The sequence below is a fragment of the Calliphora vicina genome, chromosome 1, assembly GCF_958450345.1.
Source record: "Calliphora vicina chromosome 1, idCalVici1.1, whole genome shotgun sequence".
Classification (NCBI taxonomy): Eukaryota; Metazoa; Arthropoda; class Insecta; order Diptera; family Calliphoridae; genus Calliphora; species Calliphora vicina.
The window spans coordinates 52,294,424-52,366,512 of record NC_088780.1 but is presented as its reverse complement, the minus strand read 5'-3'; the positions used below and the strand labels follow the sequence as shown (position 1 = coordinate 52,366,512).

The 72,089-nt window shown below is 30.9% G+C and overlaps 2 protein-coding genes across 2 annotated transcripts; both read right to left on the bottom strand.

Moving 5' to 3' along the window:
* Positions 1 to 6,361: 6,361 nt before the first annotated feature.
* LOC135961693 (modular serine protease-like) lies at positions 6,362 to 20,166 on the bottom strand. The gene is made up of 5 exons (XM_065513239.1): positions 20,010 to 20,166; positions 10,893 to 11,178; positions 10,060 to 10,805; positions 9,850 to 9,994; positions 6,362 to 7,007 (listed from the first exon to the last, which is right to left on the bottom strand). Exons 1-5 carry the CDS (start codon positions 20,077 to 20,079, stop codon positions 6,704 to 6,706), a joined length of 1,551 nt encoding a protein of 516 aa, XP_065369311.1. The 5' UTR covers positions 20,080 to 20,166; the 3' UTR covers positions 6,362 to 6,703.
* Positions 20,167 to 31,894: 11,728 nt separating this feature from the next.
* On the bottom strand, positions 31,895 to 64,480 carry LOC135964186 (uncharacterized). The gene is made up of 12 exons (XM_065516305.1): positions 64,222 to 64,480; positions 56,138 to 56,417; positions 55,535 to 56,061; positions 55,095 to 55,469; positions 54,882 to 55,032; positions 48,531 to 49,055; positions 35,755 to 35,849; positions 35,305 to 35,584; positions 34,717 to 35,228; positions 34,277 to 34,651; positions 34,057 to 34,207; positions 31,895 to 32,556 (listed from the first exon to the last, which is right to left on the bottom strand). Exons 1-12 carry the CDS (start codon positions 64,298 to 64,300, stop codon positions 32,031 to 32,033), a joined length of 3,876 nt encoding a protein of 1,291 aa, XP_065372377.1. The 5' UTR covers positions 64,301 to 64,480; the 3' UTR covers positions 31,895 to 32,030.
* Positions 64,481 to 72,089: the final 7,609 nt, after the last annotated feature.

Here is a 72,089-nt window from a genome sequence, read left to right as displayed (position 1 = left end):
AACTCTAAAATGTTAAAAATTTAGTATTAGCTTTTAAAAGTAAACCATTTATGAGAAACCCCATTTTTATGACAACAAAAATTTCTGAAAGAAATTAAAAAAAAAACATTATTGATAATTTTTTGTACGAAATATTTAATTTGAATATCATTTGATTTAATAATAAAAGAAATCTTATATTTTGCCATTTTATAAAAATTATTATTTAACTAAGACTGAACCGAATGTTAAACAAAAATGAAATTAAATCTGTTTAATTTTAAAGAAGAAACACAAAAAAGATTTCCTAAATAACACACAAAACACTAAATTTTTGTTTAGTTTAGAACTGGTTAACACTCTTCAGATAGAACTACTTTTTGTTGGGGTTAAAAAAAGAATTTCAAATTGGTTAAATATTGCTTCTGGTTAATAAATATGTGTCCAAAATAAATTTGTTACTCATTTTTGTAAAGTAAAAACATTCATTACCAAATAATGAGTTCAAATGCTGACACTCACTACTTAGACAAGTACTTACCACAACCGCTTATGTCATTACATTGATAGCACTACAACTAATTACTAATAATGACTTAAATAATGAATTGATAGTTAGCTCTTACTGAAGCCTAAAAAGTAGGCAGTTATGTAACAGTTAAAGTCATACGACTACCTCTAAATAATGTAGACGGCAAGTAGTAGTTATTGAAAAGTTAGTTATTGAGACGTAAGCCAGATCGGATGCACAACTGAACACGTATAAAAACATTAATCCAAACGATAGATATGGAATTTCTTCTTTTTTGAAGTTCGAAGCCATCAAATTAAAGGAACTTTATGTTAAATGCAAATTATCAAAACCTGAATAAAGGATATCAGAAATAAATAGTTTCAAAATTCAGTTTGTTTTCCAAACATTTCAGAAATTTGATTAATTGTACATCCCTAGTATAAATGGATGTAGGTACAATTAATCAAAAATTCATATCAAGAATAATTGAATAATTTTGATTGTTCAAAGCAGAGAATTACTTAGAAATTTTAACAATTTCAAATAAATAATTTGAGTTTTGAGTATCTCTTGTTTCTTTTTTATTTGTTTATTTTAGATTTTAAAGATACCGTATTTTAGCTGGTTCGAGGTAGTCAACGCATGGCAATGAACTGTTTGCAATGAAATAAATCTGTAACATCTACCCGCTTAGTCTGAATTGTTTAAAAATCGTGACTGACTCCAAAGGCCGATTTTATGCTAGTTTTTGGGAACACAAATACTTTTTTCTTTTAAAGTTATCTAAAAAATTTCTCAGAAGATGTATTAGGAATTTATACTTTTTGGAAAGCTAACTTTACATTAAATATTCCAAATAAAAACAAATTTGAAATTCCTTGATACCGAGGGGATCAGGTCCATCCAAAAAACACCTATTTTTTATGTAAAATTCAACTTTAGGGCAAAAATTCTAAAATCGCACAGTCAAATCAAAATACAGTAACCCACTTTAAATGGCCAAATATGTTATTAATTACTTGGTATTATTCCTTACAATTACAATTTTAAAAATTTGTTTTTATTATTTAATCTTCAATAGAAATATCTATATAACTGTAAAATCACAAAACCATATTTTGTTTGGACTTATTTGACCGTAGTAAATATGGATCCATATTTAATCATAGCCCCCAAATTAGGACCGTTTCCGAAAATCACTTGAATATCTTAATCAGTTTGAAATCCGACATCAATAAACTTCATATATACAAAGGGTATATATGGCTTAATTGGTTAGCGCGTTTGATCATTAAGCATGATATGGTATTTGTGGCCTGTGTTCGATTCCCAGCCGCTGTCAATCAACAACATCAGTTTATAATAAATTTACTAATAACTAATATTTATCACAGCGCCCTCCTTCGGTGGTATAACACTAAAAACGCCACCGAAGTAAAATAATTAAATAAAGGTTGTTGGCTTGACTAAGGCGCCATCTCACCAACAGAGGCGCTGCAACCTGCACTAATAACAAACATAACGCGCAATTGCAGAGTTGTCAATTAAAAGCTTTTCTCCTCCTTTCACCACCTTTTCAACTACACTCTATCACCTTTCCAAAGAAAGTAACACAATTATATATAGGCATATTGATTGTCTGAGTGTTACTTCTCTTTTTTTTAAAAAAATGATGGCCGTGCTTATTTTTATAAAGATCGGTCTATAATCTCAATAAAGACCACTTCCGAAGAGATATCGACATAACCTACATAAGCGCCTTACAAATATCGATATCGAACTTCAATTTTACACATATCAGTTGTGTGCTACACGAATTTGTGACGAGCAGTCCATAATTGGCCGTAATTCTCGCATAAGATCCACTTCCGAGAATAACTATTCAAACGATCGTTACTAAGCCAAATAAGCATCAAATACATATATATCAAGGCACAATATTTTATGTCGATCGCTCCTTAATAGGTCATAGCTCCCATATAACTTGTTTCAAGTATGCATAAATTTTAATGCTGGATTATGTGATTATCGATCCTATTTGTATATTGGCCTCATCCTGAAAATACATTACTCTCCTGTCGTAGGGGTTGAATCATGGAAAATGAGGGTAACGAGAGCCTATATTTAAAACATGTCAATTGAAATTTAGATCAAACTGAGTTTATAATGGCATATAATTCACATGAAAGCATAAAAGCTAAATTTTGAAATGGAATAAATTGTATTCAATCAATAAACATCTTAGGTTTTAGATATTCCTTTCAACAAAATAATTGGCGTTTTTTTGAATAACGTACGAGAGCTTACATATATACATGTTTTATAGTAAATAAAATGAAATGAATTTGACAACACTTTAGATCTGAATATGGAAGAATCAATCAAGTCAAATTAATTTTGATAATTGGAAATAATTTAAATTAAACAAGTAAGAAAGTATGGTCGGTCAAGCACGATACCCTACACCAAGTAAATGAGCTAAACATTTTTCTTTTAAAATATCAATAATTTATATTCGTTAGTGATTTTCGAAAGTAGACCTTATATGGGAGCTATGACCAATTATGGAGCGATCACCATGAAATTGGGTCGTGTGATTTATGTCTGTATGAAAGTTATTTATGTAGAATTTTGTGTGTATACCAACATTTTTAAAAGATCTATGCAAGTTAAAGTGATTTTCGGATGCGGGTCTATATGGGAGCTATGACTAATTATGGACCGATCGTAACAAATTTTGATGACAAGAATTTCGTATATCGTTACCTTAATATAAAAATTTAGTTTTTTCCATACTTCGATAGATAATCCCGTAATACACCATTAATAAAATAAAATGTCACAACATTAAATTGGTTGAAGACCTTCATAAAAGTATGTGTAAAAAAAAATTGCAACTACAGAACTTTAAATTTTATTAATTTGTTTCCATCTCCTCTAAAGTAAGGAAAATGTTAGTTAGGGCCTTTCTATATTAAGCGATATATATAACTTATTTGAAGTAAAATTTGTGGAGAAACATATATAAATTAAACATTTATGACCGATAACGTCCACTTTCGGGAAGACATTTGTATGGGCGCTAAGTGAAATAATGGACGGATTTCTGCCAGTTTCAATAGGCTTTGTCCTTGGCCCGAAAAAAATATATGTACCAAATTTTATCGAAATACATATCTTCAAAATTGCGACCTGTACTTTGCGCACAAGGTTAACGTGGACAGCCAGCCAGGCGGACGGACGGGTATCATATAATCGACTCAGAAAGTGATTCTAAGCCGATCAGTATACTTTAAGGTGGATGATAGACTAATATTTTTTGGCGTTTCAAACATCTGCACAAACGCATTATACCCTCCCCAATATAAAAATTTCCAACAACATACGAAACATACATGACAAATAGTTAGGTAACTGAGAGCCAAAAACCTGTTGTCAAAAACTTAATTCATGAGCGATTCTAGGAGACTGTCCCGATAATTAACATGCGAAATTTTTTTCAGTTCTATGCGAATTGAACTGAATGCAATTTTTAAAACTTTCAACCATCCACCCCTATCGCGAATCAATACTTCACATGAAATATGCTCCCTTTTCCTACTTTTCGTTCATCAACTTTGTTCAAGTTCCCATGTTTTGAATTTTGTAAACAATAAACAGCTGTTACGAAAAAAAACAATTATTGTGAATGAATAGTAGTTCATGGAAATATCACGATAACAATTTTCCGTTCGAGGGAAATGGATATTTCATGGCAACATAAATTTCACATGTTAATGCCTATAGGGTGATTGATTGAATCAGATGACAACAAGTAAGAGAGCTATATTCGGCTATGCAGAATCTTATATACCCTTCATGAATTATACTTCAAAATACAAATTTTTAATATTTTTAGGTAAACATAATTTATTTTTTTTTCAAAGTTGTTTTTTTCATTTTTTGGAAAAAAAGAATTTTTCGAATTGTTATTTTATATTTTTTTTAAAAAAAGTTTTTAAATTTTAAAATTTTTTTTTTAAATTTTAAAAAAAAATATTTTCGTTTTTTAATTTTTTAATTTTTTGGTGAAAAAAAATTCGGATTAAAAAATATTTTTCTGATTTTGACCCATTGTAGGTCCAACTTACTTACGTCGTTGTAAAGGTCTTTGAAATATCTATCATTAGGTATCCATATTGACTATATTAATGACTTAGTAATCCAGATAGGTAAAAAATCGAGGTTGTCCTGGTTTTTTCCTCATATCTCAGCCATTTGTGGACCGATTTTGCATTTTTGATTTTAACTGACAGACAATCGGACATGGCTTAATCGACTCCGCTATCTATAAGGATCCAGAATATATATACTTTATAGGGTCGGAAAATTATATTTTAGAAATTACAAACGGAATGACAAACGGGCTTCGCCCGGTAACATTTACTAATGTTAGTTCGACAAGTTTCTCAACCCTCCCTGTTCTTATTTATCAGAAAATAAAATATCTAAATTTGTACTGCATAATTAAGGGAGCTTTTTTATTACAGTTGACTGGACTCAATAAAAAAAAATTCCGAGTTTTACCCAGAATTTTTTTTCTTTACAAACCATCTCCTGAAAATTTCGAATCGAATAAAAAAAAATCAGTCAAATCGCTCCAGCCGTTCTCACGTGATGCCATTACATACTGGACCATTTTATTTTTATATACATATATAGATGATTTGTTATGTTTGATTTCCTTTTAAAGCTTTTGTTTCAAGCGAAGTATATAGTGCTACGATTTTACCTTTTAAAAACGCTGGTTTATCTCCTTTAAATTAACCGCATTCTTTTAATTGCAAATAAAAGCAATTTAGTTGTTTAAAATTGTACAAATGCGCCTCCGCATTTGTAGGGTCCATTTGAATAACTTAACCCCTTGATGGCCAAGGCTTTAAATCGTTGAAAAAGTTTTATTTTTTTATGAAATATTGAAAATAAGGACTTTACAAAATTTTAACTTTGTGGAGGAACTACTAGGAACCGAAAGGGACCTGACTACAACTCTCTGTTACTATTTATATACATCTTCTAGCAGTTTCATGAAATATCCATACAACGGACAAAACTGGAATGTTCCATTTCTAGAGCTTTTAGCAGCCTTAATAGTTAAATCAACTTCGTAACAATAGTCTAACATATAGAAATCATAATTTGTGGTATTAAATAGCTTTAATAAATGATTAATTAGGCTTTACTACGATTTTATGATATTTTAACTATAAAATACCCAAATAATTTTTGAATAAATTCTTCTGAAAAGTGTTAATATGCTCCAAAAACGCAATAACTAAAATCACAAAACAGACAAAATAATCATCCAAAAGAAGTAAGAACTCAATGTGTCCTAAATATGCAAACTATTTAAATTTTAAATTAATAAAATAATACAAAATTAAATGTAATGATATGAAAAAAGCCATTTTACATACATGCATACATATTTTCAATTATACAATACAAATTAAATCAAAAATACATTTATAATTAAACAAATGAAATACTTAGAGAAAGAAAAGGAAAGAAAGAAATAAACAACACAAAACCTTATTGTTGTATTTAACAATAATTTTACCGAATGAAAATAAACTAAACTAAAAAAAAACAAACAAAAAATTAAATTATTAAATTAAATGTAGTTTTCTTAGAAAATTAAAAATTTTAAGTATTTGTATTACATAGAAAACAACAACAACTACAACAAAAACAAAGAAGAAAATCTTCAACAAAAAAAAAAAAACAAAAATAATAAAACAATTATAAATTTAATTAAATTAAAACTATAAATAATAAAAAAAAAACGAATAAGCACTTGTATATTAAAACAAAAAAAAACAAAAACAATTTTTAATGTAAATTTTTTTTATTAAAACTTCAATTGAATTGATTAAATAAATGATTAATTGTGTAATTTTTATGTAAAATTTCATTTGATCATGAGAACACACACACAAAAATCACACTTTATTTCACAATAAATACAAATACAATACATATACTATAAATATATTTTTTATGTAAGTTATAAATTAATAGTATTAAATTTAAACTTATTATATAAAGAAAAACTAAAAAAAAATGAAATAAAAAAAAATAAGAACAAAAAAAGTTACTTAAATAAATGTCTTAAATATTAAAAATTGAAATCTTAACAGAGAGCATGCTCTGTCTCTCTGGGCCTTTCACTTAAAGTAAATAATCGTATTTCTTAATTTCCCGATTTATGAATGGTATATAGTGATAAATGTTGACATAATTCACGTTCTTGCGACCATTACTCTTATGTTCCAAACTGGCAATTAAATACTCCAAATAGGCTCTGGAAGTTTCACGCGTAACAGGACGGCCAATATTCAATTTATCGTCACTATAGAAGGGAAATATATTACTTTGAGCCGTAGGCAAGCAAATGGGCTTTAAGTTGGGCGAAAATTGAAAATAATTGACCACCACCAGAACGGCCAAGTCTTGAGTTCTGTGCATGTTTTTGCTGCAATTAAAGGAAATACATATGTTAATGACTCCATACTTAAGAGGTAAGTTTGTGTTTAAATAAAAACAAATAAGAGCGATATAATCGCTGAAAATCGCTATAACCAAAATTTTCGCAAAATACCACGAGGTGGGCAATGTTGTTTTAATAACGAAAAACATTACCTTGGGTTATTTTATAAAAAATATCACGCACCAAATTAATTTTCTTAATTTTATTAATTAATACAAAATTTGGAATTTTTACAAGACATATTGAAACTCACTATAATATTTAAAATTTGTATTTTAAAGTATAATTTGGTGAAGGGTATATAAGATTCGGCACAGCCGAATATAGGTCTCTAACTTGTTTTTAAATAATTCGGTATCTTGTTAACTATTGGATATATTGTATGTCTACACATTTTGCATGCTGAAACGTTCACATTTTTCGAAGTGACAAGGTTTGTGGAGCTTCTGAATAGTAATTATAGGCTCTTTATACAAGTATTTGATATTGGTGAAAATCATAGGGCTTGAGGATTGATATTTTAGTAAAATTAAATAATTTTATGAATTTTTTTAAAAACTAATAAAATTATAATATGATGATTTTCCATGAAGAAAAATATAAAATTTGAATTATTGTAAAATTTTAACGGTTAAAGATATTACAACAAAATTTGGAAGTAATGTAGATCCAAATGTTCTTAAATGAATGGCATTATAATTTTTGACATTTTTTATTTGCAAATATGGAAATTCATAAAAAGGGGAAAATGTGTTCCAAAAACTGAGTTTTTTTTAGAAAAGTGCAAACTTCATACGTCTTTAAACAACATATAGGGTTATATAAGTATGAGCCTTCTTGAAGATCTGCGCTTTGCGTTTTTAGAATTTTTTATTCAAATTTTTTTTTAAAAAGCGGCCAAGTTTAGAAATGTCTGCGGGGTACCATTGTTCGCTTAAGTGAGACAAATTTTACACGCTTTTGCATTAAGTCCTCTTTCCTATCCAAATCGTTCCAAATTTGGATGCGTGTAAGTTTTTATAGGGGCGAGATAACTGTTAGCAAGGTTTTTTATTTTATTTAGAATTTTATCGTTAATATAAGTGATTTTTAATAAAACATTTCGCCATATCTAAAAAACAAAAAAAATCGAACAAAATTAAAAAAAAAAAAAATAATCATAAATATCTCTAAAATAGATAATCTACACATATCTTCTCAAGAACAATTTATATTTTAAAATTCAGCTCACTCGGATAAAAAATGTATTTTTGGCGATTTAAAAAAAAAAAAATTGAGACCTTGGTGACCAACTTTGAGGGGCCACGTACTGGCCTGAATAACTGTTAATCAACTCGACCATACCTCAGCTCTAACCATGAAATTTCGTATCAATATCTCCAATAGTTACAGAGATACCGAATTATTTTCCAAAAAAAAGCACTTTTTTGACGCCAGCGAAACGTATTTCTTCATAATTTTTAATGGCCTATTCGATAATAATATGCCAATTTTGATATTTGCAAACATTTTTAAAAAGTTATAGCCCTAATGCACATATTAGGGTTGCCAAACGTGACTGTATTTTACAAATCCCATGATTCGGAATTTTTCGGGATTTTTGTTTAACATCAAAAAACATCAAATTCAATAATTGAAACTATTTATTTCATAAATATATTAAAGTAAAACAAGAAAGAAAGTATGGTCGGTCAAGTTCGACCATATAATAACCTACACTAAGTAAATGAGCAAAAACATTTTTTTTTATATATCAATAATTTATATTCGCGAGTGATTTTCGAAAGTGGGCCTTATATGGACCGATCACCATGAAATTAAATCGTGAGATTTATGTCTATATGAAAGTTATTTATGGTGAATTTTGTGTTTATACCAACATTTTTAAGAGACTTATGCACGTTAAAGTGATTTTCGGAAGCGGGTGTATATGGGAACTATGACTAATTATGGACCGATTGTAAAAAAATTTGGTAACATGAATTTCGTATATATAAAACTTATTTGAAGCAAAATTTGTGGAGATACATATAAAAATTAAACATTTATGACGACAAAGTCCAATTTCGGGAGGACATTTGTATGGGGGCTAGGTGAAATAATGAACCGATTTCAGCTAGGTCTTTGGGCCGAAAAAATTATATGTACCGAAATTCGAAATATCTGCAAAATTTCGACCTGCACTTTGCGCACAAGGTTTACATGGTCAGCCAGCTAGACGGACGGACGGACCTCGTTGTGTCCATCGACTTATAATCACTCAGAAAGTGATTATAAGTCGATCAGTATACTTTAAGGTGGGTGTTAGACTAATATTTTTAGGCGTTACAATCATCTGCACAAACACATTATACCCTCCCCACTATGGTGGTGTAGGGTATAACAAGAAGAGTGCTACATTCGGCAGTGCCGAATAATATATACCATTCACCAAAGTATCCTTTCGTTAAAAAAAAATTTTTTTCAGTGAAAAAAAAATCGTTGACAATCTTTTAATTAGTAATCTAGATAGTACATCAAAAATTGTTTTTGTTAATATTTCAGCCATTTGTGGGCTGACTGTACCAAATTTAAATAGCAACCGAACGAGGATAGCGGATATATTGATGTATCATTCACGTATGTAAGTTATGTGGGAGCTTCGGAAAGTTGATATCAACATACGGACTCACATGGATATATCGACCCCGTTATACACAACGATCAAGAATATATATACTTGATGTGGTCGCAAAGGGAATGACAAACTTATGCACAATATGACAAATAATTTCATTTTACTGCAATTAAGACGAGATGTTCGAAAAAAAATATATTATTTACTTACATACTAATACTGGAAATGTTGTGAGCTTCGGCGTTTGAACTAAAATATCCTTCAGCATAAGACTGATTATAGTAACCTTGAATCAAATTATAATAAATATGATCCGTGTTGTAAGCACTATTGTGATTGCGAAAGCAATTGGCAGCTAGATATACAAATAAAAATATAATTAATGCAAGAGTTTTTTAAAGCCAGCACTCTAAAACTTACCCGACAATACGATTTTGGGTGAAACAATAACGCCACTACAAATGGGATTATAGATGGGTACATAGTCTCGCTTTAATATTGTCACATCCCAGGGTTTTGTATCTTTTTCTTGCTGTTCCTCTGTTAATGTGCCACATTCGGGCATACACTTCCTTTTAGAACGAGTCCATTCACCATCCGTATCACATTTTATGGTAGAGAAACTTCTCTTCATTTGTTTCTCAACATAACCGGGAACACAGGTAACATTGGCTATAGTACCGGCTTTTACCTCCTGACTACAACTTACTGACCGATCGTGGTAATAGCAAGAAGCAAATGATGAAATACCACGCATGATAACGGATGATGAACAATAAGTGGTGGAAATAGAAGGTTTCAAGGTCGTTTGCGGATGCGAGGCAGTTGATGTTATTATAGTAGTAGTGGTAGAAGTACTTGGCCTGACAGTTGTAGTTGTTGGTACTTGTGGTGCTGGTTTAACGGTTGTGGTCGTTGCAATGGTAATATTTGAGCAAATGCTGGCAATTTCATCGGAACCATCCCTGCAATCTTTAAAACCATCGCAAGCTGACAAACCCGTAACGCAGGCTCCATAACCACAGCGAAATGAATACTCTGGACACTTAAGGAAGCTGCACACTTGAACAGTCTCATCGCTGCCATCTATGCAATCCTCTCGGCCATCGCATACTCTCTCGTTACTAATGCATTCACCCGATTTACATTCCATGCTTAAAGGGAATCTATTCATAGAAAAATTGCTAAATTATTGAAAGCTCTCATTTATAAAGCAATAAGGGATTCAGTTGTTTATTATACCGCTAACTTACCCACATCTACCTTGCAGTTGCTTTTCATAGTTCACATTGTTATTACACAAAAATTCGGTCTCATCCGAACCATCGACACAATTGATAACGCCATCACACTTATAGTTTCCCGTTATACAGGCACCATAGGCACATTGAAAGGCATAACTTGGACATGGTCTAAGTAAACACTCATCAACGGTCTCATCCGATTTGTCATCACAATCGTAGTTGCCGTCACAAAGTTCATCGGATTTAATACACTGGCCATTGTTACATTGCCATGTATATAAAGGGCATCTGGAAGCTGCAAAAGAGAGGCAGAGAGCAATAAAAACATCTATTATACATATAAAATATGTAAGAAAAACGGTGCTTAGATAAGTAAGTAATATATTGAATCAAACTCTGGAGAACATATCGACATCCCGAACTTATCTTCACGTATATCACAAAATCAAAACAATGAATTAAGACCGTTTTCTGGGGGTAAAAACGGGTAAATTCGGTATCCTTGTATCTTAAAATCTAATAAAGATAAAAAAAAATTAAAATTGCATGTTAATCCATTTAAACAAGTTAGAAAGTATGGTCGGAAAGACATTTGTATGGGGGCTAGGTGAAATAATAGGCTTGGTCCTTGGGCCGAAAAAATAATATGTACCAAATTTGATCGAATTATCTTCAAAATTGCAACCTCTGCGCACAAGGTTTACATGGACTGCCAGCCAGTCAGCCAACCAGACGGACGGACGTAGTTTAATCGGCTCAGAAAGTGATTCTAAGTCGATCGGTATACTTTAAGGTGGGTGTTAGATTAATATTTTTGCCGTTACAAACATCTGCACAAACGCATAATACCCTCCCCACTATGGTGGTGTAGGGTATAAAAATAAGCTGACACTAAGCTGTTACTTTTTTGAAATTCTAACCATTTAGAGGAGAAAACTGTGGGTAAAACTGTGTTTTGGTACTTTTTGGCACCCCATGTATCTTTTAAACCAATAAACATAGAAACAAATTTTTAATCGTATTTTTTACTTAACAAAAAAATAACAGATATAAATTTGGTAATTTTTGGAAATTCGAAACCTTAAGGGGTAACAATTGTGTTTATATTTGGTACTTTTTTCATAAAATATTTTTTTCCATAATTTGACATAGACATACGAAATTCGTATTACGAATATTATATTTTAAGATCCCACTACGATACAGAAATTTATTTGAATAAAATTTTGTCACCGCAATGGGTATAAAAAAAGTACCAAAAAGAGGGTAAAAACTGGAAAATACATTTTATTTCAAATTATTAAGCCAATTTTGATACAATTTTTAACATCGGTTCCTGGATTCAGCCAAAATTACCTAACACAGGTTGATTTAGAACTCGTGTGCCAAATCGTGTTAAACAGTTTAGTACTTTTTTAAAATATCTTTTTTCTTGAGCTCATTAACACAGATTTTGTTTGAGGCATGTCTGTAGCACAAACAATTTTAGCAAATTGGAGAATTTTTTAAATTTCAAACTGGTGGTGTGTTCAAGAGGGAAAAGGGTAAATTGCTACATTTCTCCTAATGTTATTTTTTTAATATTTTAAATTATTAAAGTCAGCTGATATGTATCTGAGTGAAATTAGAGAGAGGAATAGGGGATAATATGTATGTACCAAAATGTGAGAAATGAACTATAGGTACTTTTTTCGTTCATCTAATGGTACTTTTTGATTTTTTTTATAACAACGGACCTAAAAACATGAAATCATATATGGTCCTAAGTGAGTGAGAATTCTAGGGGGAGACTTTTTGGTACTTTTTCTTAATTGTAATGGTAATTTTTAAATTATTTATAACAATGGACCTAGAAACATGAAATCACGCATATATGGTCCTAAGTGAGTGAAAATTCTAGGGGTAGACTTTATGGTACTTTTTCTTTATTCGAATGGTACGGTCAAGCCCGACCTTATAATACCCTACACTAAGTAAATGTGATAAAACATTTTTCTTTTAAAATATCAATAATTTATATTCGTGACTGATTTTCGGAAGTGGGCCTTATATGGGAGCTAAGACCAATTATGGACCGATCACCATGAAATTAGGTGTAATTTATGTCTATATGGACGTTATTTATGTTGAATTTTGTGTGTATACCAACATTTATAAGAGATTTATGCACGTTAAAGTGATTTTCGGAAGCGAGTCTATATGGGAGCTATGAATAATTATGGACCGATCGTAACAAAATTTGGTGACATGAATTTCGTTTATATAAAACTTATAAATTAAAAATAAATTAAACATTTATGACCTATAAAGTCCAATTCCGGGAGGACATTTGCATGGGGGCTAGGTGAAATAATGGTCCGATTTCAGCCAGTTTCAATAGACTTTTTTCATTGAGTCAAAAAAATTATATGTACCAAATTTTATCCAAACATCTTCAAAATTGCGCACAAGGTTTACATGGACAGACAACCAGCCAGCCAGACGGATGGACGGACATCGTTTAATCGACTCAGAAAGGAATTACAAGTTGATCGGTATACTTTAAGGTGGTTGTTAGATTAATATTTTCGGGTATTACAAACATCTGCACAAACGCATTATACCCTCCCCACTATGGTGGTGTAGGGTATAATTAAAAACAATTCATTTATTAAAAATATTTAACATAAAAACTAAATTTCAAGAAAAATAACCTCATAGCTTATTTCGTGCACATATTAAATTACTAAATTAATTTATTACAAACCATAAATTAAAACAATTTTATTCATATTTTATAGAAAACTAATTTTTTTTTTTGGGATATCCCTTTTGTTTTAAAACTAATTTAAGTCTATATTGCAAAGAGTTAACCAGTTTTTGTGTATATTCCGTCGTTATCTTCTGCCATTCATGTTGGAGTGAATTTTTTAAGTCGTGCTTATTATTTATCTAATGTTTTCTAATATTTCTCTTAAGAAAACTCCACATATTCTCAATAACATGGATATTTGGTGTTTAAGTTGGAGATGTGGCGATAGTTACAAATAAGTCATGTTTAATCTTGCTTTCAATTTACTTACATATATTTTTTTAGATCTTTTCATAGACTATATTTATTTATTTTTTTTTAAATGTGAGACCCGATGAAACTGATCAACTGTGTTTGAACTCAAAAATGCCTCAGCTCTATCCATGTAAAATTTCGTAATAATGTATCCAATAGTTCCCGAGATGTTTCTAAACCACTGTGGGGTCTTTTGTGGGAATGGTGGTTTACAAATATATAGTCTTCAAAGTTATTTAAACTTTCTTTATACGTAAGTAGATTATAAAAATTTGTATGTATAACAAAAACATTTGTATACATAATCCTTAACCTCATCACCAACAGTATCAGTTGGGAATTTCCTAATTCAAGTTTATCAAGAAGAAAAGTAAACAAAAAATAAATATATTGCTGTTTTGAAAAAACTTACTTTTAAAAAATACTGAACTGATAGTGCGAAATTACTTGCTGCATAAAAACAAGTTGTTAGTACTAGGAGAAATTTCTCTTACTTAAGTAAGAATTATTATTTTTAGTATGTATCTAAAATCTTTAAGAAACCGGTTGAACAATATTCTTGTATTTTAAACACATAAAAAAACTAAGAAGATCCTTCTTACAGACAAAATTAGAAAAAGGTCAGCACAAGATCATTTTTCAATGTAAATATGTGTGTAAATGAAACTTAACCAGTCGTCAAAAGAATAGAGAATTAAGCCACATACATTTTTTCCATATAATCAACTGGTTTAACCCATAAGTAAGTTTGTTTATATTTATTAGCCTCTTTTATAAACAGCTTTAAAGAAAGTATTTAAAAAAATTATTCGCTTTGTTTACAAACAATTAAACAAAAACAAAACTTGCTTTTATATCAATATAAAGTTTAAAAACATTGTTATCATATTGATCTCTCACAAATGCTCTCTTTTACTCTTAAATAAATAACAAAAAATACGACAACAAATGCGAATTTGCTGAGATGTGTATTACTAATTGTTAATAATAATTTTAGCTGAACTGCCAATTGTTAAATTGCTGAAGGGGTTTTAATTAAAGTTGGGCATAATCGTTATTTTTACTGATTGTTCATGTTTGTTCAGAACAAATAAATGAGAAAACAGTTGTTCATTTTTATTCTGCGGCGCACAGTGGCTCAGAATCGTTTTTCATCGGCCAAAACTCTATAACTTTTGAACCGATAGAGCTATTGTAGAATTTATGGACAGTTAACTTCTTAAATTTTTCTTCAGTTTAATGTCATAAAAAATGTTTTTGCAGTTGTTGAGAAATTTAAAGCTAAAGTTGAACTTTTAAGTTTTTATAGCATTTTGTATGAAAATGCTAATTTTTTTGTTTTTTTTTTAATCAGCTTTACTTATAAAAAAGTTATAAGCAGATAAAAACTATTAAGAAAGAATGGTCGGTCAAGCCCGACACTATATCGGTATGATCCGGGCGCATCACTTTATCCAATCTTGATCACGCAAGATATGAAAAAACATCAACATTTTTGAAAGTGGGCAAGGTTTGTGGAGCTTCTGAAGAGTAAATATAAGCTTTTTATATAAGTTTTTGATATCGGTGGAAACCTTATGCCATTTTAGTGAAATGAATAAATTTTGTGTTTTTTCGGACGTATTTTACCTTAAAAACTAACTATATTATAAAATGTTGATTTTCCATCAAGAAAAATAAAAACTTTGAATTAATGTAAAATTTGAACAGTTACAGACATCACAATAAAATTTGGAAGTAATATAGATCTAAATATTCTTAAGTCAATGGCTTCACTAATATTGCCATTATTTGTTTTCAAACATCGAAATTCCTAAAACGGGGAAAATGTGTTCCAAAAACTGAGTTTTTTTTAAGAAAATAGCCCACTTTGACGTTATTTACAGTATGATAGTAAAAACGTTTTGTATATATATAAACAATATATAGGGCTATACAAATATGACGAGCTTTTCAGGATCGGTGCTTTGCGTTTTTAGAATTTTTTACTCAAACCTAAAATTTTTTTTCAAAATTTTCCAAGTTTGGATAGGGCTGGGGGGTACAATGTCCGCTTAAGTTAGTCAAATTTTACTTTATACGTTGTTGCATTAAGTTCTCTTTCCAGATCATAAAAAATGTATATAGCCACGAAGAAAATTAGTTTTTTATAAAAGAAAAAATATGGGGACTTTTTTGGGAAAAAACTTAAAAAACACACGCATACAAAGTTGAAATGAAATGACCTTTCGTAGGCCCATCATATATAAAATACAAAAGAAAGATCGAGCAAAATTTAAAAAAAAAATTAAACTTAAATATCTCTTGAACTAAAAGAGATACCTACAGATAAAAGCATATTTTTGTAGACCTTCTCAAGGACTATCTACATTTTAAATTTCAGCTCATTCGGATCATAAATGGTAAAAACGAAAATTGTTAAGGTACAAAGTGATCTTTATGTGCTATTTAGAGTGACTAGACACGTTCAGAATGCATTGATTTGTTCTCAAGAGTTGTTCAACTTTACCGTAGCTACAACTTTGCTAAATATTGTTAGTGAAAAATTAGGAGACCCTGGAAGTTATTCTAAAAAAAGTAAAAAAAAAATTGTCTTCCTATATTTTTTAAACAAAAATTCACGAAAAAGCTATTTTTGAAAAAAAAAAATTGTAACAAAATTTATTTGGCGGACTCTTAGCTATATTATTGCCATATAAAGTTAAGCCGTATCACAAAGTCTGAATTAGCTGTTAACCAAAAACTGATGACACCTTTTTTAGAGGCCCAACTGATTTTCAGAAACTTTGGGGGCCCATAAAAAAAATCGGTCACCAAAATGGACAAACTGAGTATAGGGTTTTACTACCCTTTGGTAGTAGAGTCGAACCTATACTGTCATGATCTTGTGTTTTTCCAAAAGTCTTCATTTGTTTCATAGTGTTATGAACCGATCACCATAAAAATATATCGCGTGATTTATGTCTATATGAAATTTGTGTTGAATTTATGTTCGTTAATGTGATGGTGGCTTTATATGGGAGCTATGAGTAATTATGGACCGATCGTCATAAAATTAGGTGACATGAGTTCCATATATATAACACCGTACTACATAAAACCGAACTACATGAAACTATATATTAAATGGAGAAAAACTGCGTTTTCAGTTTTGCATTTCGTGATCCTCAGTCCTTTCTAAAGGACTTCAAAATTTCAAAGAAGTACATTTTTGAAAAACTATTTAAAAATACTCCTGCTGATCCAACAATGACAAATTTTATGTCAAAAGAACAAGAGAATTAGTCATAGCTCCCATATAAGGCCCACTACCGATTGACTATTTGCTTAAGTGCTGGGAAATGACAGTTGTCAAAACAGTAATATCGAACCGTATGGTTACTTAGATGTTCTAAAAACCAGTTTTTAATTGTTGTAGTTTGCATAGCGCGACTGTCTCCAATTTATATCATTTCACGTATGTACTCTTTGTAGTGCAGAGAGAAGACAACTGGTTACTTTATACATCCCAGGTAATCTTGCGTGAAGACAATTGCCACTTAAGTGTCTCTAACTAATCTAGAGTGTAGTCACTTTAAACTTTTTGTGAGTATTTCGTACAATCTAGTTTTATGCAAATTGTGTTGATATAATTCTCATACAGTTTATTTTTTTTTGCTTAAGTATACTGATATCCAATGTAAAATAGCGTGATATCAATAGTCACTTTAGTGTCTCTTAGTAATCTATAGTAAATTCACTTTAAACGTTTACTTTGTACTGCACTTTAGAAAGTAGCTACATATTTTACCCACCAGGAGCAATCTTTTGGAGTGTTGTCGAAGGAAGGTTTGGTTACAAGCAATCGTTTATTGGACTGTCTATGATGTCTTTTTATCTGACTATTTGAGGTCAATTAGCACCCGAACATGTTAAAATAACTAGTTATGTAGCTGATCAAATTACCAATTAGGTATGTGAATCCAACGCGTTGACTATTTCGGACCAGCAATTAGACAGGACATGCACGTGTTAAAATAACTAGTCAAGTAGCTATTGAAGTAACTAGTTCCCACCCCAAATGATGGGAAAAATCACTAGTTCGGAACTGTCTCCTAGAACTGATGGGTTGTTGCTAGGGTTTTTAATTTCCCGACCTTTTTTGATTTGCGGGAATCGGGAAATTTTTTTCTACCTTCCCGGGTACCCGGCTATTCCCGAAATATATAATGATACTGTAAATTAGGAATATTATAGCCAAATTTCATATAAAAACTTAGTGTTATAATTATTAAATATCAGAGCTTCGTATTAATTAATAAAATTTAAGCTTAATTCACTAAAATCTTAATCCGTAATTAAAGAACGCCAGCCTTTCATTCCATAAATCCATTCTTAATATTTAATATTTTAGATTCATTCCAAAGCCTTTGTTTAAACTGAATTAATTTTAAAGTTAATTAATAACAGAATTTATTCAAACTTTGAATGATTAAATTTTTATACCCTACACCACCATAGTGGGGAGGGTATTATGCGTTTGTGCAGATGTTTGTAATGCCCAAAAATATTAGTCTAACACCCACCTTAAAGTATACCGATCGACTTAGAATCACTTTCTGAGTCGATTAAACGATGTCCGTCCGTCCGTCTGGTCGGCTGGCTGGCTGTCCATGTAAACCTTGTGCGCAGAGTACAGGTCGCAATTTTGAAGATATTTCGATAAAATTTGGTACATGTTATTTTTTCGGCCCAAGGACCAAGCCTATTGAAACTGGCTGAAATCGGTCCATTATTTCACCTAGCCCCCATACAAATGTCCTCTCGAAATTGGACTTTATCGGTCATAAATGTTTAATTTATAAATGTATCTCTACAAATTTCGCTTCAAATAAGTTTTATATATACAAAATTCATGTCACCAAATTTTGTTACGATCGGTTCATAATTAGTCATAGCTCCCATATAGACTCGCCTCCGAAAATCACTTTAACGAGCATAAATTGCTTAAAAATGTTGGTATACTCACAAAATTCAACATAGTAAATTTTCATATAGACACAAATCTAAATTCATGCTGATCGGTTCATAATTGGTCATAGCACCCATATAAGGCCCACTTCCAAAAATCACTCAAAAATATAAATTATTGAAATTTTAACAGAAAAATGTTTTTGCTCTTTTACTTAGTGTAGGGTATTATATGGTCGGGCTTGACCGACCTTACTTTCTTACTTGTTTTTAAATCAAATCATTTACAAAATTAATTGAAAAAATTGTCTTTAAGCCTAGATTTGAATTGAAAAAAAATTTGATCAATTAATACATTTGAAGCTATTTTTCACGGATTTGAAGAAGAAATTTAAAGAAATTAGAATGATTCAATAAGAAATAAATTCTTTAAATAATGAATTCACTTTTCAAATTTTCATACGAAAATAATAAGCGATCTATTATTGCAGAGATATAAGCAAAAAATGTAAAAAACTTTTCACCGTTTTTTGTTAAAAAAAATACAGTTCTAACTTGTTTTCTATGTATTTTCGTCAGTTTTTAATTCCCGGGATTCCCGACTTTTTAGTCGGGAATTCCGGGAATCGGGTAGTAGAAATTGGAAAAATTCCAGGGAAATTTATACCCGGAATTCCTTTGATAAAAACCCTAGTTGCTGCACATCAGCAAAAAACTATCACTTGATTAATATCACAGACCTCATTATTATTATTGGATTTTACTAAATACCAATCATACTTCAGTTATATACTTATAAATAAATATGTATAGTACACTAGGGGTTTTTACATAGATAACAATAAGAGATAATAATCTATAATATTTTATTTGCATACCTACAGTGTGTATGCAAATAATCTCTTAATGATTAATACAAATTATTAATAATCAACAAGTTATAAATGATCTAATATTCCAAAATTTAAAAGTAAATTTGTATAAATAAACCATCAGTTATTAATGAAACATACTATGTACAATGTAAAGTAAAGTCAATAATGTATCCCATCTCTGATTGTATATACATACATATGTTTCGTGTCAAATGCACGAATTTTATTTAACTCTAAAACCAAAACCAAACTTACAAGATTCACCACTGAACACCACCTGTACTGAAATTAATAAAACCGCAAATTTGCCGAAAACACGTTGCATTTCAAATTTTTATTCACAATTTCTTAAAATCAAATTATAATAGAAGCTTCTGCAATTAAGTACTTTTGCGAAACGAAATTAAATGCCGTCTGACCACTAGGAGGCGACGGTATAGACTAAAATTATGTTTACTTTAGCATTGAGTTCCAAACTTATTGTACAAATTATAATTTGTACTCTTACTTAATGCTCTTTGTTAATTAAAATACTTGTCTACTCTTAACTGATAATATGTAAGAATCGTACTCTTTAAAATACATTAATTGAGCCACTAAAATTTTTTTTAATGCGAGATACTTTAGCAGAGCAATGATGCCACTTTTTTTTCACAAATAGAAGAAGATACTTTGATTCATATTGTATGCATGGAAGTATCTTACAGTTTATTTAAATTTATAAAATTAAGGGGAATTTATTAAATAAGATGTCAGCGGTTTTTTTTCAATTATATAGCCATCGATCTATTTCTTATTGGTGAATTTCGCATCATTTCATATTTTTAAACAAAATTTAGACGAATACAATTTTCAAAACTGAGAGCTTGCTTTTCTTATCAGCAATGGGAATTACCATAAATGTCTTGTTTTTTTTTTTAATTAAAAAAAGTACAATAAATAAACAAAGTTTCATTAAGGTAGAATCTGTCACTAATTAATGATTCACTTTGTAAAATTGTCAGTGAAGTCTGAGTTCTTATCAAAAAATGACAGCACGTACAAATAAAAGTTATCTGAAATTATAAAAAAATATTTATTTAATTTGGAATTTAATAGGAATAAATAATGACGCGTTCCAATATTTTATACTCTGCAAATACTCTCATATTCGATTGTAGTGATAATTTTACTTTCCAATATGTGTATAAATTTTATAATTAAACTATACAACAAAATCTAATTTTTTTTTCAAAAGGTCCAACCATTAAATTTTGATAGAGGAGACAAAAGAAGGCACGTGTATCGACGTTCAGCAAATTTATGTAAAATGTTACATCGAACATTTTTGTATAATATGTTAACCCTCTAAATCCTCAAGGCATGGGTCTTTTTTGTCCTTCTTTTAAAAAAGAGCAAAAAACACCATTAAAACAGGGATTTAAGGGGTTAAAATGTTCCGCAAAAATATTATCCGTAAAATTCTACTATAAGTCCCTGAATACACCGAAACGGAAAATTTAACCAGAAAGTCAGAAATAAGACACAACAAAAGAGAGCTCAGGGTTAATTTCGCATTTATTAAGAATTTTATTTGAAAGTACCCAAAAATTATGCATGAAAAAAAATAGTTCAAATTTAACTAAAAATCACAAGTATCTCTATTATTTTATCTTCGATAGCAAATTTGGATAGGAAGTATTCATTAATTACATGTTTTTAGCTCTAGGCAATTGCACTTCATTATCATACAATGTTCAGCATATTTCAGATATAAGCGTCTGATTAAATTGTTCACCATTCTCATCAAATTCTGTAGACAACTGGTTCTCAAAGTAATCCATATGGGAGTTTAAAAAATAAATTTTTGTTGAATTTTGGTCAAAAATTTCATCAGACCCATTGAAGAACGCTATAAATTCAAAAGCATTCATTCGCTTATCGCTGAAATATGCTGGACATTGTATGCAAATGAAGTGGAATTGAATACTTCCTATCCAAATTTGCTATCGAAGGTAAAATAATAGAGATATTAGTGATTGTTAGTTAATTTTCAACTGTTTTTTCCATGCAAAATGTTTGGGGTACTTTCAAATAAAATTCTTAATAAATGCGAAATTAACCCTGAGCTCTCTTTTGTTGTGTCTTATTTCTGACTTTCTGGTTGAATTTTCCGTTTTGGTGTATTCAGGGACTTACTTAAGATCTATGTAAAAAGAGATCACAATACGGAATTTTTATGGATTGTCCCTAGAGTGGTCAAACCGGATTTCGAATTATTCGAAAAACCGTTTATTTTCCAATTTTCCGGTTTTTTTAAACCGGTTTTTTCAAAAGGACGGTTTTCGAGTTATTCGACAAACCGTTTTTTTTTTGTCTCGAATTATTCGACAAAATCGAATATTTTTTTTATTTATTTTAAGATTCTGCGATTACTTTTAATAATTAGCGATTACTTTAAACAACACTTTTCTTCTAAATGTGTGTTATGATTTCATGTTGAATGCCATTAACAAGTTTTACATCAAGGGTCATTGAGCGTCATTGTCATTATTTCTGGCTCATTTTTATACCCTTCAGCTTCGTGAGAAGGGTATATATAAGTTTGTCATTCCGTTTGTAATTTCTACATTTTTCATTTCCGACCCTATAAAGTATATATATTCTGGATCCTTATAGATAGCGGAGTCGATTAAGCCATGTCCGTCCGTCTGTCTGTCTGTCTGTATGTCTGTCTGTCTGTCTGTCTGTCTGTCTGTCTGTCTGTCTGTCTGTCTGTCTGTCTGTCTGTCTGTCTGTCTGTCTGTCTGTCTGTCTGTCTGTCTGTCTGTCTGTCTGTCTGTCTGTCTGTCTGTCTGTCTGTCTGTCTGTCTGTCTGTCTGTCTGTCTGTCTGTCTGTCTGTCTGTCTGTCTGTCTGTCTGTCTGTCTGTCTGTCTGTCTGTCTGTCTGTCTGTCTGTCTGTCTGTCTGTCTGTCTGTCTGTCTGTCTGTCTGTCTGTCTGTCTGTCTGTCTGTCTGTCTGTCTGTCTGTCTGTCTGTCTGTCTGTCTGTCTGTCTGTCTGTCTGTCTGTCTGTCTGTCTGTCTGTCTGTCTGTCTGTCTGTCTGTCTGTCTGTCTGTCTGTCTGTCTGTCTGTCTGTCTGTCTGTCTGTCTGTCTGTCTGTCTGTCTGTCTGTCTGTCTGTCTGTCTGTCTGTCTGTCTGTCTGTCTGTCTGTCTGTCTGTCTGTCTGTCTGTCTGTCTGTCTGTCTGTCTGTCTGTCTGTCTGTCTGTCTGTCTGTCTGTCTGTCTGTCTGTCTGTCTGTCTGTCTGTCTGTCTGTCTGTCTGTCTGTCTGTCTGTCTGTCTGTCTGTCTGTCTGTCTGTCTGTCTGTCTGTCTGTCTGTCTGTCTGTCTGTCTGTCTGTCTGTCTGTCTGTCTGTCTGTCTGTCTGTCTGTCTGTCTGTCTGTCTGTCTGTCTGTCTGTCTGTCTGTCTGTCTGTCTGTCTGTCTGTCTGTCTGTCTGTCTGTCTGTCTGTCTGTCTGTCTGTCTGTCTGTCTGTCTGTCTGTCTGTCTGTCTGTCTGTCTGTCTGTCTGTCTGTCTGTCTGTCTGTCTGTCTGTCTGTCTGTCTGTCTGTCTGTCTGTCTGTCTGTCTGTCTGTCTGTCTGTCTGTCTGTCTGTCTGTCTGTCTGTCTGTCTGTCTGTCTGTCTGTCTGTCTGTCTGTCTGTCTGTCTGTCTGTCTGTCTGTCTGTCTGTCTGTCTGTCTGTCTGTCTGTCTGTCTGTCTGTCTGTCTGTCTGTCTGTCTGTCTGTCTGTCTGTCTGTCTGTCTGTCTGTCTGTCTGTCTGTCTGTCTGTCTGTCTGTCTGTCTGTCTGTCTGTCTGTCTGTCTGTCTGTCTGTCTGTCTGTCTGTCTGTCTGTCTGTCTGTCTGTCTGTCTGTCTGTCTGTCTGTCTGTCTGTCTGTCTGTCTGTCTGTCTGTCTGTCTGTCTGTCTGTATGTATGTCTGTCTGTCTGTCTGTCTGTCTGTCTGTCTGTCTGTCTGTCTGTCTGTCTGTCTGTCTGTCTGTCTGTCTGTCTGTCTGTCTGTCTGTCTGTCTGTCTGTCTGTCTGTCTGTCTGTCTGTCTGTCTGTCTGTCCGTCTGTCTGTCCGTCTGTCTGTCTGTCTGTTGAAATCAATTTTCTGAAGGCCCCAGATATCTCCGGGATCCAAATCTTCAACAATTCTGTCAGACATACTTTCGAGAATTTTGCTATTTAAAATCAGCAAAATCCGTCCATAAATAACGGAGATATGAGCAAAAATCCGAGACAACCTCTGAAAAAAAAACAACAAAACGTATGGTCGGATGTGCAAGCTTTGAGTATTTTGTTTTTTTTTTGTGTTTTGTTTCTTTTGGCGTTGTTGTTGTTTTTTATACAACTAAACGTTTGTTTGGTTGTGTGTTGGTTTTTTTGACAAAAAACAACAAAACGTATGTTTGGATGTGCAAGCTTTGCGTATTTTGTTTTTTTTTGTGTTTTGTTTCTTTTGGCGTTGTTGTTGTTTTTTATACAACTAAACTTTTGTTTGGTTGTGTGTTTTTTTTTTTGACAAAAAATCAACAAATCGTATGTTTGAATATGCATGCTTTGCGTATTTTGTTTCTATTGCATCCACAACAAAGGTGAAGGGTATATAAGATTCGGCATAGCCGAATATAGCACTCTTACTTGTTGTGTTTTACCTTCGTTCTGGCGCGTGTTTGATCTAGCTTCGTATAACGGTTCCTGTTCTACGTAGTTTATACGAACCGCGTGTTTTGTAAATTGGTGGATATCATAAAAAGTCATTGATGCTGTAAAACTACCATTGTCATGCATTAAACACATTGAAGACAGCAGGCTTCACGATTTCACGAACACAAATGCTGCTGGCTGAAGTTGCAGTCGTGCGGCAGCCGCTGAATTCTTTTAAAGACGACAGCTTCATTATAATTCAGTGGTGTTACTTTAATTTTTTACTTTAATAAAAAATAACCGTACAAAATTCCAAAGTAATTAAGATTTAAACAATTATTTTGAGTAAATATATATGTATGTATATCTGGTAATAATTTATGTACCTGTTATTAATTTATTTCATAGGTTATCAGAAACTTCTCTTAATTAAGTAAAAAAAATATATATTTTTTAAGCACTAATTTGATTTACATTTTTTATTATATTATCAACACTATTTCTGTTTTGAAGTTGACAAAAATAGAAATTAGCCTAATTGGGCAGCAGCAGCAAACGAAGTCGTGTCGTCGTGAAGTTGTGCTGTCGTCAAAAGAATCGTCTTCATATAAACATGTGTATTCTATTTTTGACAGATTGAAGTCGGAAGCCTGCTGTCTTCAATGTGTTTAATGCATCACTACTTATTTTAATAACAAGGTTTAATCGTTCCAGCTTCCTATACGTAGATATAGGTTTAAAATACACACAGCCTCAAAAGTGAGTATACACCTGTGAATTTTTCGATTTTTTTAAGATCATGAAAATCATTATAGTCCAAAGTTTGAAACCCAACAAAAATTTGTTTAAACTAAAAAAATATTTTACGACATTATGACAATACGACCTAATAGGAGACCGTTTGAATCCCCCAATTATTTTAAAAAATACAACTATCTATTAGTATGTGTTAACATTATATTAATATATATAATTTCTTTTGATTTAAAATATTAAATAAATTTAAAGTTGTGTTAAATAAATTTAAGTTAAATAAATTTTTAAAAGACTGAATGATTTTCTAATTAGTTTTAGAGTGATCAAATATTCGACATATACAAAAAACCGGTTTTCGAATAATTCGAAAATGCGTAATTTTTAAAAACCGGTTTTCGGTTTTTTCTATCAAAAACCGGTTCGAATAACCGGGGAAAAATCAATTTCCCAATATTTTTAAATTTTCAAAAAAGTACCTTTTGTTCTGCGGCTCCTCACATATTAATATAATATTAATACATACTTTTATATAATAATAATAGTTAGTTGTATTTTTTAAAATAATATTTTATAATATTTTTTTTAAATAATATAGATAACTCTCCCGTCAAAGTCCTAACTCAGTTGTTTTATCAAAATTAAAAGACACGCGGTTGGTGTGAACTACGTAGAGCAGGAAACGTTATACGAAGCTACATCACACACGCCAGAACTATAGTAGACGCAAATTTGTCGAATGAAATAATATGAACACGAACCTTAAGAAATAATGACAATGATACGCGAGTTGTTAATCAACCCATACCTACTTTGCGATTCCGCCTTGGTCTTGATGTATAACTTGTTAATTCTTAAAAGTAATCCCATATTAAAATAAATAAAAAAATTATTCGATTTTGTCGAATAATTCGAGACAAAAAACCCGGTTTTTCGAATAACTCGAAAACCGTCCTTTTATAAAAACCGGTTTAAAAAAACCGGAAAATTGGGAAAAAAACCCGGTTTTTCGAATAATTCGAAAACCGGTTTGACCACTCTAATTAGTTTTAATAAAAAAATATTTAAGCTTAATTTTTACCTCAATTCATAAATTGAAAAAAAATGTAAAAACCGGTTATTCGAACCGGTTTTTGGTTGAAAAAACCGAAAACCGGTTTTTAAAAATTACGAATTATTCGAAAACCGGTTTTTGGAATATGTCGAATATTTGATCACTCTAATTGTCCCATAATTGATCATAGCCCCATATTATGACCACTTACTAAAATCACTTAAATACAAATAAATATCTGAAATTCGCCATAAATTATTATAAGATATGGGCATTTCCTCCGATTAGTCAACAAAGATCGAAAAATAAAATGTTGATAATCATCGTATTTTATTCAAGATACTTCGATATAATTTGGTACCTAGACCCCATACAAATGTCCTCCCGAAATTGGACTTTATAAATGTTTAATTTATGTAGGCATCTACAAATGTATTTAAATTATTAGATTTTTGTCTTGTTCGCATAAAACGAATAATTCGAATAAGAGATTTTAACTTCTTCGAATAATTCGATCACACTTTTAAAATTAATCGAATTATTGGAATAATTTAATTTTTTAAAAAAATTTAAAGACTGAAGTTTCGATGTAAGTTTTTTAATATTTTATTTTTAAAGAAAAACAAAAGTTAACAATTCTAGTATTGATAATGTTTAAAAACATTCGAAAACAAATTCCATTATTTAATATTCATCAGAAATATTCTGATCACATTCCCTCCATAGCCAGTGGCTATGCCTTAACTAATAGTTATACTGGGGGTAAGTTTATAAAAACAGAAACAGAAATTTATTTGTATAATATATTTAGTTTTTCTAAAGCCTTTTGGGGAAAAGGTTTCCTGATGATCTGGCCTAAACAACCAGTGAAATGCGCATAGGAACTAGCTTATCCCCCAACAATAAATTTCAGTAAATTTATCAAATTAAAAATTGGGAATTTTGCATAAAACAATTTTACTAAAATACTAATTTTGTAATCCCGAATAACCTTTTAACAAAATTAAATATTGTTTGAATATTTTTTGTTTGTGTAATTTTTTTTGATTTATTGAAAAAAATATTTTTGTTGTTATATTCAAATTGTTAAACTTTTTTCTGAAGATGCTACACAAAGAGTAGCGAAATATTGAAAATAAATATAAAATACAAATAAGTATTTATAAAAAAGCAACCTCAAGCTCAACTAAATATAAAGAAAATTAATAATAACAAGTAAGAGAGCTATATTCGGTTGTGCCGAATCTTATATACACTTCACCAAATTATACTTCAAAATACAAATTTTTAATATTTTTAGGTAAACAAAAATTTTTTTTCCCAAAGTTGTTTTTTTTTATTTATTGGAAAAAAATTTTTTTTTAATTGTTATTTTAAATTTGTTTTTTTTAAATTTAAAATTTTTTTTTTAAATTTTAAAAAAAATGTTTTTGTTTTTTTAAATTTTTTTGGTGAAAAAAAAATTTGGTTTAAAAAATAATTTTCCGATTTTGACCCATTGTAGGTCCAACTTACTATACGTCGTTGCAAAGGTCTTTAAAATATCAATCATTAGATATCAATATTGTCTATATTAATGACTTAGTAATCCAGGGTCAAAAATCGATGCTGTCCTGGTTTTTTCCTCATATCTCAGCAATTTGTGGACCGATTTTGCTGATTTTAAATAGTAAACTTCTCCAAAGCATGTCTGACAGAATTACTGAAGATTTGAATCCCAAAGATATCTGGGGTCTTCAGAAAAATGATTTCAACAAACAGACGGACATGGCTTAACCGATTCCGCTATCTATAAGGATCCAGAATATATATACTTTATAGGGTCGGAAAATTATATTGTGGAAATTACAAACGGAATGACAAACTTATATATACCCTTCTCACGAAGGTGAAGCGTATAAAAAGGTTGAAAAATTATACTATAATTTATTAATATTTTTTTAATATTATTCTTTCGATAATATTATGTCCTTTCGAAATAGAAGTTTGATACAAAAATAAATTGCATTTAAAAATTTTGTGTTTCATATAGAAATAAATAAGGCGGCATAATTTCAAGGCATTCGGAGCACTTACGAAAATCATTTTAATGAGCATAACTCTCTTAAAAAATTTGTTATCCACATAAATAAAATTCAACAGAAATAAGTTTCATATAGAAATAATTCACAAGACCTAAGTTGATGGCGATCATGACCTCGTAAAAAAAGTATTGACATTTTAAAAGAAAAATTATTTGCTCATGTATTTTCCATTTGGACCACTATTTACCGACTTAACGCAACGTTTATGTTTCAGTTAATTTTAATAATAAAAATCGATTTTTGTTATGAAAATATAAATGATCTCAGAATATTGTCCCTTTTCCAATTGATCCACTATGTACCGACTATTTATTTTACAAATTATTTTTCAGATACTCTTATTTTTGGCAAAATCTATCCCACTCTATAGGCGTACAAATGTCTCGTACGATGACATGGAATTGCCCATATGAGCTGGGGTAGAAAATACTAAAAAGGTGTGAATGAAAAAATGAATAACTTTTACAATTTTCATCCGATTTAAATAAGTAGAACTACGTTTTGTTAAGAGCTAAATTTCCATTATACATTGGTATACATTTTTATAAACCTTCATATCAAAATAAGCAATGAAAAGGGAATAAACTCAAAATTTCTTAACTGTGTATTTTGAAGCGGAAGCTAGGTTTTGATTTTAGATCCATATTTTCTTGAGGAAATTTTCCTAGAAAATTTACCTACCCTAATATTCATATTTAGATTGTGATTTCTTTTAATAGTTAATTTCTCAAATTATAGTTATTTAGGAAATGTTAGCAACAAATATGATGTATGAACTGAAATTTTGCTTACACTATAGTGTAAGCAAAATATTGCAATAAAAAAATCTTATCACTTACTTACCTTCATTAAAGTTCGTCCAACATAATAAAATCACAATTATTTGTATTAAAGATTGACAATATTTTTTAGGAATTTCCATAATTTAGTTTCTAGAAATTAATTAAAATAAATAATAGGCAATCATAGGAGGCTATCAAACAATATTGTAATTGTACACTTTAAGTTGAGTTAAACTGATTCTATATCAACAAATACTGGTTTATTATAGCGAGCTTGGATGAAAACTGTGCACTTTTGTGGGTTTTTTGCTATTCTATGCAGCGTTTCAGTGCTGTCACGTAATTTTGTATCTCCCCATAAATCTAGAAATAGTTGAATGTCGAAATTGAAGATGGAATAAATAAATGTTTTTATTCACCAAACAAAGACTGAACATTTTTTTTTAAATTTTTAGCTTTTATTTTGAAACATTTGTACAATATATTAAATTTATTCAAAGTATTGGCCATTGTTAGCTATGACATTTTCCCATCTTTCTGGCAACTGCTTATCTTTTGACGCCAAGAACGAATCAAGCCAATTTCGGATACTCTGTTTTGCAGTAAAGCGTATCCCAGAGAGAGCTTTCTGCTTTGATCGAAACAAATAGTAGTCGGAGGGTGCAAGGTCTGGGGCTAAACTTGCCAACCACTTCTTTTTAAATAGTTTGCAACAGTTGTTGCAACATGTGGCCTAGCATTGGCATGATGGAATGCTACGGTTTCATGCCTGGCTGCATATACTCCAATACTCTCATCAGACAAATTAGTTGTGTTCGGTACAGGTTCCCTGTTATGGTCTGGGCAGATTTCAGCAGCTCGTTATATATAGGACCCTTTTGGTCCCACCAAAAAACAGAGTATTACCTTAGCGCCATGGACTTCACGTACATATAATCTCTTACGCTTCGAATTATCATAATGGATCCATTTTTATCGCAAGTAATGATTCGGTGTAAATATGATTTTCTTTTATAGCGTTCTAGCAGCATTTCAGACATATAAAATAGTTTTTCAAGGTATCTCAGCTACAATTCTTATGATATTCACTTTCCCTGCTGTTGAATGATTCTTGCTGCTTGGAAACCTTTAGAAATTGCTGATTGAGTAGCTCCCAAATGATTTTGCAAGCTCTTGTCGAGTTCGTCTTCACACTTATTGGCTGACCTGAGCGATCTTTGTCTATTTCTCGCACAACGAAATGAATGGAACACATTCACCATAAGCTTTGATGAGCAATCGGTGTGCTTCAGCGGCACTTTTTTCAAATTAAAGAAAAAATTTCCGCCATGACGCTTTGTTGGCACAAACATTTTGACATTTTTGAAGCAAAAAAAAAGCACGTTGTTATTTACACTATAATGTTGAATAACTGTTAGGGTACATTTTTCCAATCTACCGAAAATTCTAAGAAATTTTCCCCCAAGAAACCATAGGTCTAAAATCAAATACTATCTTACGTATTTTGTCTTTCATGGCTGAGATATAAGGAAAAAACCAGGACAACCTCGATTTATGACCTATATCCGGATTACTAAGTCATTAATATAGACAATATGGATATCTAATGATAGATATTTCAAAGTCCTTTGCAACGACGTATGTATATAAGACCATAGCAAGTTGGACCTACAATGGGTCAAAATCGGAAAAAATATTTTTTAACTCCAATTTTTTTTCACAATAAGTTTTTCTTCGCTTAATATTAAAAAAAATTAAAAAAACAATTCGAAAATTTTTTTTCCAAAAAATTTAAAAAAAAAAGTATAATTTGGTGATGGGTATATAAAATTCGGCACAGCCGAATATAGCTCTCTTACTTATTTTACTTGACTTTTACCCAACCCAGAATGAACAAAATCTAAGAAAGTTCCACTAAACAAAGTTCCAGATACGAATTACTGATCGTTGTAAATTTATATCAATATTTGTTTGATAAATATTTATGAAGTTATTTTTCGAAACTCATTTTTGGTGAATTATGTATGGATACGTCTATTATACAGGCATTTATGTAACATAAAGCCATATTCCGACAATAAATTTGTACGGGGTCTAGGAGAAATTAGTGTCCTCTTCTTTCCATTTTCAAAAGAGTTTGTCCTTTTATCATATGAATAATGAGTGAGAAATGTCATGGTATTCTCAGCAATGAATTTATTTATCCAAATGAATTTATCAACATTTTAGGAGGTTGTCTTTCACTCTGATTGTACTAATTTGATTTTGCCGATTTCTAATACCAAGCTGACTAGACAAATTATAAATATTTTTGTGTAAATTTCATTAATTTCGCTTATGTATTTTGGATGTGAGAGTGTTTTACACAGACACTCTCGACTAATATGTATAGTTTGTTGGATCTCAGCTGAATATTTCTCAATGTTACATACGGAATGACAAACTAATATATACCCTCATTCACCACTTTTGGTGGTTGATAGTATAAAAACTGTGAATTCACGTCACATAATATGTATACTTTGATTTTTGGGAAGTTCTGCATTCTAGTTAGGTCCGCCCGACATACATGATACGAATAATTTTAGGTCAGAAAAGCTTGCAAAATTGTCTCGGTTATTACACCTGAAATGACAACACAGCATTAAATGCAATTCGGCAGTCGACTACGAAAATATCACACTTCTAGTGTTTGGAGTTTCTGACAAAGCATTCCGATAAATTTGTCTGTATTTTTAACTTCTTGGTTCAAAGGTTAGGGCGTAAAGAAAGTATTACATCTATAATTATTTGATGATTAAAATAAAATTTTGTTAAACTTTATTAAATGTTTTACATAAATTACAAAATATTTGCAAACAATGTTTTCTCCATGTGTATTTATTAGTTAACATTGTTGCAAATTTGTTTTAAAAGTATAGTTATCATCTAAAATAAAGCTCGATCTTCTTGTATAGCTTTCAACAGTTTACTCTTTAAATCCGAAGCCATGTAGTGGATGTTTGTGATTGCAACATACGATTCATCATCCAAACGTGTGCAATCGTTTTTAGTGTTTGGCGTATTACTTATGACACCCAATAGTCTATATGTAATTTCATTGTCCTCCGAATTCTTGTCCTCTTTAAAAAAACCGGCGCCACTGTCACCCCGGCACACCGAAGCTCCCTCATTATTATAAATGCAAAATTTATCATCTGTCAGGGGTGCGTACGGTGGACTTTTTTGACTACAATCATGATAAGATAACATTAACATTTTGAGTCTCTCCAATTGATTTTTTACACCAAATCCGGCAAGGAATCCATTCTGATTGGACATCACATAGTTTGAGGCGATGTTGCGAATATCATTTGGTAAACAAATCGGAGCAATAGTTTCTGTGTATCTTAAGGCAGTTTTTAGTTTAACAAAGGCAATGTCCTCTCTTTGGTTTCCACTTTTACCGCGATATCTGGAAAATCATTTGAATAAATATGTCAGGATGTTATTATAACACTGTCCAACAGCATTTTTGGAACAGAATAGCGACCCTATACTTCTGAAAGGGCATTTTGAGTAGATAATTTTTGTAGAATAAACTGGTCTGAGTTTGTTTTTTACAGTGGGTCAAAGTTATAATTTTTTGACCCACTGTAAAAAAACTCAGACCAGCTGTGCTATAGGTTTATTCTACAAAAATGATCTACTCAACATGCCCTTTCAGAAGTATAGGGTCGCTATTCTGTTCCAAAAAGGTTGTTGGACAGTGGAATAAAATAAAGCAATAATTACATTAGTATTATTTAGTTTATTTAAATTTGTACTCTATGCCTACACCACAAAGTATGCAGGGCTTCTCATTAGTAACATTTTATAGAGCTCGGAAATACTTATAGTCCGAATTGTTTCCAAAAAAACTATTTTTGGAAATAATTCGCTATCATGGGAAGTATTGGAGATATTGTTACGATATTTCACATGATTTGATCTGAGGTGTTTTCGAGTTGATTTACGTTTGTTCAGCTTCCTAGCGCTAATAAGGGCAAGTTCGTAGCCCCTCAAAGTTGGTCACCTCGAGTCTCAAAATTAGTCTTTCTCGAAAATCGCAAAATTTATATCGCAGGTACGGAAAAACTATAGGAGGTATTGGCATAATTTTTTCACATTTTTATTCCCTATTATGTTGTAAATAAAGCTCCATGTGATGATCAAAAAATTCTGAAATTTGTTTAACTAAATTTTTAAAAATTTGAAATTGGTGTTTTGAAACTGCCGTTAAAAAAATATTATTTTTTGGTTATACCTGCGAATAGGTTAACTGTATCGTATGAAGATAAAAACTCATATACAAGTAAATATGGATTTAGTTTAAGTAAAAATGAGCTTTTGTTTTAATATTTCTCAAAATATGTTAATTTTGTTCCAACATTTCTTGTTCTAGTGGCCTGAGACTCGTTAATGGCCTGGCGATTTTTTAATAACTTTAAAATTTCTTAAAACAAGCTAAACAATTTGTTGGTGGTATTTTAGGTCATTACGAAAGTTATCAGCGGGTACCGTTTCAACATTTCAAAAAATGTAATTCTACGGGACACTCTAATGTATATGTACCCTACTCGCATTCCACTAAGAGACTAAAAGCTCTAAAGAAATAGACCTAAGCTTTATTTTGAGCAAAAAAAAGGAAATAAAAATTTGATTTCAGAATAAAAATGTCAAAAATTTTTAATATTTTTTTCGAAAGATTGAAGAAATAGCTATCTAAACTATTTGCGACACATTTTTCTAAGAACAATAGGTAATAAGTTACAAGGATGAGAAAAAAAACCTGCTTGGCCAAAATGTTAAATTTTGACCCCCTCTAATTCAGAGAGTTCATGAACGATCTCGTTGAACAATTGTGTTTGAATTATTACCCAATAGTACTAACCTATACCACTTATGGGGAAGGGAAAACTAAAGTCGCACTTACTCTGTTGGAATGTGTATTTCCTCAATCTGTATTGTCTGCGAATTATTATTGTCTATCTTTGTATAGTTGCTGGTACTTCGCCCAGCAATAATTTCATATTCTGTATTACTTTTCAATATTAAGTTTGCTTCATCCCAAAAGCAATGTGCAGCTGTAAGTGGAAACAAATAAATATGTATGTATGTGATTTATTATTTCTTTATATTCCATAATCACTCACCCGTTATGACAATACGAGGCGATACTATTGAACCGCTACAAATGTAATTGCTATCAGCACCGTCTTTCTCATAAATTGTCACATGCCAGGGTGTCAAACTGGATGTAATTGGAATGCCATTTTTAGACAGGGCTACCGAATTGGCTGCAACTCGGCCACAATTGTGTTCGCAAGGCACTGGAGTCTTATCAAAGGTTCCATCTGGTAAACATTTTATATTTTGGGGATTATTTGGGGTGCGAGTGTAACCAAAGCCACAATTAATTTGAATTTCTGTACCAGGACGAAGTTTTTTCGGACAGTCCACAAAACGGGTTCCATCATCACAAACTGCACGCAGAGAAACGCCCCGCAAAAGTGATCCATCACAATAGCCTAAATATTATAGAGGACAATTTTACAATACTAATTAATAAATTAATATTACACAAAACACTTACCAACACATGAGGGAAAATCAAAATTCCATTTACCATTTTGACAGAAAAGACTAGGCTGTCCTCTCAAGGTATATTTGTTTTGGCACTGTATATGTATGATTTCATAATCATCAACAAATGACCCCAATGGAATTGTTTCATTTTGAGGATGTAGCTTAAATATCATGTCCTGTAATTGGGGTATATTGGGTATATTACATTTAGTAGATGTAGCTGTTCGTTTTGGTCTTGGAGATGGCGTTAAATCAATTAGATTATCTTTCTTTCGTAGTGTGTTACACAATTGCCAGGCTTCATCTGAACCATCAGCACATTCGTGTGTACCATTGCATTTAGCATTACCGCTAATGCACGCGCCATAGCCACATTGAAAACCAAATGAAATACAATCAAAGTCGATGCATAATTCCAGTGATTCATCAGAACCATCTTTGCAATGTACTTGACCATCACAAAGATTAATTGAATTTATGCATTCTTTAGAATTCACACACTGTATTTCATTGTCAGAGCTGTAATCATTTAAAATATAATAATATGAATGAGAAACTGTGAATGCCATAAATTTGTTTAAAATTTCTAACTTACCATGCCCCATGAAAATTGGAATCATTTTTTTTCGAACATATCAATTCATCCGAATTATCAGCACAATCCTGCACACCATTGCATTTCGCTATGCCGTCTATGCAAGCTCCGTAGGCACAACGAAAATTGTAGTTTTGACAAGTCTCATGCAACTGTATACAATTCTCAGCAATTTCATCCGATCGATCAAGGCAATCTACTTTGCCATCACATAATTTATCATCTTGTATGCACTGTCCATTGTCGCATGCCCAATCATTGCTGGTGCATTGGGAATGGGCTAGTTGATTACAAATAGAAATTTAAATACCTGTTATTCAAATCTGTAATGCATGTGTTTGTTGTTAATGGAAATTAGAAAACAGCAACTACACCATTTCAAGTTGAAATTGAAAAAAATAAGCAAAAAAAAAAAAACGGAAGTGTTTTTATTTTTTGTTAAACTCTTACAATTAAGCTTGGATAGCAGACGACCAAGAGTGGAAAGGAATGTAAGGGTGCTATATTCGGCTGTGTCTAATCTTATATAGCCTTCACCAGGTATACTTTAAGAAAAATATTAAAAATTTGATGAAAATATTTTTTTTTAAATTTATGGTAAAAAAATTGTTGTTGAAAAACAAGCGTAATACAACATTCCTGTATGAAAGCTAATACATTTGTGATGTTTGTAACGCCCAAAAATATTAGTCTAACACCTAGGGTTCTATAGGTTAAACAAAAAGTCGACCTTTGTATATAAAACTTATTTGGAGCTGAATTTGTGGAGATACATATATAAATTAAACATTTATGACCGATAAAGTCCAATTTCGGGAGGACATTTGTATGGGGGCTAGGTGAAATAATGGACCAATTTCAGCCGGTTTCAATAGGCTTGGTGCTTGAGCCGAAAAAATAATATGTACCATATTTCATCGAAATATCTTCAAAATTGCGACAGACAGCCAGCCAGCCGACCAGACTGACATCGTTTAATCGACTCAGAAAGTGATTCTAAGTCGATCGGTATACTTTAAGGTGGGTGTTAGACTAATATTTTTGGGAGTTACAAACATCTGCACAAACGCATTATACCCTCCCCACTATGGTGGTGTAGGGTATAAACATGAACACAATTCCACAGAAAAAAATACAACTTTTTTTGAATTTTTTTTCTTGCGTTTTTTTTTAAATGTAAAAAATCAGAGTGTACTTTTCCATTTCTTTGAAATGAATACCCTCAATATTTTATTGTAAAAGAAAAACAAAAAATAACGTTGAAGTTAACAAATCTATTGATAATGTTGAAAAACATTCAAAAACAAAGTCCATCATTAAATTTTCATCAGAAATATTCTGATCCGATTCTCTCCCAAACAATTGACTAGCAAACTTTTCAGTTTCTGTTTTGGAGCTATGCTTTAAAAAATTTTAGCTAGTTGGACATGATCCTGAATTCAAATACAATATAAACGTATTAAGAACTTTTTTATGTCGTTCATTAATTCGGGTTTTAAATTGAGTAACTAATTCATTAGTAAATTAATTATTCACTATTTCTAAATTATTTATAACAAATTATATTATACATCAAGCTCTATGAACGTTGCCGAATCTTTGCTTAATCAAGTATATACGTCTATTTCAACGTAGTCATTATAAATGTCATCCTCATATCACTTTCGACGACCGTTTCATAATTACTTTCGCAATTACTTTCCACACCACTTTATACCATGTTCTGACGAGCGGTTAAATTACTTTATTCACGATCGGAATTACTATTGCGAAACAACCCGTTCTCACGACAGATTCCTAATTCAATTTGACATTTATTTCTTCTTCTTGTTTTTTTTTCTTCGTTTTGTTTTGGTACTTTTGTTTTGACAGCAGACATTGACAAAACACTCGATAAAAACAAGTAAGAAAGTATGGTCGGTCAAGCCCGACCATATAATACCCTACACTAAGTAATAGAGCTAAAACATTTTTCTTTTAAAATTTCAATAATTTATATTCTTGAGTGATTTTTGGAAGTGGGCCTTATATGGGGGCTATGACCAATTATGGACCGATCACCATGAAATGAGGTCGTGTGATTTATGTCTATATGAAAGTTTACTATGTTGAATTTTGTGTGTATACTAGGGTATTCATTCGACTAATGATCGTTTGATTAATCGAATAATTTCTTACGAATAATTATTCGAACAATTTAAAAATGGCCATTTTCGAATAACGAATAATTCGAACAATTTTATGTAGAATAATCGAATAAAACGAATTGCTTAAATTTTTTCATAATTTCAAATTTAAATAAGTAATAATGACTCACTAAAATTGTATTGTTTCTGAAATTCGACAAATGACTAAAGACAAAGGGACTTTCGATCACTGTAGATGAATGTTCCGATAGCTCCTTCTATAAATATATAAATATTACTGCAAGAAGTTACAATTCTAAAAACAAATCTTTAAACATTTTTAACTTAGGACTTGAACCAATAAAATATACGGAATAAAATATTTGTTATTTAGCTGGCGAAATATTAGAAGAATCGCAATTAATAATCAAAATATTAACTTAGATTAAAGTGGAGTTGAATGTGATGGAGAATGTGATTTTGAAACTGTCGTCGAAAGTGATATTAAGGATGAAATTTATGATGATTACATTGAAATAGACGAAGGCTATGATCTTAAAATATATGTACATATATAAGTGATGTTATTAACCGCGTACGTAAGTGTTGCAAAATATTTAATAAATCTAATGATAAACACAAATATTGCAAACTAACGTTTTGTTGCAAGAGTTCGTCATATACATGATTTTGAATATCATTGTCTAACATGGTAATAAACTTTTTGCGTATTTGTAAATGCGTCAATCATGCATTGCCTGACTTCAAATTAGCCATGTTCACTGACAATGATATCAAACTTTTGACAGATTCCTTTTATTGTGTAATTCCCAAAGACCACTTTATTAAGCAAAGATTCGGCAACGTTGATAGAGCTTGATGTACAATACAATTTGTTATAAATAATTTAGAAATAGTGAATAATTAATTTACTAAAGAATTAGTTACTCAATTTAAACCCCGAATTAATAAACGACATAAAAAAGTTCTTAATACGTTTATATTGTATTTGAATTCAGGATGGAGCATAGCTCCAAAACGGAAACTAGAGGGTTTGCTAGTCAATTGTTTTGTAGATTGTTCGGGAGTTAATCTGATCAGAATATTTCTGATGAAAATTTAATGATGGACTTTGTTTTCGAATGTTTTTTAACATTATCAATACTTGAATTGTTAACTTTAACGTTATTTTTTGTTTTTCTTTAACAATATAATATTAAAAAACCAACATCAAAACTTCATTCTTTACTTTTTAAACCTTAGCTTTCATGAAGACAGTTTTTTACGTGAAGTCATGGAATCTACCTGGGTAGATAATGACTTTATACATTCAGTTTGTGTTAGAATTTTTATTTATATACTAATTTTTTGTATCAAAATATCTAATACAAATTATAAGAAGTAATTTTACAGTCATCTATGCATCGTGATTCGTATATTTCGGGTAAAAAACAGAAGTCTGAAGTCATCCAAATTTACAATAAAACTAAAGGAGGCGTTGATACGGGAAAAAAATGAGTCTCAATATCCAACCAAAAGAGCAACAATACGTTGGCCTGTGGTGATTTTTTTCAATTCATTGGATTCTTCAGCCCTAGCAGCTTAAATTATATGACAAAAGCAACACACAGAGTATGGAAATATATTACTCTGGACGTAGATTACTCTTGAACTCCTTGGGTACAAATCTTTGCATCGCACAAATAAATCTCGAGCCGAAAATACGATGGTGTTTTTTAACAAGACAGCAATGGAATGTATTTAAGATAAGCTTTTGAATAATTTTTGATGATAGTATAAAGTAAAGCTAGTTAAGTAACAAAACCAATATAAATTATAATAAATTTGAAGGTATATATTCATAAACCCGTATACACAGAAATATAAAAAAACTTCTATAATCTTACTTTATATATTTTTATTTGTTTGTTTTCTAAAAATTAGGCAAATTTTGATAACTGAGCTGAAAGAAATTTCAAAGTTGATAAAAACTGTGTAAGTTATTAACAACTGAATATCCAAATATCTACCTCGGTAGACACTGAAAGCGAAGGTTAAACAAATTTAAATTATTCGAATAATTCGATTAATTTTAAACGTGTGATCGAATTATTCGAACAAGTTAAAATCTGTTATTCGAATTATTCGTTTTATTCGAACAAGAAAAAAATCGAATAATTCGAATACCATAGTGTATTCCAACATTTTTAAGCGATTTATGCACGTTAAAGTGATTTTCGGAAGCGGGTCTATATGGGATCAATGACTAATTATGGATCGATCGTAACAAAATTTGGTGACATGAATTTTGTATATATAAAACTTATTTGGAGCGCAATTTGTGGAGATACACTTATAAATTAAATAAAGTCCAATTTCGGAAGGACATTTGTATGGGGGCTAGTTGAAATAATGCACCGATTTCAGCCAGTTTCAATAGGCTTGGTCCTTGGGCCGAAAAAATAATATGTACCAAATTTGATCGAAATATCTTCAAAATTGCGACCTGTACTCTGCGCACAAGAAAGTGATTCTAAGTCGATCGGTATACTTTAAGGTGTTAGACTAATATTTTTGGGCCCACTATGGTGGTGTAGGGTATAATTAGAGATGAGACTGATTTGCTCGTAATTCGTAAGGTAATTCAAACTGAATTACGTACGAACAAGGTAATTGGCACTTGAAATTTTGTATGGCGAATCATGTAATTCAGTTCGTAATTGGGGGTTGAATGACGAATGAGAGCGTGAATGACGAATAATGCTGTCGTGAGAACAGGGTATTAGACCCTAAAATTTCTGTTTCGAAATAAATTCCAAAATCATTCAGCCTTTTTTTTACTGAATAACAATTTTTTCCGTACCTTTTATTTTCATTCCTTCAAGTCCTAAATTAAACATATTGAAAGACTAGTTTATAGAACTGTAACTTCTTGCATTAATATTTATATTTTCATAGAAGGAGCTATCCTACCACTCATATACAGTGATCGAATGACTCATTTTATCTTTAAATAACTATTTGTCGAATTTCAGAAACAATACATTTCATTATTACTTATTTAAATTGGGAATTATGAAAAATTTTAAGAAATATAATGAATTTAAATATATATGTATAAAATAAAATTGTTCGAATTATTCGTTATTCGAAAATGGTAATTTTTAAATTGTTCGAATAATTATTCGTAAGAAATTATTCGATTAATCGAAAAATCATTATTCGAAACCATTAAGAAATAATTCCGTATCTCGGAAACAATTGGAGATATTGTTAAGAAATTTCACATGGTTGGAGCTGAGGTGTTTTGTAGTTGATTTACAGATGTTCTGGGTCTAAATTTTTGTTTTTAAAAAATCGTTAAACATTTATTTATGGTCCAAATGAGCTGAATAATCCTTGAGAAGATCTATAAAAAATACGCTCCCATGTGTAGGATATCTCTTTTAGTTGAAGAGTTATTTAGGTATACATATTTTTTTTTTTAATTTTGCTCAATCTTCTTTAAATATCGGCTATATTGGCCGATAAAACTAACTTGCTCTCGTCCCTATAGAAAGTTACACTCATTCAAAGTTGGTACATGTAAAAAGGGCCGTATTTTTTACTCTTTTTCCCAAAAAAAATCCGTATATTTTTTCTTTTGTTGAATAACAATTTCTTTTGGATTAGTAAAATTTGGCTCACTTAAGTGGGCATTTAAAAAAATATTAGGTTTGAGTAAATAATTCTAAAAAGGCAAATCACCGATCCTTAAAAAGGCTCCATATTTGTATAACCCTATATATTATTTACATACATACAATGTTTTTTTTACTATCACACGGTAAATAACATCACAGTAACCACTTTTCTAAAAAAAACTCAGTTTTTGGAACACATTTTCCCCTTTTTCAAAAATTATAATGCCATTAGTCCCAATAGTCGGTAGTTTAATAATAACAAAAGGATTAGTCCCATAAAATGAAAAAATCTTCTCAAAATAAGTGAAATAATTTCAAAACAAGGAATTAAAAAAAACTTACAGCTTACAAAAACGGTAAAGGTTTTCTCCTCTGGAGTGTTTGAGAAACTCGGCTTCGTGAATTAAATATTTCTTGTATTACTGGCCTACGACGCAAAGGTTCCTCCTTTGAGGTATTCCAAAAATAGGCTTCGCCCAGTAAAGGTTTCTTTTACTGCAGATATGTTTCGAAATACTTCAGAAATCCCTTTCGCCTGGCAATGCAGGAAATTTAATCAGCGAAACCGGTTTTTGAAACACTCCAAAGGAGAAAACACAAATTTTAAACTACAAATAAATTTTGAAAAATCTCTAAAATTGAAACATTAAAGGCCGTATTCATAAACAAATTTTAAATTTAAACAACGTTTTAAAATCAAATTGTGTGTGGAAATTTTGCTTTAAAACATTGTTTAAATTTAAATTGTTTTTATGAATAAGGGGATAAGATAAGAAATTTGAATTTTCACAATAGCTTAATTTTTTAGCATTTCACACTTATTGTATTCATTCTTTTAATTGAAATATATTTTAATTAAGCTTAATTAAATAATTTACAGAACTACTGCTGTGTAGGTTCACTTCTCTATAGGATATTTATACAAATTGGCATTGTGCCTTCAGAAACAACAAATCACTTTATTCAAACCCTTAAATATTAAAATTTTTCAAAACAGAATACATTTGGATGCTGATTTCTTTTAACAGTTAATTTATCAAATAAAAATTACTTAGGAAATGTTAGCAACAAATTTAATGTATGAACTGAAATTCAACAATTTAGTGAAATAAAAAGATTGCAATAAAAATATAAAAATCGTATCACTTACCTTCATTAAAGTTCGTCCAACATAATAAAATCACAATTATTTGTATTAAAGATTGACAATATTTTTTAGGAATTTCCATTATTTAATTTCTAGAAATTAATTAAAATATATAATAGGCAAACATACGAGGCTATCAAACAATATTGTAATTGCGCACTTTAAGTTGAGTTTACGAGCAACTAAAACTTGTTAATTATAGTAAGATTTTATGAAAACTGTGCAATTCTGTGGGTTTTTTGCTATTTTATACTGCGTTTCAGTGTTGCCAGTTGACTTTGTATCTCAGCCTAAACTAATCTTAAAAAATCTCCTAAATATAGAAATATTTGAAGAATGAAATTGAAGGTGTAATAAATGTGTTTTTTTACACCCTTCATTAAGAGTGGTAAGTGCATATAAGTTAGTCATTCCGTTTGTAATTTCTACATTTTTCGTTTGCGACCCCATAAAGTATAAATATTCTGGAACGTTCTAGATAGCGGAGTCGATATAGTCATGTCCATCAGTATATTGAAATCAACTTTCCGTAGCTCCCAAATAATTTACATATGTACTAGGGTTCTATAGCTGAAACAAAAAGTCGACTTTTCGACCTTTCGACTTTTTCCGTTTTTCAAAAAGTCGACTTTTCGACTTTTTAGTTAAATCGACTAAATCGAAAAAGTCGAAAATAGTCGGAAAGTCGAAAATAGTCTAAGACTTTCCGACTATTTTCGACTTTTTTACCATTTCTTGTAAAAAATATATAGTTTCTACATTTATTGAAGCGCCTTTTGTAATGTTTAGCAATAGAAATTAAATTTATCAAGGCGATAATTGTTAGAAGAATCTTGGAAGAATTCTGTGGAGAAAATAGCTTTATTTTATAAACATTTATTTATTATTTATATTAGCATACACTACAAAAAATGCAAGTGTACCAAATTGCAATAGTTTTAGTTTAATGTTGAAATTAAATATTTTTTAACAATCTAAAATGTCGACTTTTATCGACTATTCGACTTTTTTCGACTATTTTCGACTTTTATCGACTACTTTCGACTTTTATCGACTATTCGACTTTTTTCCGACCAAAAAGTCGATCTCGACTTTTCGACTTTTTTCAGCAAAAAGTCGATTGTTCGAACAATCGACTTAGAGGACCCTAATATGTACATGATTTATACAGCAATATATCCCTAAGGTCCCGGTTCGCTTGACCATTGGCCCACAAGTGGCTGATATATAAGCAAAACTACACGACTACCTCAGTGTTAGATCTATTTTTAATATATGTATATGGGAGCCGATATTCACCAAATTTTTTGAATACAAATTATTGATCTGTCTAATATTTTGGTTGAATAAATGGGAGGTATGACCTAATGAGCTTATCGCCATATTATATTATATTGTAAAGTGATTTCTAAGTATTTGAGGGCTATTTTTGTAGAATTTCATTAAAATAACTCAATTAACAAGAGTAGACCTTTTTATGGAGTTATGGTGAATTATTGACCGATATTTAAAAAATCTTGTCATATGATTCCTGGATACAAATTACAGATTGGTGTTAAATTTAGGATCAGTACAGAAGATTTTTTTGGATATTTGTGTAGGTTAATGTGTTTTCAGGAAGTGGTTCTTATATGGAGGTTATAACTAATTATGTGCCGGCCGATCATTATAAAATTTGGTACAGTGATTTTTATATATAATCATATTTTTTTTCGAATATAAACTTGATAACTATATTTGTAAAAAATTCATTAGGATTTTACTGATTTTCGGCAACTATGACCAATAATCGGCCAATCTTCATAAAATTTGGTACCGTGATTTCAAAATATATGAGTATTATTATTTTAGCATGATTAAGGTATTTATAAGAGATTTATGCGCACTTAACTGATTTTCGGAAGTATGCCTTATATGGGAGCTATGATCAAATATTGACCGATATTCACAGAAACCTGTAATATGATTTTAAAGTATAAATTACGGATCTGTGTAGAATTGAGGTTCGATATTGATATTTTTTTTAGATATTTATGCATGTTAATGTGTTTTTCGGAAGTGGTCCTTATTTGGGAGCTATAACCAATTATGGGCCGATTTTCATGGAATTTGTTACAGAGATTTTGGTATATATGGGGATTATTTATGTGGAATTTCAAATTGATAGCAAGATTTATGCTTGTTTAAGTGATTTTCGAAAGTGAATTTTATATGGGGGTATGGTCAATTATGGGCCGATCCACAAAACATTTAGTGTTGTGATTTCTTTCAGCACAAAATAATTTTTTTCTGATTTTTGTATGGATAATGCAATTCTGTAGGCATTTATAGAAGGTTTAGAAAAGTTTTTTTTGGAAATAATTCGATATCTCGGGAACTATTAGAGATATTATTACGAAAATTCAGATGATTGGAGCTGTTATCGAGTTAATTTACGTTTGTTCAGCTTCCTAGCGCTAATAGAGGCCAATGCGTAACGCCTCAAATTTGGTCACCTCGAGTCTCAAATTTTGTAGGTTATATCTATTAGTTGAAGAGATATTCAGGTTTATTGATTAATTTTTTTTAATTTTGCTCCATCTTTTTATGGTGGGCCTACAGACGGTCGAAATTTATTTAGTTTGCCGCTTGAACAACGCTACCAAGTTATCCAAATTTATGTTTCAAAATTGTGTTGAGCGTTGAGGGTACTTTTAGCTTAACGGGTTTGTTAAAAAAAAATCCCGCATATGGAGTAAGACCAATCCACAACAGACCCTAAAGATTCCATTGTATCCAGAAACAATGCTGCGGCGGAAATAGATTTGACTCCAAAGCACAGTAGTATAGAAAACAAGTAAGAGTGCTATATTCGGCTATGCCGAATCTTATATACCCTTCACCTTTGTTGTGGATGCATTATTATTTTTTATAATTAGTATATATGTATGTACATTGCCCACTTTCAGCGTACAGCATCCTAAATTTATCAAGAACACAAAAAACAACAACAACGCCAAACGAAACAGAACACCAAAAGAAAAAACAAAAACAAAATACGCAAGGCAATGAAACCAACACACATCCAAACATACGTTTAATTGTATAAAAAACAACAACAACGCCAAAAGAAACAAAACACAAAAGAAAAACAAAATACGCAAAGCATGCACATTCAAACATACGATTTGTTGATTTTTTGTCAAAAAATCCAACACACAACCAAACATACGTTTAATTGTATAAAAAACAACAACAACGCCAAAAGAAACAAAACACAAAAAAAAACAAAATACGCAAAGCTTGCACATCCACACAACCAAACAAACGGTTAGTTGTATAAAAAACAACAACAACGCCAAAAGAAACAAAACACAAAAAAAAACAAAATACGCATAGCTTGCACATCCAACCATACGTTTTGTTGTTTTTTTCTCAAAGCATGCAATACATTGTGTTTTTTGATGAAATTTTCAGAGGTTGTCTCGGATTTTTGCTCATATCTCCGTTATTTATGGACGGATTTTGCTGATTTTAAATAGCAAAATTCTCGAAAGTATGTCTGACAGAATTGTTGAAGATTTGGATCCCGGAGATATCTGGGGCCTTCAGAAAATTGATTTCAACAGACAGACAGACAGACAGACAGACAGACAGACAGACGGACAGACAGACAGACAGACAGACGGACATGGCTTAATCGACTCCGCTATCTATAAGGATCCAGAATATATATACTTTATAGGGTCGGAAATGAAAAATGTAGAAATTACAAACGGAATGACAAACTTATATATACCCTTCTCACGAAGCTGAAGGGTATAAAAAGGAAATAAATCTGTAACTTCTAAAAGAAGAACTGTTATCGAGTTTAAGTTTTGAATTTGGATTGCAAGGGTCCCCAAAGCTATCAATTATCTCTTATAACTTAGGATATATTCGCATTTGAAAAATTTCTAAGAAGATGTATTAGGAACTTATTCTTTTTGAAAAGCCAACTTTACACTAAATATCATAAATGAAAACAAATTAAAAAAATGTTGATACTGAGGGGACCAGGTCTATCCAAAAAATGCCTATTTTTTATGTGAAATTCAACTTTAGGGCAAATTCTCAAATCGCATAGTCGATATCAAAAAAGAGTAACCTACTTTAGATGGCCAAATATGTTTTTAACTGTTTTGTAGGGGGTTCCGATATCCCCGCCTCTGGTATGGATATTAGAGCTAAAAAACTAAAAAATCCCAATTTTGGGATTTTTCCAAATTTTTTGGGGAATTGCATTTCATTAAAAAATTTTCATAAATAAATATTTAATTTTAAATTGAAAATTTTGTATCTATTAGGGTATTCAATCGATTAACCGTTAATCGGTTAACCGATTAATTTTGGACGGTTAACTGTTCGAATAATTTAAAATTGCCGATTTTCAAATAACAAATAAACCGATTAATTTGTATCGATTAACCGATTAACCGAAATTCCTTTTTTTGCACTTTAACATACATACATACATATATTTTTGTATTTATTTTTCCGTTTAATTCAAATACAAATTACAAATTAAAATTAGATATTTTTTTGAACATCCAATAAACATGTTTAGTGAGTATAACAACTGACATATTTAATTTAAATGTATTTGAAACTTTGTTTGTATTTACATGTTATAGACGAAACTTTCTTTTTAAATGAGTCTTTTATCAGAATTAAACAACTATTTAAAGTATTCAAAATCTAAAACAATCCAAAAAGGACTCCAATTGTATAATTAAGGATTTTATATGCTTAGAAAAAAACTAAAAAAAGAACTGAGATATTGAATATTCTTTATCATGCTTTTGATTTCTCCAACATATACAATCAGCGAGAGAGTTTTTTCCAAGAATAATTTTATTAAATCTAAAGAAAAAAATCGTTTAAAAGAAAAACATTTAAATTGTATTCTTTTTTTAAAAGATTATTTCAGAAGATCTCACCAAAACCCTACAAATGCAAATGAACATATCGTTCATTTGCAACAACGTCATAATTCAAAAAAAGTCGTTTCGAGAAAAACGTCTTTGAATGTTTAATGACATTTTACTATTTCTTAAATAAATTTTCAACAAATCATGCGATTTCAGAAATATAAACAGTAGATGTTAATATCTTTCTAATCTGTATTTAATCCAATTTTTTACTTGTCAAATATACGAGAAGACATAAATTTTAATTTTGATGTTTACAACAAAAAAAACACTCTCACAAAAAAAAATTGACATTTTTGAAAACTGATAAAACTATATGAAAGATTATAGAACGGCACATATTTTGTATTACTCTGTTCATAAAACATGGATTTTGAGTTATGACGTTGTTGGAGCAAATGAGCGATATGTATACAAAAATGATCTCAAATACTATATTTGTTGTTTTTTATGTTTTTGTACACATAATTCGTTGTTGTATTTTCAATTTAAAATTAAAATAGAAATTATTCGGTTAATCGAATAATTTTAAATTAACCGAAATTAACCGATTAACCGAATAAATCTAAACCCCGATTAATTATTTGCTCGATTAACCGATTAAACCAGAAAACCGATTAATTGAATACCCTACTATCTATGCAAAAACTCAATAAAACGCATTTTTTTGTCATATTTTTCAAAAAAGTATTCCATGAAATTTTTAATTGTCAAAAGTTACTACATTTTTGAAAAGTAAACGAAATCCCCTATCCATTATATATATAGCATGTCTACCTTATGTTTTTATGTGGCAAATTAATTGGGGAAAACTTAACAACTCGCAGAGAATTTACATCTTTGTGCATGTGTGTCGTTTAGAAGTTACAGATTTATTTCCCTCTATTTTTTTTTCTATACCACTGTGCAACGATGAAATCATCTCAGAATAAATACATATTTTGATGACCTTTTTTGGAAGGGATAAATAAATTGTGAAAATGTTGGGCAAAGTGCATAGAGTTTAAAGGAGACTTAATTTGTATATATAATTTTGAATCCAAAAATCTGTGTTTGATTTAAAAAGGCACGCACTTTTTACCCACCTCGTATGTACAGAAATTTGTATCCCAGATATATGTAAAATTAGTTATAAATTTAAATCCACGCCCACTTAAAAGTAGGCGTTGCTAATATTCCGAATATAAATATCCAAGTAGGCATATCTCAATTATGATGGCATCTTCTATCAACTTCTGAATAATTAAAATGTATTAAGTTATCTTTATTGCACATTATAATTTAAATTACACTTAAAATATAAAATTCTTACTCTAATAACTAAAAGAAAGCTCGATCTGCTTCTATAGTTTGTAACAATTTCCTCAATAAATCCGCAGCCATGTAGTGGATGTTTGTGATTGCAACATAGGATTCATCATCCAAACGTGTGCAATCGTTTTTAGTGTTTGGCGTATTACTTATGACACCCAATAGTCTATATGTAATTTCATTGTCCTCCAAATTCTTGTCCTCTTTAAAAAAACCGGCGCCACTGTCACCCCGGCACACCGAAGCACCCTCGTTACTGAAAATGCAAAATTTATCATCTGCCACAGGTGCGTCCGGTGGACTTTTTTCTCTACAATCATGATAGGCTAACGTTATCATTTTGAGTCTCTCCAATTGATTTTTTAGGCCATAACCGGTAACGAATCCATTCTCATTGGACAGCACATACTTTGAGGCGGTGTTACGAATTATTTTTGGTAGGCAAATCGAGGCAATAGTTTCGGTATATCTTAAGGCAGTTTTTAATTTAACAAAGGCAATATCCTCTCTTTGGCGTCCATTTTTACCGCGATATCTGGGGGAAAAAATAATAAAATCATTAATACAGAATTTGATGGAGTGATTAATTTCATAAAACTTTAAATGGCTTATGTCGAAATTTCTGATAATTCTCATGATTGACAGATCCACCCAAACGTTGGTAGAAAGATAAAACTTGTTTATGTCCATTTTAATCATAATATCAATTATTATTTATTATTATGAATGTTGAAGTCATTTTCTGATGGGAACCTTGTATAGGGACTAGGGACTAATGTTGCCCGATTTTCGTCATACTTTACAGTATAATTTCAGAATACATAGAACTAATTTGTGCAAACTTTATCAGGATTGAATATGGTTACGAATTGCGATATGGATATACATACATACATAAAATTTGTCCATCGTAACGAATCTGAATATTGTAACTTTAAGAAGAAAACTTATAAAGAAATTCCCGAAAAACATTTCCCGAAAATATCCCAAAAAATATTTTCCCCGCCTAGAACCTTAGCATAATCAACATATTTATGATTGCTCAAACAGTATTCCTGGTGCTCATTTGTATTGGGGCTAAGTGAAATCATGGACCGATATTTCCCATTTTCGATACCAAACAAACCTCATCAACAGAGAGTATTTACCCAGTAAGGTCCTTTCGTTTGGGTTCTATAGTGTTTTCAATAGACAGACAGATCGCTTATGCTGACGAAGTTGTGGCATTTATATCTAGTAAAATAGCTGTATGGAATCTGCACTAAGTACACTGAGTGAGTGGATTGTTTCGAGTGGACTTAGTGTGAATCCCCAAAAAACGGAACTGGTTCTCTTCATAAGTATGTATAAAATCGATCATTTTAGACCCCCTAGACAGAATGGAATTGGTCTTGAAATCAGTGATAATGCAAAATACCTTGACATCATTCTAGATTATCTTGGAACCTGAATATTCCAACGCCAACCGCCACGGTGAATAGAGGGTTGGCTTCATAAATTTTTTTGCAAAAATTATAAGGAGTGGTCGTAGAGTGCTGAAATTTCGCACCGAGAATTATATGGACTAAATTAAGAAAAAAGTAAAATTTTATCAAAATCGACCACGCCCACTGCCCATACAATCCAAATAGATTTGTTCGCATAAAATTTTTCTTATCCAAGCAAAAGTCTAGAAATTTGGTACATATATTTTCTGAAACAAAACAAGAACGTATGCTAATTTTTATTAAAATCGGGCATGCCCACCGCATAGAGAATTATATGGACTAAATTAAGAAAAAAATTTAATTTTATCAAAATCGTCCATGCTCAACGCCCATAATCCAAATAGATTTTTTCGCATAAAATTGTTTATATTCAAGCAAAAGTCTACACAGAGAAAACAGATTCGTCATAGCAACCGAATTTGCACATATAGAATTTTTCGATTCTATCAACAGAAAATCAATTGATAAAGAAGAATTTCGCTTGAAGCAACCAAACTTTTGTTACCCCTTCTAAAATATTGTAGCCACAATTGTAAAATTCGGTTACTAAGGTAGAATCATTCGATTGGCAACAAATTCAGTTGCTACCACGAATCAGTTTTCTCTGTGTAGAAATTTGGTACATACATTTATCCAAAATCAAAAATAAAATAATTTTTAGAGACTTATAGATTTGGGCATATCTTCTTAACGGTTTATGATATCTCCATAATTTTTTTTTGTATTTATGGAGAAACGTTATATTTTTCAAATATGTTAAAGGTAAATAAATGGCATTATTAGGAAAATTATACATATATAAACCACTGAATTGTGGAAAATATAAGTAAATTTTTGCTTAACACCCTAGCATGGAGTTTACTTCAATTTTTTAAAAATTAAATAAATTTGTTTTTAAAACTATAAGCGTACATTTCAGTAAACTAACCACTTCACTTCACAAAAAAACTTGAAATGAGGTGTTTTTTATGATGATGGCTGAGGAGGCGATTGATCCCTTTTCTGGTAGTTCCCTTGCAAAATGTAGGATGGTTTTACAGCAAAAACTGTGTATACGATGTCGGCAGGACGAATCGGTGGCATGTCACAGTGTCCATTGACATAATGTTCATGGACATTATGTCACTCCTAAAGGTGACATTATGTCCATTGCCATTATGTCATTTCGGTAGTGTCATAATGTCCATGTGTAATGTGTTGTAAAGTCCATGGACATAATGACACTTTTGGAGTGACATAATATCCATGATATTTAAAAAATAAATTAAATAACTACACTAAGAGAAATATGACGATCTAAATTTTAGAAAAAAATTCTTGAATGTAGATTGCAATATTTTTCATGTTTTAATCTTAAATTATGGTCAGTAAGATTTAAGTTCTCAAATTTAAGAATAATTTCTTGATTTCTAGAACGCATTCTAAAAATCAAGAACATAATCTGAATTTTAAGATTGTATTTTTGAATTTAAGAACATATTCTCAAAGTTTAGATTGAATTCTTGATTTTTTAGAAATTTGATAATAATGAAAGCTTGTTGAGTTATAAATTGCAAAACGCTGATCGAAGTAGACGTGTTTAAAAAAAATATTTAATTAATAATAGAAAATCAGAACTCAGACGAACTAGTTCTTATAAGTATATCTGTGAGTGAAGATTTCTTGACGCTGTCTGATGGACAATATCATATGAGCAGAACGCCGTAAGAAAGGATACACTTTGATACTTGGCCGATATTTGCGAAGTTTTTCCCACTGAGAATGAACTTAAGGTAATTTCGTTATAGATTTTATTACAAAATTATTATTAAAGCTGCATCATTCAACAACAATAGCCTAGATACAAGCTCATCTCGTTTGGATGAAGAAGAAATTGCTGAAATGGGATCAACAAATCAAATGCAAAGTTCTGAAATTGATGAATCAGTTGCAGCTGCTTATAAACTATACTTGAGCAGAGATAGCGCTGATTGGGAGGAAGTTTGTCATAAATGGAAACTCACATACAGTGTGCTCCAGAAAGATTTGGCAAAAATAGGAAGTCTTGAGTTACCACGAAGGTGGCCAAAAATAAGTCATTCAAGAGCGCCGGAATTGGTGACAAAGTTGTTTTCGATTGTTACTTTCAGATTAAGTTATTTTCCCTTACAAATTTCAGATTAAAATTGACTTTCAAATTATGTACCCAGGAAAAGATCAATTTTGTTAATTCAAAACGAAGAAGTTTATGTTATTTGCAACGCAATCCTTAAAAGAGTTCGATAAACACTTCCAATCCTATGAAGTTGGTTCTTTACTTAGTAAAATTTATATTATTAAAATTTCTGATTTTGTTAGCCTTCCTTTTCATTTATATCCAATCAATAATGGAAGGCCAAAGTTGATATAATTTTAAGTATGTATTATAATATAATTGCGTTTTTTTTAAATACATAAATATGTAAATATAATAATACATTAAATATAAATACAAATATAAGACATTTACATATTTCGACATTCTAATTCAATTTGTTTAATATTAATTCTTAAGATTAAATTCTTAACAATTTAAGAATACAATCTTAAATTAAGATTTTTAACAAGACTACGTTCTTAAAACCGATCTCAAATCAAGAACTTCGTTAAGATTACATTCTTAAATTTTGCAAAATGTATTCTTAATTTAAGATTGTAAATAATAACACAATCTTAAATACGATCTTAAAATAAGCAACCGTAAAAAAATAAGATTTTATTCTTGAATTAAGAATTTTCGCATTTAACAGACAATTAAGATTGAAATGCTTTGATTTTTGGACGTAAAATCTTTATTTTAGCACGTTTTTTCCCTTAGTGTATTTATGTTGTAAATTTAAAGTAGTAATAAGACGATAGTTACGATTTTTAGTTATTATCTGAATTTTGTGGAGTTCAGACGTCACAAATTTAAAGTTAAAAAAAAGTAAAATTGTTAAAGAAGTATAAATAACTAGCTGTCCCGGCAAACGTTGTTCTGCAATAGCTCACACAAAGTTTGAAGACTTCCTCTATAATAGTACTCCAGATATGCAATAATAAATTTTTACTTTGTATGTGAGGTGCCATGTCCACTGTACTTATATAGGTCAATTATGAATCTAAACCATCCAGGGACACACTAAAACACACACACAAAAAATTTCATCTAAATCGGCCCAGCCTTTAAGGAGGAGTTCAGTTACTAACACACGTACAGAAGAATTATATATATAAAAGATAATGTAAAATAAAAAAAGAAAGTACAATAAAAAATTTAAGAACTTTCACTCCAAAAAAAATATTTTTTAATAATTTATTTACAAGAAATACTTTATTTAGCGAAGCCGCCTGCCGCGTTCTATGGAGGAGAAAGTCCCTAAGAGCGGCCGCCATGCAGAAAAACTTTATTTGCAAAGACAAGTTTTTTTTCACTCAGTAGCATGGCGATCAAAGACAAAGGTTTTTATTTCTTCTCCATGGAACGCGGCAGGCGGCTTCGCTATATGAAGCTTTCTAATATATGAAAATGTAAACTGTTACTGGGATCTTGATTTGTTCCAAAAATTTTATAAAAATGAGTTTATCTAAAAAATATATAAGCAAATTGACATAGTGTCCATGGACATTATGACACTACCGAATTGACATAATGTCCATGGACATAATGTCATAATGGGGTGTCATAATGTCCATGGATATTATGTCAATGGACACTGTGACACTGTCGTGAGCAAATATGGCTAATTGTTTCTTTTATTACAGGACACTGCATAATTGAGACATAGGCTGACTTCATAAACGCATTTTGCAAAGCAACACTGCAATGCATAGTGTTCATAAACGCAATAGATTTTGTTTTGGCAATGTCACAAGTTCATTATTGTATGGCAATGCTTGTCCATGCGCAGCATCTGTCAAATTTGTGAACTGTTTTTTTATGATTCTTTACAAAACATTTATGAATGTCACAAAGTATTGCTTTGCCTTGTAATTGCTTTGCAATACTGCGTTTATGAAGTCGGCCATATTCTAGAAGAATTGGCTTACGGTTTAACGACTACTGTAGAAGCTGTCGAAAGGAAGAAAATGAGGAGACTATGTCCCACCTATTCCACCAATGGCTGGCTCTGACAAACTTGAGGGAACGTATTTTTGGAACCACCTTCTTCTTGTGTTTACATGAATTATCAAGGATGAATCTTAGACGCATCCATTCTTTCATCAGACAATCTGGTCGGTTTACCTTGAAAACAACGGATTTAGTATAAGTATCCTGCTGTGTACTTCTTGGGTATCACAATGGGATCATATTTGAATGGACCCAAGAGAGCTGCTTGAAAAGTGGCTTCCCATGGAACCTAACCTATCTTTCGGCACTTATTACATACTAATTAAATTAAAATTTAAAGATAGTCCCTTTAAACTGTTTTTTTTTTTTTGCTTTTAAGAAATTACAGTAACATTTCTGTATTTTTTTCCTATTCAACTCATCCTGAAAAAGTTTCAAGGGTTTTATTTTTTATTCACGGTTGGCATATTTATGGAATTGTCCATATATTGATTATGTGTGCTTTATAATTGAGAAAAATCTTTAGAAAATGGAAGATATCTTTTTTGCTATCCCTTGACCTAAATCAATTTGTTTGGTTCAATATCCAGTGATCAAAAGAAAATTATTTTTTATTCAATTATATTGAAACTAGTGTACATAATAGATTAGGCTGAGCAATTAAGCGGGTGAATCAATTAATATATTAAAAAAAGGGTAAACTATTTATCGTATCAAAATACGAAAATACATCATTGCAATGATCCATCATAGGTTGTGAATCCCTTCAATGTCTGACATAAAATAAAAACAAAGTCTCACTTACTCTCCTGGAATGTGTATTTCCTCAACCTGTACCACTTGCGTGTACTCATTCTGTATTGTTGTAAAGTTGCTCGTACTTTGGCCAGCAATAATTGTATATTCTGTATAATTTCTCAATGTCAAAGTTGGCTCATCCCAAAAGCAATGTGCGGCTGAAACAAGAATCAAATAAATACGAGCTTCCTGGGTCTTCAACTACTCAACAATCACTCACCTGTTATGACAACGCTAGGCGAAACTATTGAACCGCTACAAATGTAATCGAAATTAACGCTGTTATTCTCATGAATGGACACATGCCATGGCGCCGAACTGGATTTAATTGGAACACCATTTTTAGACAACGCCTCCAAATTGGGGGCAACTCGTCCACAATTGTGTTCGCAAGGTTTAGGACTATTATCGAAGGTACCATCAGTTAAACATTTTATATACTGAGGATTATTCGGGGTGCGAGTGTAACCAAAGCCACAATTGATTTGAATTTCCGTACCAGGTCGAATTCTTTTCGGGCACTCCACAAAACGAGTTCTATAATCACAAACAGCACGCAAAGAAACGCCCCGCAAAAGTGAGCCATCACAGTAGCCTAAACATTATTGAGGACACTGTTACAAAACTAATTTAAACAACAATATTACACAAAACACTTACCAACACATGAGGGAAAATCAAAATTCCATTTACCATTTTGACAGAAAAGACTAGGCTGTCCTCTCAAGGTATATTTGTGTTGGCACTGCATATGAATGATTTCATAATCTTCAACAAATGACCCCAATGGAATTGTTTCATTTCGAGGATGTAGCTTAAATATCAAGTCCTGTAATTGGGGTATATTAGGTATAACACATCTGATATATTGTACTGGTGTAGGTGTAGGTTTAGGAGTTGGTATTGGTGTGGGTGTTACACCAATTAAATTAGTCTGTTTTCGCGGCGTATTACACAACTCCCAGGCTTCATCAGAACCATCAGCGCATTCTTTGATGCCATTACATTTAGCATTGCCGCTAATGCAGGCGCCATAGCCACATTGAAAACCAAACGAAATACAGCCAAAGTTAATGCATAGTGCCAGCGATTCATCAGAACCATCCTTGCAATGTACTCGGCCATCGCAAAGATTAATTGAGTTTATGCATTCTTTAGAATTTACACACTGTATTTCATTGTCGGAGCTATAATCATTTAAAATACCATAATATGAATGAGAAAGTGTTAATGGCATCATTTCTTTTAAAATATCTAACTTACCATATACCTTGAAAGTCCGAATCATCTTGTTTTGTACATATCAATTCATCCGAATTATCAGCACAATCCTGCACGCCATTGCATTTGGCTTTGCCGTCTATGCAAGCTCCGTAGGCACAACTAAAGGCAAAGTTTTGACAAGTCTCTTGGAACTGTATACAATTCTCAGCAATTTCATCCGATCGGTCACGACAATCGACCTTGCCATCACATAATTTATCATCTTGTATGCACTGTCCATTGTCGCATGCCCAATCATTGCTGCTGCATTGGGAGCGGGCTAATTAGTTACAAACGTACATATATTTAAATGACTCTTTAACTGCATACATATTGTTTGAGTTTGCGGAAATCGTTAACACAAGTTGAGAGACGAGAGAGTGAGCGTAAGAGAGATTGTGAGTTTTACTGTTCAGAGCATTCAAAAAAAATCGACTTAATTTATTAACAAAAAAGCGTAAAGTCCTTTTTGAATATTTTGATCTGTCAGCGGAACATTTTTAATAGTTTGAAATAAAAATGTGTGTACATACTTATGCCTTTAACTGTATATTGCACAGATTTCCTCCTAACACCTGATCACATTTGCAACAAAATACCAATTGATCAATTATTATCTGACTACATATTATCAGCCTCTCTCAACTATGTTCCTTTTACTTGGTAAATACTAACAAAATAAGTAACGAGTATCCGAAAGAATTTAACCCAACCAACACAAAATTGGTTTCGTTTACCATAAAGAGCTATATTCAGACTACCATGGTTGCGGTACTCATAATTTCCGAAATATTCAATTCTCAAAGTTATCATGTAAACTGTAAACTCCCAAGTGCTCGTTTCTGATCGTTTCTGATCTATCTGCATAGACCTGCGACTTTACATATCCTTAGAGAAAATAATCTAATGGAGTCAAATAGCATGGACGAGGTGGCCAGTTAACATGTCCATTTTTTGAAATTATTTGTTCGCCAAATCCAGATGAAACCACATGTCTACAATACCTTCCAATGTTAATAATGCCTTAAAATGATCTCCATTGATTGTAACGTCCTGATCATCGTTATTTGTCACAAAAATAATGGACTAATGTGTCCACCCACCCATAATGCTCACCCATAATGGTTTTCTGCATATAATGGTGTTGCCACAATTGCTTGAAGTTTATCATCGCTCCAAAAGCGGCAATTATATTTATTGGCATAGCCATTTAAACAAAAGTGTGCTTCATCACTGAACATAATTTTCAAATTTTCAAAGGGTGAGTGAAAATTTCAACTCCAGGTTATGAAATGTAAGCGCTAGCCGCGGCTGCCACATTCCCGAAATCATATTTAAAAATTAATTCTAATTAATAAAGCCAATTGGACAGATATTAAAAACGCTTTTCTCTGTTTTATTATACCCTTCACCATGAGTGGCTGGGGTATATATAAGTTTGTCATTCCGTTTGTAATTTCTACATTTTTCATTTGCTCCCTACAAAGTATATGTATATATTCTGGATCGTTATATAGGGAAGTCCGTCTATATGTTGAAATCAACTTTCCATAGCCCCCAAATAACTTACATACATACATGATTCATACATCAATATATCGCTAATTCTTCCGGCTCGGTTGCTATTTAAAATCGACAATATCGGCCCAGAAATGGCTCATATATAAAGAAAAACCGGGAAAACCTCGATTATTGGCCATTTTTTATCTATATCTGGATTACTAAGTCATTAATATAGGCAATATGGATAGCTAATGAGAGATATTTCAAAGTCCATTGCAACGATGTATATAAGGCAATAGTAAGTTGGACCTGCAATGGGTCAAAATCGAGAAAAATATTTTTAACCCGAATTTTTTTTCATGAAAAAAATGTTTTTGTCTAAATTCTTTTTCAAAAATGTTTTTTTTTAAATTTAAAAAAAACTAAAAAAACAAGTAAGAGAGCTATATTCGGCTTTGCCGAATCTTATATAACCTTCCCCAAATTATACTACAAAATACAAATTTTAAATATTTTTAGGTAAACAAAATTTTTTTTTTTTAATTTTCTGTAAAATTTTTTTTTTTCGAATTTTTTTTTTTAAATTTTAAATATAATTTTTTTTTTTTTATGAAAAAAAAAAATTCGGGTTAAAAAATATTTTTTCCGATTTTGATCCATTGTAGGTCCAACTTGCTATGGTCTTATATACATACGTCGTTGCAAAGGTCTTTGAAATATCTATCATTAGATATCCATATTGTCTATATTAATGACTAAGTAATCCAGATATATGTCAAATATTGAGGTTGTCCTGGTTTTTTTCCTCATATCTCAGCCATTTGTGGACCGATTTTGCTGATTTTAAATAGGAAACTTCTCGAAAGCATGTCTGACAGAATTATTCAAGATTTGGATCCCGAGGATATCTGTGGTCTTCAGAACATGGCTTAATCGACTCCGCTATCTATAAGGAACCAGAATATATATGGGGCATTTCATGTCAAGTGAACCAACTTTTGAAATCGATGTCTTCCGATCGGGATGAAATTTGCACCAAGGTTAGCTCTATTGGATAGTAACTCAGACACAATTTTTCAACAACATCGGTCGAGAACTCTCTGAGTTATAGGGGGTAAAATTTTGACAATTTGGTCAAACAGGGGTTTTTTCTTATCCATGTAACTTATTACCTATTGTTCTTAGCAAAATGTGTCCCAAATAGTATAGATAGCTATTTCTTCGATCTTTCGAAAAAAAATATTTAAAAAAAAAAAAAAAAAATTTTTAATATTTTTTTTCCGAAATCAAAAACTTTTTTGACTTTTTTTTAAAATACGTCCTTTTTTTTTTTTTTTTTTTTTTTCTTAAAATAAAGTTTAGATATTTTCCTTGAACACCTACTTGGTCGCTTAGTGGGATGCGAGTGGGATATCTATCAAAATAAATATTTTGTAACTCAAAACATAAAATTTTTGACTTTTTTTGCAAAATCAAAAACTTTGTTGACTTTTTTTTTCAAAATGGACCCTTTTTTAATCTTTTTTTTTAGGTCAAACAAAAGCTTAGATATTATCCTTGAAGACCCTTTTGGTCGCTTAGTGGGATGCGAGTGGGATATCTATCAAAATAAATATTTTTTAACTCAAGACTTACAATTTTTGACTTTTTTTTTTGCAAAATCAAAATTTTTTTCCAATATGGGCCCTTTTTTAATTTTTTTTTTTGCTCAAAAGAAAGCCTAGGTCCATTCCTTTAAGATATTTTTAGTCCCTTAGTGGGATGCGAGTGGGATATCTATCAAAATAAATGTTTTAACACAAAAATTGTATGTCTTGAGTTACAAAACATTTATTTTGATATATATCCCACTCGCATCCCACTAAGCGATCAAAACCATCTTAAAGGAATAGGCCTAAGCTTCCTTTATAGCAAAAAAAAAAATTACAAAAAGGGCCCATTTTAAAAAAAAGTCAAAAAAGTTTTTGATTTTGCCAAAAAATCAAAAATTGTATATCTTGAGTTACAAAATATTTATTTTGATAGATATCACACTCGTATCCCACTAAGGGACCTAAAATATCTTAAAGGAATGGACCTAAGCTTTCTTTTGACTAAAAAAAAATTTTTAAAAAAGGGCCCATTTTGAAATAAAATTCGAATTTGCAAAAAAAAAGTCAATAATTGAATGTCTTGAGTTACAACATTTTTATTTTAATAGATATCCTACTCACATCTTCCTAAGTGACAAAATAGGTCTTAAAGGAAAAGACCTAAGCATTCTTTTGAGCAAAAAAAAATTTTTAAAAAAAAGTCCCATATTGGAAAAAAATTTAGATTTTGCAAAAAAAAATTAAAAAATTGTTACAAAATATTTATTTTGATAGATATGCCACTCGCATCCCACTAAGGGACTAAAAATATCTTAAAGGAATGGACCTAGGCTTTCTTTTGAGCAAAAAAAAAAATTAAAAAAGGGCCCATATTGGAAAAAAATTTTGATTTTGCAAAAAAAAATTAAAAAATTGTATGTCTTGCGTTACAAAATATTTATTTTGATAGATATCCCACTCGCATCCCACTAAGGGACTAAAAATATCTTAAAGGAATGGACCTAAGCTTTCTTTTGACTACAAAAAAAATTTTAAAAAAAGGGCCCATTTGGAAAAAAAATCGTATTTGCAAAAAAAAAAGTCAAAAATTGTAAGTCTTGAGTTAAAAAATATTTATTTTGATAGATATCCCACTCGCATCCAACTAAGCGACCAAAAGGGTCTTCAAGGATAATATCTAAGCTTTTGTTTGACCTAAAAAAAAAGATTAAAAAAGGGTCCATTTTGAAAAAAAAAAGTCAACAAAGTTTTTGATTTTGCAAAAAAAGTCAAAAATTTTATGTTTTGAGTTACAAAATATTTATTTTGATAGATATCCCACTCGCATCCCACTAAGCGACCAAGTAGGTGTTCAAGGAAAATATCTAAACTTTATTTTAAGAAAAAAAAAAAAAAAAAGGACGTATTTTAAAAAAAAGTCAAAAAAGTTTTTGATTTCGGAAAAAAAATATTAAAAACTTTTTTTTTTTTTTTTTTAAATATTTTTTTTCGAAAGATCGAAGAAATAGCTATCTATACTATTTGGGACACATTTTGCTAAGAACAATAGGTAATAAGTTACATGGATAAGAAAAAACCCCTGTTTGACCAAATTGTCAAAATTTTACCCCCTATAACTCAGAGAGTTCTCGACCGATGTTGTTGAAAAATTGTGTCTGAGTTACTATCCAATAGAGCTAACCTTGGTGCAAATTTCATCCCGATCGGAAGACATCGATTTCAAAAGTTGGTTCACTTGACATGAAATGCCCCATATACATACTTTATAGGGTCTTAAAATTCTCACGAAGTTGAAGGGTACAAAAATTGGAAAAAAAAACTTTTTCAAAAAAATTTCGAAAAAAAATTATAAGAATATATGTTTCAATTTAAAGTTCTCCGCTTTTATAAAAAACGTGACCTTGGAATTTAGTCTTATAAAAATGTAATCTTAATTATATAACATTTAATCTTAAATTTAATGTTTTCCTAACATTAATGCAAAATAATAATCGCAGAATTGTCTAACATTTTCATGTTGAAATTGGGAAAATCCAAATTGATAAAAACCAAATTGAAATTCAGAATAGCAAACTAATATTGAGATAAAACCAATTGTAATTGAGAAATTAATATTGAATACATTTTGGCATCCTGTATATGATATGAAACGCTTTTGTAATGTCCTGGAATAACATATCAGCAGCTTTTTAACCCTCTTATCAAAACCGTTAGAATACAGAATATTCTTTAAAATCAAACTGGTATTAATACACAATACTGTTACTTTCGATGTACTTAATACATATAGAATTAGTTTGAAGATTATTTTCTAAAATATTTTTTTAATAATTGTTGTCGGCCACGAATGCGGAAATTCGACCTCAACCGGAATTATGAAAATACAATTTCGGTATTCATCAGCATTAAACTCAGGGGCTCGTGGTAGAGGACTATATACTCATGGTATTTTTAAATTGATAACATAAATAACCTTTTGGAGCTCCCAAATATACCTAAATATTTCTAATAATGTTCTGAATTGAATTTTTCTAACTTTTGTATATTAGACATGACAACTATGTACAATTATTAATTATTTCAAACAGCCTTCTGCAATTGTCTAAAAACAGATCCAGCCATAACATTTGTTGTATCTGACGAAAACCTAACAAAATCTTCCAAATGCACAAAATTGGATATAAGCCTGCTTAATAGCACAATACTAAGATCTTTCGCATTTATATAGTCGTCTCAAAAGGATATAGAGTCTAGATCCTTTTGAGATTCTAGACCTATGTTGTATTAATTACACATAAGCAACACTGTTGTTTAATAGAAAGAAACATCAGTGACATGATATGAATTTAAAGTGCTAAAAATTGGTACTACTTTCTCATATAGTACTTTATTTAGTTGCAGGGCTGAATAGTTATGAAAATAAAGTCCAACACAAGAAAATTATACATGTGACGTAGAGGATTGAAAAGTTACGAAGAATGTAACAAATGTAACCAAACAGCGTCACTGAGATGCATGAATTTTCTTATAGTTCTAAGAAAGATATTTAATTTTTATTTTTAAATAACACCAGTGTTACCAGACAAAGAAAGTCGTTGTTCCCAAAAAGTCCACATTTCAAAATTGAAATCCCAAATATTTATAAAAACACAATTTAAAAAAAAACTTAAAGTTAAATGTTAATACAAAATTTTACTTGATTATTTAGATAATGATTCAGTTGTGAGTTTTAACAAGGTTAAATTGTCCCTTTGTGATACCCTAAGGATCATGCTCAGGTCCTCAAGAGGTCCTTCATATGTCGGAATCTGATTCAATGCCGAACCAACCTGACACACAAATGAACGAATCCATCTTCCTAATATCCATACTAGATAGATCCGCTAGGCCGTTCAAATAGATAGAGCAGGGAAAAGACAGAGGAGATGTGCAACAGTTTCCTCTTCGTCCTCATCATGGCAACTTCTACAGAAGTCATTGTATGAAGTGTTCAGTCTCCTAGCATGCGCACCAATTAAGCAGTGCCCATTAAGCACGCATATCAAAATTCGTAGACAAGCCTGTGATAACCCCGTGAGGGACATTGACCTATGATGGTAAAAAACGGGCCACATGAGCCTCAATATCGAGCAATTTATCAAAATAGACCATCTGAGCTGAGCAGACTAAAACAATTTACGCTGTATGAGTGATTTACAGCAAGAAAAGCGGTAAACCGACCAACAGATCAATCTCGACGGCTTGCAAACGTGAGCCTTGTCAAAGTACACCAGAGTGACCTGGTACCCAGAATAACTCCAGGTTAGCATGTCTCGCCATCTCGTTAAGAGAAGTTCCATTCATGTACCAATCTGGATGTCGAATAGATACCAGAGAGGGATTTGATAGTAGGTTTACTGCCAGTACAAATTCGGATATTCACATAAAATAACCATCCAGCGTTCCGCCCATTTGATGACTGAAGTCTCAGCTTGAATTACACTACATTGATCCTGTAGCATGAAACATACCATTTCTGAAAACGGGGAATATAGAAGCCACCAACCACCCCAACCGCAGACGTGTAGCCATCAGTATAGATGACAAACGTGTCCCTAGAAGAAGGTAACTCTCCCGCCATAGTCTGTCAATAAAGGGTAAGGCAGTGCAGTAGTAAATGTTCACAGGTATACAAGATGTGTTTTGATATTTAAATTTTTTGATTATCAAAGTAAATAGAGTCCTGAGAACAAAAAAAGTCTCTAAATATTTTGTGTTTTTCATCAGATTCTGAAGAAAAGTGTTTAACATTTTTAATTACTGATACAAATGATTATGAAATAAAATATGATTATTCAAAACGAAAATAAGAACTATAATGTTAAAATAAAGCAATTTTCTTAAAATCTCAAAATTCCTCATAACAAAAAAATTTTGAAATCCCCATTTTGGGGACAAATCCCCTCAACTGCACTGAACACTGAACCACACATATTTAAAGTCGATCGTAGCACTCTGAAATTTATTAGTGAGTTGTTTATTGCAGCAGCACTCTCTTTCTCTCCATATATTTGTTTTGCTCTTTCTCTCCGTAATTCTCTGTTTATGAGTTTCACACAAGGCTGCCAGATAAATCAAATACTTAAGTTTTTCAAAAATTAGAGATTATGAAAATAAAATAGCTAAATTTTAAATTAAAATCATCATACAAAATTAAATTAATTTGTTTTCACTGATATTTAAATTAACAATTAATAACACTATTCATAATTTTTTGCATTTAACAATTAATTAAACGAAGATTTTCCCTTTGAAATTCAACGTAAAATAACTCACAAATATCTGGCAACACCTTTATGCGAAAATCATCTGTTTGTATCAACAAACAATTCATGGTTGAGATGGGGAAGGGGAAAAGGTGGGATTGTTACAATAAAAAAGAACCTTTTTGTTGTTTTTTTTTTATTTATTCATTGGGCATTTCCAAAAACATCTTGGCTTATCACTTACCGCCATTAAAATTCGTAAAACATAATGAAATCACAATTATCTGTATTAAATGGTGGCAAACATTTTTAGAAATTCTCATTACTAAAATTCTACAAATTATTTATAATGAAGAAGACGCAAACTTAAACCACAACAGCAGCCAAAACACATGTAGTACGAGTATTTGTTATGTAGTATAGTATATAATATTTTATTATTTCTTTTCGTTTATTTTATAAATATTTGTTAAGATCTTTGTGTTTTATTGGCGATTTATACGCGCGTTAACAAATCCCCGCTTTAAGTTGACTCAACGAACATCTCTTTAAAACTGATTTATTCAATTGAAAAACTTGTTTAAGATCGTTGAGAATTTTAATGCAAGCTGATTATATTTAAGCATTGATAACAGCTTTTGATTTAAGAGAGTATCCTCTAAATTAAATTGAAGATTTAAGAGATTTTTTTCCAAACTGAATTTCGCTTGGCAATAATTAAATTAATAAAAAATAAGTGTTTGACTGCTTTTTTATAAGAAATAAAACAAAACATAAAAGCCTTGATAACAATTTATTTGGCATTTTTTAAAAGAGATATGCCTAGGTACATTATTCAAATTATTCTATTTTTTACTCAGATGTTGTTTGCAAATTCCTTTGGATATTAATCCTGTTTGGAGAACTTACCAATATCAACAGCAGAGATGGACATTTCATTATGATTGTAGCTTTTTTGAAATAAAAATACTGTACTTACTTTACTCTACAACTATACATATTTGGAAATTAATAAATATTCAGCTGGACAAAATTATTTAAAGATCATGTCGTATGGATTTGAGGACTCTGTAGACAACATAGACAAATATGTAGCTATATTTTGAGTAAAGCACGAGTTTCTATCTCCTTCAAAACAAACAAATTATGTGTCAATATGTTCAGCATAATTTTGAAACAAAAACACTTGCGAACTCTTTGACCAATTAAAAATCAGCTTTACATAATGTTTAGCATTATTCTGACTGTTTCTAAGTTTCACCCAGCAAAAACTCTACTTACCTAGTAAGCCAGCAAGTAATAAGTATTGGAGTTATGTGATAACTACTTATTATTTGTCTGAAATAACTGTAACGACTGCCTGCAACAATTATCATTTTTATAAACATGTCGTTTTTCGGACAATGCTCGCTTCAAACGAATCAGTTGTGTTCGGTACAAGTTTTCTGATTTCAACAGCTCTCAATAGATCCCACCAAATACAGAGCATTAGATTATCGCAATGGATATTTGGCTTTTGTGGGGATTCGTTTGGTTGGCCGGGCTCCACAAACAATCGCTTATGCTTCAGGTAATCGTAATGGAACCATTTTTCATCGCAAGTAATAATTCGGTGCAAAATTTATGATGATCGGTCCATAATTAGTCATAGCTCCCATATAAGGCCTGCTTCCGAAAATCACTTTAACGAGGCGTCTAATTGTTGAAGAAATTCGTATAAAATGTACAGCAATACAAAACATTCAAATGCTGGAAAATCCAGCAGTAACCAATATATATTCCGAATAATTAAGCCATACTTTTATTGTATCACAGGAGAATGGTTTAAACGGCTGGAAAACAACTAAGTCCGTATTTATGAATCTCGATATTCTTGGCTATAAAGAAAACCTACGGAAAGAATGGATATCAGATGAGACTTGGCGTATAATCGATCAACGCAAGTTTTATCTGATCGAAATCTCGTGGTGTCAAACTCAGTCTACAGGTACAGCACAACGAACTCGACAAAATGGTCAAATGAAGCGACAAATGCTAATGGAACGCCGACATCGGCAAGGAAACACAATTAGCAGCGAAAACGCATCGTACCAACGATACGTACAGGTGTTTGAAAAAACTTACCAATGATCATGCGACCGCACAAAGGTCCTTAAGAAAACGGTACGGAGAACGTATTCCGAGGAACAACAGTGAATTTAAAGCGAAATGCTATCCTCAAATGGGAACAGTTATCAGATCAGTTGCGTAGATGAGATCACAAACTCCATCAATAGACTTAAATCCACTAAATCACCAGGTGTAGATGGAATATCTGCTGAATTATTAACTCTTTCAGTCACGCTTTTTTGTATATAAGTTTAAAATCAAAACAATTGCATTTTTACTTTGATCAAGGTTAGTTTATTATAAAAAATAAGAAAAAAATATATCAAAACATGAAAAAACCACCCCATTCCAAGGATTTTTGTGGAGTGAAGTGGTTAGTTTACTAACCACCTTGGCGGTTGGCATTAAAATTAACTATTTTTTTAACTATTAAAATTTTTGGAAATCGAATATTTTTGATTAAATTTTCTGACCAAACAACCGAAATATTAAAGTAACACTGAATTCGATGAACAGTTAACACTCTGTGCTTTTTTTTTATTGAATGCGTGAAAGTCTCTTAAAAAAACTGATTTTTTCAATATTTTCAAATTAATTGGTCAATTCACAAGGTCTCTTATCAGTCATAATGTCCTAACATATCCCGACTTGGCAGCTCGGCTTAACCGACTCTTAGGCATTCGACGCAGGTCTCTGCAAGTTGGTTACGATAACACAATAAACATAGCATACAGAGTAGTATTATTTTAGGACATTTTTTGCTTGAAAAACAATAAAAACCATTGTGAAATATTAGGACATTATGATAATATGACATGATAAGACACCTTGTGAATGGACCAAATATCGGCAAATTTTTCAAAAAATCATAAACGATGACTACAAAAAAATAATTGTTAGCAAAATGGCAATAAATGCCAATAAATTATGTTTTAAAGACTATAGAAAATGTGGTTAGTAAACTAACCGCAAAGAGTTAAATGCAGACTCTCATACAAACGCCAAAATAATCTACCCACTCATTTGCACCTTCAGGGATTTTCATGCATTTATTATTGGAAAAGATGCTTCAAAAAAACCAAAATATGATCTAAAAATTTAAAAAATATGCACTTTTAGTTTTGTGAAGAAACATAAAATAATTAACGCGCAATGTCCAGAAAATAAACAACAGTGTTCCAAGCAGTTGGGATTTTTTAAATTAAACCAGGAGTTAAATAGTTAAAGTTTTAAAATTGTAATTGATCTGAGAAAACGATGGATATATTAATTATAATGTCTTCTTTAAAACCATAATCTTTAGAGCATCTATCTTGCGGCTTTCCTTTTAAAATCGTCACTATTTTGATCGTGCTGTAAAGTAGCATCCAACCTTAATTTTCATCTTCTAATAACCCAGTATTAAGCAAGCAGTACTTGTATCTCTTATAGACATTAAAAGTCAATAATGTCTGATCATTTGCCTGAATCCATTTGACAGAGACAAGTTATACATCGCATGTAATCTAATGTAAAGACAATTGTCTCTAAGTACTCTATAGTGTAGTCACTTTAAACGTTAATTGTCTATTTGTCTGCAAGTAATCCAAATGGGTTAATCGACCCTCTGCTTAGGACATGCACGTGTTAAAATAAACTCAGCTTGGAATGTAACTAGTTGTCACCCTAAATGATGGGTAAAATCTCTAGTTCAGGACATTCTCCTAGAACTGCTGGGAAATGAATGTCGGGAGTGGTAACGAAATTGAAATGAAAACAAATATAAATGTTTTCGATACACTTAATGACTTTTTGATACATAAAAAAACTTTAAAATTTTTTGAAGCAAAATGTTTTAAAATAATATTTTTTTATTGCTGGTAAAGAAATGTAGAAGACTTAATGACAGTTTCTCGATGTCGAAAAGAGTTAGTCAGCATTTATTGCTACTCGTATTTCTATAACAAATACGACAAAAAACATTAAAAACTTGGATAATATGCATTATCAATAAAATATGCAAAAATATGGCTTAACAAATCGATGTCATTTTACAGAAAAATGTGCGATTCAGATAGATAACACTAGTTTACAAATCAAACATTTTTGTTTGCTCATGGAATGAAACTTATATTTTTGAAAAGAGCTAGGGACGCTAGTTAATTGACCATTTTTTGTTTCCCACCTATACGTCAAAATTTTGAGATATATGGGTTTTTATTTTTCACCTGCCCTGAGTACTACTAATGCATACTGTAGTGTACCGAATTGTAATAATTAAGTATTTACATCGTTTATGGGTACTCAACACTCTGGCGAAGCTACTAGATACTTTCAGAGTTGTATTTTTTTGACAAATTCCAAAAAAATTAACGGGAAAAAATAAATACTGTTTAAAAATACATCTTTCCTATAGATAAATGCTAATAAATCGCTACTAAATACAAAATTCTAAAGTAAAAACTATTTTAAAATGTCTTCTAGAAAGTGTAAAATAAACCCAGACCATATTTGTTTTATTTTCGGAAAAATTATTCAGTCAAATCGAGGTTTTCCTATAACACAAACACTGCAAAATGCTTATTTACATTAAAAACTTTCGTAAAAGCTTTAGATAAGACAAAACCAGCATTTCAATATTTATGCAGCGTGTTCCCGAGCCTTTCTGAGGCTAAACTAAAAGAAGGGAATTTGTGGATCCTCAAATAAGAAAAATTTTGGTTGATACCAAATTTGAGTGTCTATTAACCCATGTTGAAAATGCAGCATGGAATTCTGTTAAACTTGTTGTTCAAGAATTTTTGGGGAATAACAAAAGATATTGTTGCGAATTTATTACATCATTTTGAACTGATGGGTGTAAATATATCCCTCAAAATTCACTTTTAACATTCTCATGTGGATTTTTTCCCGGAAAATCTCTGACATATGAGTGACGAACATGTAGAGCTTTTCCATGTTTTTCGAGAGGAATTATCAAGGTTTTTGGGATCAGAATATGCTAGGAGACTACTGTTGAAGTGTCGTGAGGGAGACTAATGAAAATAATTATAAAAAGAGGACTAAACACTTCACTTTTAATTTTTTTGTCCTAATTTAATGTACATTTTTATATGTTTCGTTTTTAATAAATATCTCTAAAGTTTGACGTCCAAGTTTTTTTTTAATATTTTTTCTGAAGTTAAAAGACCTAAATACACAAATCCCCATATGTTTCAATTCATGAGCAAAAACCTTGTAAACTAGTGTAATTAATCTACATTGTATTTGGACGTTGGAGAAAAAACATGCATTTGCATATAAATCCGCCACCTAGTAATAAACATCCCAAAGAATGGAGATCTGCATTGTCAATAGGGTCATTGCTCAAATAATCACCAAAATATTCTCCATTATGGTGACACCAGCATTAAGACAAGAACAGGCTGGATTCACATCCCTCAAATCCACAATCGACCATATAAACAGTATCCGTGTTATCATCGAGCAATCTGTGGAATGGCGATCACTACTCTATATGTGTTTTATAGATTTCGAAAAAGCATTCGACAAATGAAATCACAGTTTGATCTGGAGCGCACTAAGGTATAAAAACGTTCCGGTCAAACTTATTTCACTTGTTAAGCGCCTTTACCATAACGCTACCTACCGATTTAAACAAAAGTAATTATATTTTTTTTTTTAAATTTAACTGTGACTTTTGTTATAGATTAACATTATCCTCGATGGTCGAAATGCATTCTGAATTTTAGTTTTTGTTCTGTCAGCTGTTTTGTGAGTGATGTCATAATTTTAGCACGTGAAATTTTGTGTGTCATATTTTTTTTATATATCAAAGTTTTACTAACTTTTAGTCTCCGATCTATTCGAAATATTTTTTATTTGTTCTTTTTCATTAGTTTTTCAATAAAATTGTATCATAATTATTATTGTTTACACCTAAACCAGCAACAATGCCCTGAGGCACTCTTCACCTAATTTGCTTCTTAAAGTTTACGGGTTAGAGGGTTAATGCGACTTCCCAGGAGTTATTTAAAATTAGCAATACTCAAATAGAAAATATCTTCACTTTCTCAGCGTATAATGTTAACCATTTTTAACACGAATGTTAATTCAACTCTTCTTTACATACAAACGATTTAGATGTTTCTGGCCGAGTATGATATCCAATATTAGGCTCTGGAATCAATCCAATCAAAACAAGTAAGAGAGCTATATTCGGTTGTACCAAATTATACTTTAAAATAATTTTTTTTAACTATTTTTAGGTAAACAAAATTTAAATTTTTTTTTGTTTTTCAAAATTTTTTTTTTTAAATTGTTTTTTAATTTCTTTTCCAAATTATTTTAAATTTCTTTTTTTTTAATTTTTTTTTTTTAGTTTTTAAATTTTTTTTTTTTGGAAAAAAAATTTATGACAAAAAAAAATTTTTAATGAACAAAAAATTCGGATTAAAAAATATTTTTCCCGATTTTGACCCATTGTAGGTCCAACTTACTATATATAGCAATGGACTTTGAAATATCTATTATTAGATATCCATATTGTCTGTATTAATGACATAGTAATCCAGATATATATATCTGGATTACTATGTTTGACCTATTTTTGATCTATAGATCAAAAATAGGTCAAAAATCGAGGTTGTCCCGGTTTTTTGCTCATATCTCTGTTATTTATGGACCGATTTTTCTGATTTTAAATAGCAAACTTATCGAAAGCATGTCTGACAGAATTATTCTGAGATATCTGGGGTCTTCAGAAAATTGATTTCAACAGACAGACGGACAGACAGACAGACGGACATGGCTTAATCGACTCCGCTATCTATAAGGATCCAGAATATATATACTTTATAGGGTCGGAAATGAAAAATGTAGAAATTACAAACGGAATGACAAACTTATATATATCCTTCTCACGAAGGTGAAGGGTATAAAAATAACGTAAATGGCGTTGTGTTTGCCATACATTGAGAAGGTCGTGAAATGATACAAAAAGCAGAAAAAGGGAACGCACAGCACTTACGTGAAAAATGAAAATCGACGCATAAATATCCGGAATGTCTAATTGAGTAATAGAACACAATAGTTTATAAGTTTTTGTTGTTTGTTTTTTATTTATTTATTATTTTTATTTCATTTTATAATATATTTTTATTGAAATTAACATTATTCCAATTATATGCAATCTATATGTACGTTGTATGTAGGTTCTTAATTTTTATATATTTATTTTTTTTCATCTTTGTTTCTTGTCTTTGGAGTATAATTGATTTAATTTTTGTTTTGAATGGTTACACGGTTTCACATTTCATAATGTTTATATGCAATTTCAATATAATTTCAAATACATAAATATGTATGTATGTAAATATTTGTGTTATATATTTGAATACATGTGTAAATGAAGGAAATGTTTTTTAAATATTTAAACAAATACAAACATGTTCACTATATTACTAAAAATATATAATGATAAATTTATTTTTAAATAATAATTGAAATAATAAATTTAAATATTCAATTGGTACTTTAAAATACTTGTTATGTATTTGTGTTTAAATATAAATTTAATGAAATTAAATTAATACTTTTAAAATTAAAGGATTTTTAAAATTATTTCGTTTAACATTCAAATGATTTATCAAACAGCCTAAAAGTATGCTTGCTTTGTTTGATTATCCAAATACACTGTTAGAAATAATTGTATAAATCCTTTAATTAAATTTCCATTTAATACAAATTCGTAAGTATGTATTTTTAATTAAGGGAGTTTTTAATTTGAGAATTTTTGGTTTATTATTTCTTGTTAAATTTCAATCAGTTCAGTATATAAATTTATATTACAAAGTTGTTGCTTTTTTTTATTTTAATATTATTTTGTTTGGTTTTTATGTGTTTTTCATCTACATAAAAACAAATGATTAATAAAACATTATACAAAGGAATAAAATTCTACACTCGAAAACTAGTTAATTACAGAAATTAAGCCTTGTTTTTTTAAGTTTTCTTTTTCTTGAG

Bases quoted from the DNA above. Each gene is read 5' to 3' on its own strand.
- LOC135961693 (XM_065513239.1), bottom strand. From the start codon at position 20,079: ATGCAACGTGTTTTCGGCAAATTTGCGGTTTTATTAATTTCAGTACAG. The intron at 10,806-10,892 runs GTAAGTTAGCGG...TTCTATGAATAG, and splicing joins CAACTGCAAGGTAGATGTGG to ATTCCCTTTAAGCATGGAAT. The intron at 7,008-9,849 runs GTAAGTAAATAA...CTTTAATTGCAG, and splicing joins AACATTTCCAGTATTAGTAT to CAAAAACATGCACAGAACTC.
- LOC135964186 (XM_065516305.1), bottom strand. From the start codon at position 64,300: ATGAGAATTTCTAAAAATGTTTGCCACCATTTAATACAGATAATTGTG. The intron at 55,033-55,094 runs GTGAGTGATTGT...TTCTTGTTTCAG, and splicing joins GCCTAGCGTTGTCATAACAG to CCGCACATTGCTTTTGGGAT. The intron at 35,850-48,530 runs GTTATTAGAGTA...TTTTTCTTAAAG, and splicing joins GCAGATCGAGCTTTCTTTTA to TATACCTGGTGAAGGCTATA.